Genomic DNA, 59,036 nt, shown 5'->3' with positions numbered 1-59,036 from the left:
GGAGATCGAACTCCTTCCTCGCCCCTCGAGAGGGCAGGGCTGAGTCACCCTAGCACTTGTCTAACCTGAGCTGTGGAATCACAAAGGCCGTGGGCCCTGGGTTTTCAAACCAGCTCCTTTCACCTGCCCTAAAACGACTCAAACAACAAAGGAACCTCCCCACCCCCTCACCCTCGACTCATCCTTATGGGCCTGCTCCATGGAGGTCAATGGAATGATCCTTATTGACTCCCAAGTGCTTTGGCTCAGGCTCTGGTAGACTTTGGGTTGGCCAAACCTACCCAATATTCTTCCCACTCACTGCTCTGCCCCCTGGTCCGAGCTTGTGCCTCCCGTGACCGCGGCTGCAGCTCCCCCAGGAAGCCGGTCTCCCCACTGAGCCACGCTGCCCAGGGTAAAGATGTTTCAGACAACGTTTGATCCCCGACAAGCCGGGAAATGCCGACAGACTGCTAGCTCCGGCAGGGCCCCCCTGCCACTGCAGCTGGGACGCCACCCAGGCATATAATTATATCTAATTCCTCCCCTGCCGCGGCTGCGTTAACAAGACCCGCAGCTGCATACTGAAGGGGCAATTAATTGTCTTTGCCCACGTAACCGTGGTTACAAGATTGATACAGGTGGCGGATATCGATGGCAGGAGATCTGTGGCGGCTAGAGGACGGCACCGGAGGCAGTTTCTGGCAGTGTCGTAACTTTGCGGCCGGGAACTAAGGTTTTAATCAAAACAGCAACTATCGAGAGTCTCGCGGGGAAATAAAAAATCACAAGAGCTGGCAATGCTGGGGATAGTGCCTGTCGGGATCAGGGCCCGTGGTGCTGGGAAGTTGTACAGACACGTGGCAGAAAGACGGTCCCTGCTCCGAAGATCTTACGCTCTAGGGGGATACATCAAGCCAGTGGGGGGAGTGCAGGAGAGCCCTTAGCAGAGCCTTCACCCCACTGCGGAGCCCTGCAGATATTCCCCTCCTACATCAGCAGGGACCCATGCACAGGGCAAGTGTCCCACGGGCAGCAGAGATGCAAACTGTGGAATCAGCAGCTTTTTACCCTTGCTCCGTATCAGAGCTGGGCCCAAACAGACTCCTCCTCCGAGTTCCTGGTACTTCGGATCTCAAAGCACTTTATGCACAGTAAGGAGCAGAGCTTGGCAGCCTCCCCATGGCAGACAGGGAAGTACCATCATCCCTGCTTGAGAGGGGGAAACTGAGGCACACAGAGGGGCAGGGATGTACGGAGGCTGAGCAGCAATTTAGTGACAGCTTGTAGGTAAATCTGGATGGGTGGGGGGCAGGGCTGGGGTTTGGTCCTTACTTGACAGAGTCAGAGAGGTTTTGCAGTGGGGCAGGGTGGGTGGGCAAGTTACTTTGTGTTTCTGCGCCTCAGTTTCCCCATTCTCCCCCCTCCCCCCCAAGGTGCTTACGCGGACGACAAGCCGGACGTTCAAAGATGCTGAGCCCCACATCTCCAGCTCACGTTCATGGGGTGCCCACCTGGCAACGCCACCCAAATCGCCTGCTGGGTGCAGTGAGATCTTCAGGTGGAAGGTGCTGGTGCAGAGGATTTGTGAACCTACTGAATGAATAAAACAGGCAGATGGGCTGCCTGGACGCCGTCTAGGGGGCCAGGTCTGGCTAAGCATCCGCGCCAATTGGATGGAAACCATCACCCCCCTCGCCCCAGCCCCACTCAGGGCTGGTGGATGTGCACAGGATGGCGAGTCAGCCGTCTCCTGGGATCCACTCGAGGCCCCCGGCTGACCATGGCCCAACCCCAGCTTGGCGTTTCCTGCATTGCTGAGACTGGATCCAGGGGGCGAGATGGGACCAGCTCACTAGCCCGTAACCCCAGGCAGAGCGAGGACGCTCCCTGCTCCCAGGAATAATTCACAAGGGGCTCAAACTCACTCTCGTCTAGAGTTACAGAGGAAACATCCAGGAGGCCAGTGAGTGTGCACGTTGTCGTCAGCTCTGGCCCAGCACCGCACACCGGGGCCTGGCTGCACACAGATCGCGGGCTGCACCTGATGGAAACAGCCAGGGCCACACACGCCGTGCACTACAGCGTGTCGGAGACCGGGGAGGAAATCTGTAGCCTGCATGACACATGGAGGCAGGTGTAGCAAGGGGCCTTGACAGCTGGTGAGTCAGGGATGCTCCTCATTAAGGTGGGGGTCTAGCAACTGTAGGGTGAAGCCACGGTGACAGGGCAGAAGGGTGAATTACAGGAACCGACAGAGGGGCAGGGCCAGGAAAAGACCACTCTTTTCCTCCATACCTGGCTGTATTGAACGGCAGTGTTGTCTAGTGGGTGGGGCACAGGCCTACGAGTTGAGAAACCTGGGTTCCATTCCCCCCTTTGCAACTTGCCTTGGGCAAGTCGCTCTCCCCACCCCTACTTGCCTCAGTTTCCCTATCTGCAAAAATCAGACTGCTGTCACGGTACTCGCCTCCCTATGCAAATTGCTTTAACCAAGGACGCTGATCAGAGGTAATTATTACATCTCAGCCCTTGTGCCTGTTTTGACCAGAGTGCAAAAGCCGCCACAAGGTGACAAAAATATCTTTTCGAGCCTTAAAATGTCTGGGGTTTGCATCAAATAATAATGGAACAGAGGGGCGAGTGGATGCAGTACATCCCTGCCAACACTATACGGCCCCCGGAAGTGGGAAGGGAGGAGAAAGGCATTATGACAGCATTTGAGTTTGCCTGACTAAAGAATCCAGTTTAAGTATCCTGAGTGGCTGGCACATCTGCCCAGTAACAACCTTTGATCTAGGGAGGGACATTCGTGTGCAAGCGCCGTGTGTATCTGTAACCAAAAAGAATCAGGAGGGCAGAAGTCACTATAAACACACCAGAGCGTGAGCCCACGTTAGCTCGTAAGCCCTCTGGGGCGGAGCCTGGGGGCGCTGTTCCGAGGTGGCTGCACAATGGGGACCTGATCCGGAGTGACATTTTTGGGAGTTCCTGCAAGCCGCTCGCCAGTAACCCCGGTCTCTCTTGGGGCCCCGACACGCCGTTGGAGCTCAGCAGCGACGCAGTCTGAGCTGCGTTTTCGGCAGGGAGGGCAGAGGGAAAGGGACCTTGGATCACCTGGCGTTTGCGCTGAAAACAACTGGGGCCTGTCCGCAGTAGCAGTCCGACCACTTTGAACGCCAGGTGAAACGGGTGTGCTGCCCACTGCTCAACAATGGGTCATTTCTCTAGCTCGCGCAAAAATCCATTCTTAATAGGTGTCTCCAGGCCACTTCTGTGCCTCAGTTTCCCCATGTGTTAAAGGGGGATAACACCCCCTATCGCAACACGGTCGTTGTGATATTCATTAGTACTTGAAAAGTGCTTTGAGATCCCCCATGAAAGGAGCCCACAAAAGCTTATGCTCAAATGACTGTGTTAGTCTCTAAGGTGCCACACGGACTCCCGTTCTTTTTGCGGATACAGACTAACACGGCTGCTACCCTGACACCTAGGATTATTATTGAGTTTGGCAATCCAGGCTTGCTGAGACGGAGCTGCTTAGAATTGAGGAGAGCCATCTAGCCTTGGGCCCAGGTGTTTAATCAGAGGGATTGCGTGGAGATAAACAACAGAGCGATTGTGCGCTTTATAAACACCTCTAGCCACTCCCTGCGTGTCCTGTGGGGGTGGGAAAGGCTGTCTGCGACACTTCTTTCCTTTGGATAAAACGGGGCATGATGACAATGATTAGCTCCCGGACTGGTACCGCCCACCCCGCAGCCGTGATCTCGTCAGATCTCATACGCTTAAGCAATATTGGTGGGCTGAGTCAGGCTCAGCGCTGGAATAAAACCCAACCGAGCGGCAGACAATGGCTGAGAAGAGGTTACTGGTCACAGAGGATACAGTGAGACATCAAACCAAGGGCCTGACCGCAGAGGGTCTTTCCAAAACCACAGGGCTCCTTTTGCAAGATTTGTGGTGATCTCCCCAGAATGGGGCCAAATTCCAGTTTGGTTAAGGACAACGTTCCCTCCTGCTGTTTTGTCAGTTGGCTACAGCATACCTGTTCACTTCCTGTCCTGAACTGTTCTGTTGCGCTGTTGAACAGCTACCATGCTCCACTCCAGAGTTGGCTGCATTTCAGCCGTAGGTGAAACGGCCTCTCCGCCATATAGAAAAAGATCCCCTATACGAACGCAAGATTGTTTGGGTGACGAAACTGAGACGATTCTGCAAAAGCGACAGTTACCAATACGGCATTCGCTTAGCAACGGCAGGTCTGTGATACCACCCCACTGCTGGGGTAGATTGAACTCCAATCTGCGGCAGGGACCTCACCCCTTTTTGGCTCCTAGCCGATCCCAGCCAGGGGTGCTGAATCCCTACGGCTCAGTACTTTGGTCAGAAGAAGCAAAGCTTTGGAACGGAGCCTGCTGCATCCTGTGCAAAAGTACTCTTAAGTGTCCCAGGAGAGAAGCCCGGCTCTCTTCTTCCTCTGTGTCATCGGGACTCCAGAAAGTTTCCCGGAACAAATGGAACATCTTTCCAGCCATGTGCAGCTTTGATTTGCGTCTGCTGCCTCCTCCTCGGGCTGGGCGATGGGAAAACAAGTGGTTTGACTCCCCAGTCCCTCATGGCTCCTCTCTGCCACACACGCGCCTCGGGAGAGAGGGGGCTTAGCACACCAGGGGACCCGGTGTTTAAAAAAATCCTGGCCCCTGGTGGGGCAGAAACGCTGAGCCATGATCCTACGCTCCCTTACGCTGGGCCCGCCTGGACAACCATAGCGCTAGTCCGGATTTACGCCAGCGTGGGAGCAGAATCAGACCCTGGATTTTATCTGGCCTGGCACTTTGCCTCCCATTGCATTTTCCTAGGCTCTGGGGCTGGGCAAAACCCACTCACCAGCAGGGCCGTTGGCGGTGGGGGGAATGGGACAATTTGCCTCAGGCCTTGCAGGGCCCCCACAAGAATATAATATTCTATAGTTTTGCAACTTTTTTATGGAAGGGGCTCCCTGAAATTGCGTTGCCCCAGGCCCCCTGAATCCTCTGGGCGGCCCTGATCTCCAGGCCCATCTGGGCTGGGCTTTTACTCTGAAGCCAGGCTTGGCTCCAGCCGCCCCCCCACCTGTTTTTAACTCCCCTTTGTGTTGCAAGGAAGGGGAGGGGGGGGGCGTAATGCAAAGTTGCTTTAAATTAGCCAACTCCTGACACAGAGACTAACCCGGGCCTGGCTGCTGGTGGTGGGTCTTGGCAGGGCCTGGAAACTGATGCAATCAGCTGTGATTAACAGAGGGGAGCGGCTGGGGATGACAGGGCTCCCCCACCTGTGTTTGCCATTGTGTTCCTGTGAGCGGTTTGCAGGTGTGTGCTGGCGCCGGGCTGTCTGAGCTCCCGGCCCCGCTCCTTCCCCTGCACCCCGCCCCCTCCCGCGCTCTGGCTCGCCTCCAATTCCAAGTCCATCCCGCGCCTCCCTCTCCCATTCACACGTCTGCAGACAAGCCCCGGGCCCGAGAGCACAGGGCGGCCTCGGTAACACTTTCCAGCCCTGCTCCAAGCCCCATCAATTACGCGTGAAATGCAATCCGGGGCGAATTCCTGGCTTTTCAGGGGAGGGGGACAAAGGGATTTTTTTTTTTTAGGGGGGATCATCTCTGTGTTGCTCTGTTCCAAGGAGCTTTCAAACATTCACTAGCTGGAGAGTTTTTCTTTGATCCCGTCAGGCCACACACCCAGGGCCCCGAAAGGGCCAAGTTTGGGGGGGCGCCCTCTTTTGGGGGGGTCTGACGTCTCCCCTGTGTGTGGGTCGGGAGACGGGGCGTGTAGAAAGTCCGCCTGGCCTTAAACAGAGTGCGTGAGTCTTAATCCACTGCCCCAAGATGTGGGCACCCCCAAACATGTGAACTCCGGATTCTGATTTTCTGGCTTGGACCCACAAGTGTCTCTTAGGGTTTATTCCTCAGCTGGACTGTGATCTTTCAAAAATCCCCCCTGGCCCCTCTTAGCTGGGCTGTCCTTCCCATGTGAGTCCCAGTTCCAGGTTGGTTAATAACATCCCCACGGTATTTTCAATTGAATATCCCCCATCAAGTGAATATCCCTCTTCAGTGTCCTGTCCTAAATTGTTGTGTAGCGCTGTTAAGCAGCTGCCATGTGCCACCCCAGAGGTGACGGCACTTAATCCCAATGCAGTTTGCTCTGTGGGGGGCAGGACATGCTTTAGGGATTCCTCAGGGGTGTGCACAAGGGGGCACAAGCAGGGGCACTGGCTCCCCCAGGAATTGGTGGGGGCACAGAACTCCAACTCCAGAGCCTCGGCGGGGAGAATGAGCTCCTCCAGCTCCAGGACTGTGGGGTGAGGGCGAGCTCGTCCGGCCCTGGGGCCGTGGCAATGCCCCTCCAAAAGCTATAGGTGCTAAAACTGGGGGTGCTGCTGCACCCCCAGACTCCAAGCGGTTTCTATCACATAAGGGTTTACAGTTTGGTTCATTGGCTCTCAGCACCCCCACTATACAAACTGTTCCAAAAGCCGTCCAATTTTTATTCTTGGGCGGCCTGAATATTTTAGATCCTGGCTGCTCTGCATGGCATAAACAAGGACTCGCCTTCCCCAACCCCGCAGCTTTGTGTGCCATCCTGTGCGCTGTTGGTGGGCTAATGTTCTCCACCCCAGAGGTGGCTGCATTTCAGTGGTGTACATCGTTTACAAAGCTCGTTGGGATCCGTCAGGGTGCTACAGACACAGGAAGGGCTGGAAACAGGCAGAAGCCAAGAAATTCACATGTAAAATAATAACCCTACTTCGCACTTCTGCAGCCTGCTCGAGCATTGGGCCTTTCAAATGAGGCCCTCAAAGTGCTTTACAAACCATAATTCTCACAATGCGCCTGTGAGGTACGGGACTCTTTTTTATAGCTGGGGAAACTGAGGCGCAGACAAGGGGCTGGAGGGCAATGACTTGCCTAAGGTCACACCGTAAGCCAGGCCTAGTCTACAAATCACCTGTTCCTGAGCCATGGAGCTACAGCGACCTAACCCCTCGCATAGACACAACTTCTGTTGTCCAAGCTACTGTCACTCGGGGAACCGGTGTTCCTGCACCGATGGAAAAACCAACGAGAACAGAACCTCCGAGGGCACCAGAGGGGGGGGGGTTCCCTCTGGGTGCAGGGGTGGGAGGTGATAAATGCTCTTTGTGCTCAGTCTATCTAGTGCAGAGGTGGGCAAACTACGGCCCGCGGGCCACATCCGGCCCGCGGGACCCTCCTGCCCAGCCCCTGTACTCCTGGCCCGGGAAGCTCGCCCCCGGCCCCTCCCCTGCTGTCCCCCCTCGCCTCCAGCCTCAGCTCACTGTGCCGCCGGCACAATGCTCTGGGCAGCGAGGCTGCAAGCTCCTGGGGCAGCGCCGCTGCTTAGCCGGGGCCGGACCCGGACCCGGTGCTCTGTGCTGTGCCGTGGCTGGCTCCAGCCGGGTGGCTGCCTGTCCTGGTGCTCTGGGCGGCACGGCTGTAGCGCCGCCAGCCACCGGTGCTCCAGGCAGCGCAGTAAGGGGGCAGGGAGCGGGGTGGGGTGGGGTTGGATAGAGGGCAAGGGAGTTTCGGGGGGAGCAGGGGTGTAGATGGGGTGGGGTGGTCAGAGGGTGGGGAACAGGGGTGTTGAATGGGGCCAGGGGTCCTGGGGGGCAGTCAGGAAGGAGGGGGGGTTGGATGGGGTGGCAGGGGGCTGTCAGGGGCAGGGGTTCCAAGGGCGGTCAGGGGACGGGTGGGGTGGATGGGGTACGGGTCCTGGGGCCGTCAGGAAACGGGGGGTTGGATGGGGCAGGAGTCCAGGGGGGACATCAGGGGGCCAGAAGCAGGGGGCGTCAGATAGGGGGCGGCCCAGGTCTGGCTGTTTGGGGAGGCACAGGCTCCACTAACCAGCCCTCCATACAATTTTGGAAACCCGATGTGGCCCTCATGCCAAAAAGTTTGCCCGTCCCGCTCTAGTGTCTAAATACTCTGGCCTGGACAGCCTACACTTAACAATCAGTCGACCTGGGGAGTGGGGGGGAGGGCGGTGAAAAATCCACCCCCTTGAGCGCCATAGCTATTCCGACCTAATCCCAATATAGACGTGGTGCTGGGTGCATTAGGAACGCCTAACCTGCACTGACAAGCGGCGTGATAATCCCTCGCCGTCCCCACTGGGTATGCCGTCCTTCCTGTTCCAAACAGCCAACAAGATCCACCCCCGACGCAGCTGCAGTTCACAGGCGGATGACTGGATTCCTTCACAGGCGTCAGCAACGTTTTTCAACACTTGGGAGCCAAACGGTAGGAAGCTAAACCCACATTTTGGCCACCTAAGCAGTAGCCTGTTCTTCAGCGGCGTTGAGCACCCCCGAGCGCCATCGAAGTCACTCAGGAGCAGCAGATGCTCAGGTCCTCAAACTCAGGCCCCTCGTTTGGGTGCCCGTAACGTCCCTAGCTAGCCACGTGCTTTGGGAGTCAGCTGGGGAGCACACACACCCCCGGCACCGTGGAACGATCGCTGATGCCCCTTTCCCAAACAGCCTCGTGAGGCCAGTTATGAGGCTCTGCCAGCCTGGGACGAGAGTTTATTTACCTGGGAATGTTTGCCAGCAGCTAACAGTGGAGGTCACGTGGCCACAGGGCTCCCTGGTCTGGAGTGAGTGGGGAGGAGTCCATCACTACCACCCCACAGGGCACTTCTCGGGGCTGAATACCTGCCCATAGCCCCACTGGCTCAGCCGAAATCTGTGGGTGCCCAGCCAGTGGCAGGACGGAGAGCTAGGTATTCAGCCCCGAGACGTGCCCTGTGGGGGTGGTAGTGATGGTCTCCTCCCCGCTCACTCCAGACCAGGGAGCCCCGTGGCCACGAGAGCTCCCATGGGCCTGGCACCACGTGCTGTGTGGGAGGCTGTGGTGGATGTCCCTCCCTTCCTGTGTCCCACGGGGCACAGGGGGAGCTGACCCCAGCCCCACCCATCCTGCTTCCTGCGGCAGAACCACACAGGCTGCTACCTACATCCAGGGGCGGCTCCAGGCCCCAGCACGCCAAGCGCGTCCTTGGGGCGGCAAGCCACGGGGTGGCACTCTGCTGGCGCCGCGAGGGCGGCAGGCAGGCTGCCTGCGGAAGGTCCGCTGGTCCCGCGGCTTCGGAGGACCTCCCGCAGGCACGGGACCAGCGGCCCCTCCACAGGCAAACTGCCGGAGGCAGCCTGCCTGCCGTGCTTGGGGCGGCAAAATCCCTAGAGCTGCCCCTGCCTACATCCAGGGCCTGCTGCTGCCTTCACACCTCCGTGTCGCCATCGGGGCCCTGCCTAGCTGTCAGCACGGCCCTGGGTGCCAACCCGCAGTACCTTGTGCTCCACAGGGGGAGAGCACGGTGCGGTCCTGCCTGGTTGCTCTCTGCCAGGCCTCGCTTAATGATTTCCAGCTGCCTTCCGATATCCTGTTAAACACCCGCCCTGCTCCCCATTAGCCCTAAGAGCCCCGACCTCTCCTCCTCTCCCAAGCTCCCTCTGGTACATTTCTGCCAGCCTGATTCATGCCTCAGGCATTCAGCAGCTGTCCCTACTGGTGCCTGCCCTCCGCTAACCTGGCCTGGAGGGCTCAGCCCCTAACGCCAGGTTCCTGGTCTGGAAGCACTGGCCGCCCCACCTTTTGGTCCCAGGGAGGGGTGATGTGGCCCAGGAGGAGCAATTGCAGCGGAGGAAACGCAGGGATAAACGGTGGAAGTTCTGCTGCTTTTGTTCTTTGTGCTCACGCCTCTGGGATCTGCTTCTTCTCAGCCGCTGTCCCTGGCTGGAATCTCCTCTTGTCTCTGTTTGGGAGGCAGCTGGGTCACGTCCTGCCTCGCCCCGGCTGAGATAATGCCAGAGGAGGCTGACCTGGGGGGGCCGCAGGCAAGCAGGGAACATCCAGCACTCCGGCCCGCTGTGGCTCCGTCGGGTGTCACACCACCCCTGCCTTGAATTGGGCTGGGAGGTGGCGTAACCCCAGCACTTGGAGGCTTGGCAGGCTGGGGGAGAAGCAGCTCGATCAGCTAAGAGCTAGGGCCGAGCTGTGGCAATCCTGGGGCAGGGTGAGGAATGAGATCAAGTGGGCCTGGGTGGATCCTGCATGAGATGGGGACTCAAGAGACCTGGGGTCAGTGTCTGGCTCCGGCTCCCTGTCTGACATTGGTCAAGATACTTCATCCACCCTGTGCCTCAGGTCCCCGGTGTGGGGTAGCAGCCTGCCCCTCCCTCCGAGGGGTGCAGTGAGGAGCAAACCCTGTGCTGGGGGCCTAGCCAACGGCTGCTCTTGCACCGTGGATGTCAGGGCAGTTACAGCAGCGAAAGGAGCAGCAGGCCTGGACAATCTCATGGTGAGGTCTCTCTTGTTGGCTTCCCTTCCCCTCTGCTCAGCAGGGCTAGAGAGAATCACACTGACCTGCCATTTCTGTCTGTCCCCCCAGGGTAATTCACGCCTTGTGCCCCTCCTCCTGGATGCGAGGTCACCCTGGGCACCAGCTTCCAGGAGAGCCGTGCCACCGGGCCCCCGCGCCTCCAGGAGAGCCGAGCCGCCGGGCCCCCGCGCCTCCAGGAGAGCCGAGCCGCCGGGCCCCCGCGCCTCCAGGAGAGCCGTACTGCCGGGCCCCTGCGCCTCCAGGAGAGCCGAGCCACCGGGCCCCTGCGCCTCCAGGAGAGCCGAGCCGCCGGGCCCCCGGGCCTCCAGGAGAGCCGAGCCGCCGGGCCCCTGCGCCTCCAGGAGAGCCGAGCCGCCGGGCCCCCGGGCCTCCAGGAGAGCCGAGCGGCTGGGCCCCAGCGCCTCCATGGGAGCCGAGCCGCCGGGCCCCCGCGCCTCCAGGAGCGCCGAGCCGCCGGGCCCCTTCGCCTCCAGGAGTGCTGAGCCGCTGGGCCCCTGCGTTTTTGTTTGTTTGGGGTTTTTTTGCATCACTGATTGGCTGGTTTTTTGTTGGCCTTTGCTCAGCCACTGAGTGGCGGCACCGAAAATGTTTTCTGCCCGGGTTGGCAAGCTGGCTAGACCCACACCTGGCAGCTGGTTGGAAGGGAGCATTCCCACCGGTTGCCATCAATCACCCGCTTAACCCACTGCCACTCCACGCGCTGTTTACACGGAGGTGCGGGATCGGTTATTGCCCTGAAAAGATTGTGGCTCATATTTCCTCCAACACATCACGCCAGCTCCTTCGTCTTGGGCCTGTTCATTTCTCCCGCACTGGGCCAGCCTCCTCTTCGGTGGGATGAGAGGATTTCAGAGCCACCCTAATACATTGCTGTGCCGGTCAGTTTCCATACACAGATCAGCACTTGGAGCTTGGGGGGTGTCCAGGAGAAGCTGGATTCCTTGTATTTATGGCAGGAGCGACATGGAAGCCAAGCCCACCCCAACAGGAGTCGAGAGGGAGAAGGAGCATTGAGGAACCTTAACACGCATTCCTTCCCAGCTTCGCCTGTCTCCGGCCAGGCACTGCTCAGAGGAAGCTTGGGCTGCTAGAATTCAGCAGCCATCCAGTAGCTAGTGTTATCAATGGAGACACAGCCAGATCCCAGATCCCTTCCACCCCCAAAACTCCCACTGGCTTTAATACGAGATATGGGTGCACAGGGAACGCAGACCTGACCTTGCATTTAATAAGAACTTCAGTTTGCTTCAACTCAGTCTTTTCTATTGCAATCATTCCCTCCCCTCCTATATTCACACCTACCATGCTGAGCCTTTCCCTGACAAGTGCTAAGAACACCACCATGGACCAGCAACACCAGTTCAATCCAATACCAGATACTTGGATCTGGCCCCAGCAGTGTCCGAGGGGACTGAGAACGAGGGGGAGAAACTGATGTGATGATGATCGTTGTGTTCAGGACATTATTGTGAATTGCATTCTGGTGCCCCCTCAGAGTCCCGACAGGGATCAGGCCCCCTTGTGCTGGGCAGGGTACAAGCACACAGTGAGATCCAGCCCCTGCCCGGAAGAGCTCACGGCCTAAACAGGCAAGAGAGAAGAGATGGAGTCCCAGTTTTGCAGCTGGAGAACTGAGGCTTAGAGATGTTCAGGACCGTGCCCCTGGACCCAAGGAGCATCTGGGGCAGAGCAGAGAGCTGAGCCCTTACCCACAGGGCTGCTGTTCCTCCAGCCGGAGCAGGAGGCTGCTTCCCAGGCAGCTTGTAGATTAACCCCACCTTCCCGTCGCTCCCTCTGCAGGTCCAAAGTACCCACCACCTGGGAGACAAGAAGCTGCAAAACAAGCTGGGGGGGAAGTGAACCTGGGTCCAAGGTCCTGGGGCCAAGTCTGTTCTGTGGATCCAGACCTGGGATCTGCAGGTCCAACCCTGCTGAGCTTGTTGTTCTTTTAAGGGTTTGCTCCCTCTCGCAGGGATGCTCAAAAGCGACCAGTGCTTGGGGGGGAGGGCTCAGCGTTCAGTCTGAAACCCCTCCAAGGAGCCTGATTTTCAGAGGGCGGGAGCTCTGCACCAGCTGAAAAATCGGGCCCCCTTTAAGGTGTCTTGTGTCCGACGTGCAGACTCAAGGCGCCTTCAAATCACTAGTCTGTCCTGAAGAGCCGGCTGCTTTCTCCGTTCTCTGCACCACCCGTTCAGTTATAATGGTAAAGAACAGTTTGCATCTACCTACATTGGCTCTTCAGACAGTCAGCTCTTGGGGACAGGGGCTGCCCCCTACTCTGTCTGTACACCGCCGAGCACAACGGGGCCCCGATTTTCGGTGGCTCTTAGGCACTAACATTACAAACATGAACAACAACATAGGGCGCAGTTTGGACTCACGTCCTTGTGCGCCCCTCCGAAGAGCAAGATTAAACCCGTCTGTAACTCCTCTGAAGGCAATGGGGTGACACTGGGAATAGACTTGAACAAAGATACCCAGGGGAATACAGCGGAGGAGGTCTTGGCATTCAGGCCAGATACACAGGACCACGGATTCACTTGTAGGCACCTTCGTCCGCCAGTATGATTGGGCCCTATCACCACGTGGCTCCGATTCCTCCATTCTGACCGGCTCCTGTTGTTCTCCAAATGAAAGAAAAAGTTGCCAGAGAAACTGAAATTCCAACGTCTTTCCCTGCCCCATCCTCCATTCCCTTCCTAGCCCCATCCACCCCCTCTCCAGTGATATTAAGTAACTCTCTATAAAAGGACAACCCTGGTCTCTGTATTGCTTCTCGTGCGATAATTCCAACTCTGTGCAGCAGAGTCAGCAGGAAGGTTCCTGGTTTACAGATGGGGGGAAAACCTGCTGCACAGAGAGGTAATGGCAGAAAATTTTCAGCCTGACGTCAGACACCTGAATCCAGATTCAGCCCCAATATGGGACAACCCTGATTTTTCCCATTGAAGCCAATGGGAGCTGCAGGTCTTCAGCCCTTCCGGAAACCTGGCTGCTTCTTCAGTGGCCTTAGCCACCAGATTTGACCTATATACTTTGCCCAAGGTCACACGACAAGTTCAGGGCAGAACTGAGCCTAGGACCCAGGAATCCTGCTAGAACCCCAACACTCCCACCACCCGAATAACCTAGCATTAACGGAGGGCAGCTCTTTCAAATACATCCACTGTGTCTCTGACATCACGCACAGCACAGGGAACAGTGCATAACCTCTTCCAGCCCCCCCGCCTTCCCCATGTGACTCAGGCCAATAGCAACCCAGGCGTGGGAGGGAAAGCCACAGAGACGCAGAGAAGTGGAGGTGCAGGGCGAGATGTGTGTCAGAGCACGGTGATGCAAGAACACACGTTCTCCCATGGTGCTCATGGCAGGGAAATCCTGGGAATACCGGGTGATGTACCCCCAAGCATGACCTTGGACCGACTGCAGGATTTGTGCAAAACTCACCAGGATAGTCACTCACTCCTCCTCCTAAGAAAGGCTCGTGATCATTGGAGGTGGCATTCTTCCCTCTGAGAAGGACCGAGTCCCCCAGCACGGAGCTAGGGCTGTGTCCTGTTACAGACAACAAAGGAGCTCACTGCTCAGATGCTTTAGACTGGGCCACGGTTTACTAAAGCTCTCCGGAGACTTTTGTGCTCTGGCCACATTCAAGCATCAAGTTCTGCCCTGGCAGCTTCAGTTGGATGTTTCTTCACTTCCTGTCACTGCTTAGAGGTTGCTCCAGCTGCTGCGTTCCACCCTGAGGTGGCTGCATTTTAGTGGTGGGTGAAGTGATCCTTACGTGCATTTTGAACATTAGGATGTTCCCTTGGGCCAGGCGCCGTGATTGTGTGTTTTAAAGACAGAGGAACAGAGTGTGAACCTCTTCATCCCATTAGTGAGAAGTCACTCACCGGAGCAGTGCAGGGACTCTGAGACATGGGGAAGGGGGTTACCGCCTGGCCCATGCAGAACACATGCTGCACACGTGTAGAGCGGCTCATAAGAAGAATTTGTTGAACTGGTAACAGGGGCCACCCCGGTCATGCTCCCAGCGTACGGCTACACTAGAAATGCTACAGCGGCACCGCTGCAGTGTAGACGTGGATCAATCTGTCACTGTAGTAAATCCACCTCTCTGAGAGGCAGTAGCTAGGTCAATGGAAGAATTCTGGGGCTTGGGGCAGCTTACTCCCATTGCACAGGGCATGCAGTTTTTCACAGCAAGGCAGTTCAGCCAGACTAACGTTGTAGCATAAACCAGCCCTGACCGGGGACATCAGGACTGGAGCCTCTAGGGTCAAGCAGAAAGGAAACACACAAGCAGATGCAGAGCTCTGGCTTCTGTGACCGATCCAGGCCGTACACAGTCTTAGAACATGTCACTGCACCCATGTTCCTATCTCAACAGAAGGAATTTTGCTATCACTGTTAATCCAGCTCTCCGAGGGGCACCTGGTAAATCAGGGGTAGGCAACCTATGGCACGGGTGCCAAAGGCGTCACGCGAGCTGATTTCCAGTGGTACTCACACTGCCCGGGTCCTGGCCACTGGTCCAGAAGGCTCTGCATTTTAATTTAATTTTTAAATGAAGCTTCTTAAACATTTTAAAAACCTTATTTACTTTACATTCAATAGTTTAGTTCTGTATTATAGACTTATAGAAAAAGACCTTCTAAAAACATTAAAATGTATTACTGGCACGCGAAACCTTAAATTAGAGTGAATGAATGAAGACTCGGCACAGCACTTCTGAAAGGTTGCCGACCCCTGTAGTAGATCAATGGAAGAATTCTTCTGTCCACCTAGCTGCATCTCCACTGGGGATTAGGTCAACCTAATTACAGCGCACAGGGGGTTACATTTTTCACAGCCCTGAGTGACATAGCTAGGTCTAATCTTTACTTGTGGACCAAGCCTTACTCTGTCCCTGGTATGACTGCAGGAAATCCATGCTGCCTTCTGGAGCCACACACACACACATCAATTTAAACAGCCTCTCCCGGAAAACAGAGCTTGCGTTACCAATCGTGAGGCCAAACTTATCCTTGATGCCATACTTTTTTCCTCAGAGGATCGCAATGTGCTTTCCAAGGGGCAGTAAGTGTCATTCTACCCATTTTATAGAGGGGCAAACTGAGACAGAAAGGCACCTAGCCAGATTAGTGGTAAAGCCAAGGCTCGCACCCAAGTCCAATCCCCTATCCACTGCATCACCCTGACTTCAGTGGAGTTACAGCCGGGACGGGGGAGTCACATTAAGTCCATACATGCACACAGCTGGGGTCAGGTAAGGAAAAACAAGATCTGCAGTTACATCACCCTAAATGGTTTGGTCTTATCTGAGAGACCAACCACCTCCTGCTATGACTGATTCCACAGCCAATGAGGCAGGCAAGCTGGTAACCCTGGACCTGGGTTAATTGGGGGCAAGAGAGGTGACTGACACTAGAGCATTCTCAGTAAGTGACCATGGAGGCTGCAATTGGCTTCCCCATCGGTCCAACACAACTATTATTTATATTACAGCAAACATCAGCCAAGAGCCAGGCCTCATGGTGCCAGGTGCTGTACACACAGCAGTGAGGCAGTCCCTGTCCCAGGGAGCTTAGTCTCAATACACAAGGCAGATAAAGGGTGGCAGCAGGCACAGAGAGGTGCAGGGACTTGTCCGCCCTCAGGCAGCAGAACTGGAGATACCGGCTTGCAATGCCTTAAACCACTAGACCAGGCTGCCAGTTTGCAACCTATAGGGCACTCTGTAAATGTCTAACTTTCCCCCCAAGCTTTTGGGACCTTTCCCCACAGGGAACTGGAGAAGGATCAGGAATTCATTTCACCTACACCACCGAACAATAGCAGTGACCTTTGGTCAGTACCAGTCCAGGCTGGGTTTCAACCCTTGATTTAAAGGTGAAAGACTGTAGAGCCTACAACCACCCCCCGAACCATATTGCACATTCCTCAGACCTGTGCCACTTTCTAGCTGCATTCTCAACTCAAAACGAACACCCCAACCTGAAAGGTCTCCATAGCCACTGCTAATCCCCCTGGACCTACCCTCGGAAGCCATGAATGGCACCACAGCAGAACTCTCCACTCAGGAAGCAGAGGGCAACTAGAGGATTCATTCTACCATGAGCTCCTGGCACCAGGGTGAGCTAGGAATACAGATAGAGGAGATGCTCTTTGGCTGGTGGATCAGGGACATGGGTGGCAGTGACCTATGCAACCACATAGGCCTCTGGCTAACCCAACTCCAGTCAAGTATGTGGGTTCATACCCTCTCAGATAGGCCAGTCACTCACCTTTGAATGATCAGACACAAGGCTACAGCACAGCTGTTTACACATTCAAGGAACTGCCTAGTTGGCATCTGTTGACAGGGTTCATACCTGAGCTGATTTACAAGGTGGGCTCCAAGTTATTTCCGCTCAAGGCAAATGGAAAACTGTAGAGCACAGGAGGGCACTTCTGAGGTTTGGAATAATTTTGTAAGGAGGACATGTTGTCCACTGATTAGAGCAGTATATGCAAGACCAGACTGCTGGGTTCTTCTATTCAGAGCTATGGAAGGGGGTCTAGGGTTGAGAGCAGGTGAGATTTGAAGCCAGGACTCCTGGGTTCTATTCATAGCGAGAGGGTCTATTAAATGATTAAGAGCTCCTGGGTTCTCTAGCCAGTTCTGTCCCTTGCTCCATGATCTTGAGTACATCACTTAACATCCCTGTAAACTTACACACATTATTACTGGCCTTGCAACAGAGGTAAGATCTTGAGAGAAAAGTGACTGCAGGGACATTAGGTACCTGATTAATTCAGGTAACTCTCACCTCCATTTCGGTTGGAAGCCGCCTATGATGGGTCCAGGAACTATTGAGACTTCCAGTATTCCAACCCATAATTAACCTTGGATCTCACGGACCTGGAAAGGTTAGAGCTATGCTACAAGCCTGCTGCATCTTCAAGAAGATTAAGAGGACCCAAGCAATCTGCAGCCACTCTACGACCTGGTTAATCCAAGACTTTGCACCAGAGACCAGAAGCACCCCATTTGTATGCAGGATGAGGCATTAGTAACACCCATGGAGACACTCTGGCCTGCCTAGAGAAGGATGAGATATAAGGGGTCAAGGCAGCATCTATATCCTTCAGAGCACTAGAACTTCCAAGGAGGAGAGGGGGGATGGGACACATGGCAGACCTCCTTCGCCCCCACACAAGCAAAAACCACCCACAGCAGGAAAGTTTATTTATGGCAGGGTAATTAGGCCTTCTTGTTAAGCACCGTATTCAAGGGAGGTGTAACGATACACACCTATTAGATCGAATCGGATTCACCCCCAGTGTCAGCACTAGGGAACTTAGTTCATTTTGTCTGATGGCAGCTAGGAGATCACAGCACAGCAGCCAATCTGTCTAGTGCTAGTCACCCAGGGCTGTAACAAATCTACAATCCCTCTTGAACGCGTTCCATTAATGCAATGGCTCTCAGACTTTTGTACCGGTGACCTCTTTCACATACAAAGCCTCTGCGTACAACCCCCCTTATAAGTGAAAAAACACTAACACCATTATAAATGCTGGAGGCAAAACGGGGTTTGGGGTGGAGGCGGACAGCTCACGACCCACCATGAAATAATCTTGCAACCCCCTGAGGGGTCCTGACCCCCCATTTGAGAACCTCTGCATTATGGAACTGGCTTCCTATAACCCACAGCTTGTGACAGCAGTCAAGCACTGTGCCTCCTGTTGGGATTTTTCAGATGGCTTGGCCTGGCCTTTGTGTGATCTCCACTGTTGCAGAGGGAAAGGAGGCAGAGACCCTGGAGCATGTTGGAGGAAGCTGGCTGGAACAGGGCAATCTGAATGAGTAAAGGCCAAACAACTTTAATAAGAAAAATAAATAAATAAAAAAAAGAGGTGGTGGGGTTTCAACTAGAAACTGATCATAACACCAACCCATCATCTTTAAGCCTTTAACTGTATTTTTTTTTTTTTTTTTTACCCCAGACCTCATTAACCTGCATGCTGTGCAAAAGAACACTAAAGGTTCTGGATTTAGACCAACACCAAGATCCAGAGCGGGACTGGCCCATTAGGTCAAACAAAAAAATTCCTTTAAAAAGGCTTGCCCAGTTATGCTACTTTTGCATACCCACACAGAGCACTGTCTACAAAGCAATTGTAGGTCCATAAGCCATTTCAAGGCCTTCTCTGTGACACTGTGGATACCATCAGTTATTATGCTACTGAGCCCAGAAGAGGGGGAGGGGAAAAAATATTACATCCACAGAAGAAATAAGAGCAGTAGGAAATACTCTTGTTCATGGCCACCTTATGCCCCAAATCACCATCAACTCAAACTCTGACCTGGCACTCACATTGATAGGGGTCAGGCCCATCTTACCTAACAGTCCTGTTCTGCAAAAGAGAGGTGAAAGTTAAAATAGTAAGTAACTAACAAGGCTGATTCTTACTAGGATACATGATTTGATATTTTAAACCATAATAGTACTATTAGTATAAAATTATTGAACGGCAAATTCAAGTAATATAGTGTCACTCCTCTCACAGACAGCGTGATGGATCAATTCTATTGCAATTGTTTTTTGTAAAGCTACTTCACTCCCCAAAGCTAGTTTCAAGTTCCAAGGAAGTAACCCTGATGTGACTTTCAGAATTTTGGGGCAAGGGAAGGACTATTCAAAAAAACCCCAAAACTTAAAATTTTATTATGTAAAAACTTTTAACTTTTATAAAAAGTTTATAAAGCAAGTACAATGCATGATCGCAGAAATTCACCTTCCTGCAAAAAAGGTACAAACGTTATACTCTATTATAGAGTTCAACAATAAACATGAGGCCACAGCCCCAGAACAGCTCAGTTTTGAAATTCTTGTTGGTATTAACCCCTACCCAGCCCCCCTTAAGGATTTTTTTTTTTTAAAATCACACTATAATCCAAAATATACATACAACTGCATCTCTGCAAGTCTTTTTAAAGCATGTTGTGGTCTCCTTTACAGCCAGCCACGTTTTAAAGAGATCTATATAATGACTAGGGAGCCAGTCTAGCACGCTTGGGATTCTGCGAACATAAAACACTGATCTTACAGCGCAGATGAGGCTCAAGGAGTCAGGAGTTCCCAGCATTTCTTGCCCTTGTGCAATGAGGCGGTTAAAATTCAAACAGTCAAGAGTTCAGATCCATTTAGTTGGAGGATGGAGGGGGCCGCATCATAGTCTTTCCTGGCCTGTTGAGATTTACTTTCAGGCAAGAGAAGCAGAGTGGGGAAGCGGAAACAGTACTGAAAAACCAGCCAAGCATCCAATGCCTTGTGCCACATGCTCCACAGACAATATCTGGAAGATAAAGGCTGAGGTCCCTCCATTATTGGATGCATGGGGCTGAAGTCTGATCCTTTCCAAGTGAAGGTCTCTCTTCTCCTCCCTTGGAGAGAACCAAGTGTTGTGATCCCACACCTGCAGTCTGAACGGGGTGGAGGGGAGGGGGGCGGGGGATGAGAGAGAAAGAGACATGTCAGTTATTCAGAGCAGATCAGAGGCAGGTCTGCACTAGACATCCTGGCGCCAGAGAGAGGAAACTTCTATTTACCTCCAGCTGATAAGGAATCAGGAACCAACACTCATGCTGGATGTTTGCTAATTGGCACCAAGAAAAAAAGACAAGCCCTTCTGTTTCTAACTCTCTACAGATGGATCTAAAATTACACAGATTAGAAGGGAGGGACACTTTTGGCGGTGCCTTCCTGCCTGAAAACATTCCCCCCCCCCTTAAAAAAAAAGCCTCTTGATTCTACTAATTTCAACAGGGCTGTGTAAGCAGCTGCAGAGTTCGCTATAAAAAGCACTGACATTGGAACGAGAATGACTCCATTTGCAGGAGCTGGAAAGAGGCTGCTGCATCGCCGGCACAAGAACGGACAATGGCTACAGCTCTCTCATTCCACTACAGTGGCTGTTAAAAACACCCCCCCCTCGATCAAACGCCAGGGCAGAGAGGCGAGGGAGGGGCAGCGCCCAAGCAGCGCGGATTGCACGAAGGGGGCAGTTTAAAAGCCTCCCCAGCCCTGGTTTAGGTTGGAGCCGCTCACGCGAATTCCCGGGGCCAGAGAAGCGGGCTGGGGATGGAAACTGACAAGGAAGCGCGTGGTCCATGTCTTACCTGGTGGGGCGGACGGGACATTAATGGCACAAACGTCTCTCGTCTTTCGAGCACAGTTCAGAGGCGAGCTCAGAGGCCTGCAGAGAAAAGGGAAATAAGTAAAGGGGGGGGACACCTGGTGTGGGGGCTTTTTTCCCCCGGAGGCAAAGCCCCGCAGGCCGATCCCTGCCTGCACAGGGCACCACCCGGCTGGGGGAAAGGTGCCCCTGATGCAGGGCCGATCCCATTTAGAGCCACCCGCCGGGATCCCGTCCTTACCTTCAGGGAGAGGAGGGAGGTCTCGGCGGACGGGTCCTGGCCCTTCGCCTGCTCCTCCAGCACGATCTGCAGGTCGAAGATGTAGTCGATGACGTGCTGCAGGATCTCCACCTGGCTCAGCTTGGTGCCCTGCGGGATGCCCGGCACCAGCTCGCGCAGCTTGGAGTAGCAATCGTTCATGTCGTAGAGCAGGCTCATGGGCTCCTCCAGCGCCGAGCTCTTGCCGGGGCTCCCCCGGGCGATGGCCAGGCTCTGGTCCGACAGGCAGCACACGGCTTCGTAGCAGCTCCTGACGGACCGCACCGGGCTGATGGCTTTCATGGTCCGGGCTGGGCTGGCAGCGCTGGGTGGGTGTCTCGGGCTGGCAGATCCCCCCCGCCCCCGGCTGGCTGCTTTGCACGTCTCGCTCGCGGTGCAATCCCAGCCGTGCAAACCTCTACTCCTCCGTGCAACGGGCTGCCGGCGGCTCGCCCCCCTCTGGCCTTTTATACGCCAGGCGCTCCGGCTCCGCCCCGTTCTATGCAAACGAGGCGCGCCGCTGTCCCCGCCCCCTCCCCCTTCTCCCTGCTCTGGTGACAGTCGGTGGAAATGTTGCATTGAGCATTTACAAGCGGGTTAAATGGCAAAGCAGGTTTCCATTGGCTTGGGCTGACACCAAAGAGCAGAGGACATGAAAGGAATGAGGAAGCTCTGATTACAAACGGGGCGGGCCTAGCTCTCCCCCCCCCCCGTTTTTTTTTTTACTCAAGTAAAACGATTTAAAATTCAAACTATAGTTCTCCTCCCTTGCATCGTTTTTAATCCCGTCCCCTTTAAAGCAAAAAAAAGAAAAGAAAAAAAGCTTTGGCTGGAAAAGACAAACCCCGCTTTCAAAGTGCATGTTTCGCAAAGCCCATTCCCAGGCTGCAGCCCCTAAAACTTCAGAACCCACAAAAGCCATAAATCCCCTCACAGCAGAGAATTTTTGTAGGGTTTTTTTTTTTAAGGGGGATCTTGTAAGAAATTAGTGGCGCCTTGTTCCTCAATTTGCTGCTCATATGACCTCCAGACTTTCTGCCGTCAGGAATTATCTTGTGACCAGAAAAAAAAAAAGTAATTGCGGTAAAGCTGAGGTTACCGTGGAGAAAACAGATTTGGGTCAGCAACTCTGACTGCAGAAACATTTGGGGGGGGGGCGGAAGGAATATATAGAAGTATGGGTTTATTTTATTTGAAACAACAGGAACAGGGTAAAATTGACATGGTTATATTGGTTTAACTAAAAGGACAAAACTTTATGGGTGAGTCCCACTTTTGGGGTGTAGACAAGACCCAATTCCCTTGGGGCCTTATTCCCACCCACATTTTAGTGTAAATCCAGAGTAACTCCACTGAAGTCAATGTGAGAGTCGAATCAGGCCCTAAAAGAGAGTTTCGGTGGCAGGGGGGCGGAGGGGATGAGGAGAGGGTATCAAAAGTTCTCTTTATATTTTAACTTGATTTTAAAAATCAATCTCAAGTGCGCTGTGTGATATAAATTATTGATCCCAAGCCTGGAGATTTTTCCAAGGGCCAGCTCTTTATTTTGGAATGTGTTTTGATTATTTGTGAGTGGGCAACTGCAATGGAAATAATACTTTATGGCCCATGACAATGGTGTATGCCATTTAATTTCCCCCCTAGCCCATTACTGGTTCCCCAAATCCCTTTCTTGCTATTTCTGTTAATACTACTTCTTAAACTGTCTTATTCCATGGGCTCTGGGGGAGGCCAGGGCACCTGGAGTAAATTATGCCTGCCCACAAGTACAATTTACTCCAGAGCTGCCTAAAACCTAGGTTGTGTGTGTGTTTTTCCAAAAAAACAAAACATAGTGTATTATTTTGTTTTGGCTTTTCTCTCTTCTGCTTTCACATTTAGCTAGGCTTGGAAAAAATCACTTCCCCAACCCCCTTGGGTACACAGCTCTAACCATGGTCAATTTCCATGTTTTTAAACAGTCTGCATGTCACAATGGGTTTTTTTTATATATATTTATTTTGGGGGGGGTTGCTTAGTGTAATGGAAAAGCTATTTAAATTATTCATTCCTTCAAGACCTTAGATTGCACATTACTAAATCTTTATTTAAAAAGTAGTTATTTTTTAAAGTAGATAGTTTTTGGTAACCCTACTATTTTCTCCTCCTCCCTCACCCTTCTATATTCCTCTGGCCCTGCCAATTCTCACTCCTTTAAGAGTAAGGAGACTCCCTAATTTTGGATTAATTTTAAGGCCTTTTTAAAAAAAAATCCTCTTTCCCTGAGGAAATAAATTGCAATGAGATACTTTCAACCCTCACTCCAAATTTGTTGGGAAATCTTCATTCAAATGGTGGCAGCTGGAGAATAAACCTGAACTTGATGGGGCAGCAAGTTTTTTTGTTTTTAAAGAAAAATAATCGTTTTTAAGTCATTTTTCAGAATCTGGGTTTTTGGCCTGGACTATCCAAAGGCTGTTCTCCCCCCAATCTTTTTTTTAATGTTAAGTTTTGAAATTTTTTTTAGCACTCCTGCAAGTCACCATACGTCCTAGTGCCTCCCAAAATGTTTCCAAGCACTTCCCCCCCCAGCCCTGTGCTTTTTTTTTTCATTACCCCCCCAAAAAAACATTCCATCTTTAAAACTGAGCGATTGCATTGGAATATCCCCAAGGCTGATTTTTCAAATAACTTTTTTTTTTTTTTTTCGCTGTGGCAAAGATTCTCTGTGTGCAACATGTTTGGCTGTTTGGACCGGCAGCCCCGGAGCATCCCTGAACTTTCTGTTCCCACTCTTGCTCCCTACCCCCCCTCCCGCCCCCCCAGTCCTCCTTGCATTTTTTATTTTTATGAAAGGATGTCATTAAGGCTTTTGTTTGAACTGTTTTTGTTTAAGAACTTTTCTCACAATCCTATTTTTTGTTGAGGAATCTGCTCCCTTTGCCCAGCTGTGGCCCTCTCCCTCCAGCTGTGTTGATCTAACTCTCCGCTCCAGACAGCCTGGCGCCAGGCTTGCGAACGTCATGCATTCACACAGGGATGCGTGGCCAAGGCAACCTTTCCGCCGCCATAGCCACCGAACTGGAACCTCGCAGCCCAGCCAATGAGAGGCCGGGGAGGCGCTTTAGCGTTCGAAGGGGCGTGGCCTCGCTGGGGGAATAGAACCTTGAGTAGCAAAATTAGCTTCGATTCTGGGAACGCGCAAACATTTCTGCACGAGGCTGTTGCTTCCCCCCTCCCACTTTTTTTTTTTTTTAACTACAATTTGGTGGGGCTGGATCATTTCTGGCCTTTTCTGGGAACTGATTCCTATTGAAAGCCAAGAATCAGAATATTATTATCACTTACAGTTGAGGCAAGTTGGGGAGTCATGAAGTCAGTTTTTTTGGCTCAAAGCAGTATTCCCCCCTGCTCCCCCCCGAAAGCTCTGGAGTGCAGTGATTTCATGCCGAGAATGGCCTACGCTGTGTGTGTTTTATTAACAAAAATTGGTTGTTTCAGTACAGTGCTATGCCCCGAGAGCGAACTTTTCAGAACAAGTCCCATAAAGCTCACAACAGGGACTGGTGTTCGCCTCCTAGGCTCTTTGATTCACCTGGAATCATTTGTAAAGGGGAAAAGTCAGGGAATAGCCATCATCCCCTCCCAAATTCTCTCTTCTCCAGCTCTGAATGTTCACTAACTTCTCCGTAAGGCAATGTACCCCATCCTCACCCCTTCCCTGAAGTCCCTTTTACTAGTTATGGGTTGCTACATATATTGTAATTTGCATCAGTTCTGCAACTCGGGGGATTTTTCTGTGGCTTGCTTCTCTCTAGGAATTTCTCAAATAAATTGCTGCCAAATGTGCCCATGAGAAGTTCTGTTAAGCTCAAACCTTTAAAAACAGAACAAAAAACAGAGGTGGCAGGATATGAAATCGAGTAAAGCTTCTGGCTCTCAGAATGGGATATTTTGGGGTGGGAGAATGGAAGTGAGGATAGGACTGATGATTGGAAGACTGGGATGGGAGTTGCATTTAGTTTATCATACCAACCTAACCTCAAGCTGTTGGAGAGGGACTTAGGCTTTGGGGGATTTTCTCAGGGCTCCGGCATCTTCAGGATTCCTGGCAGCGCTGCATCCATGAAAGTGATTTAGAACAGAAGAGAGGAGGAGGAACAGAGATATATGCCCAAGAAAATTACAAAGAAGACAGTTCTTCCACAGTGGTCATCTGGATTCACTTTCTGGACAAGGGCTGGCTCAAATCTTGTCCCAAATCTTTTGGGACCTTCACTTCTGTCCCCTTATTCACAATCAAAACAAGAGCTACGAAAAAAAAAAAAAACCACCTGGCCAGGCAAGCTCACTTGAGCCTTGATTCAGGAAGGCATTTAAGCACATGCTTAACTTTAAGTTTATGCTTACATCCAATTTACTTTTTGTTTCTAATTGTCTGCGCTTGTGGATCTGGGACAAATTTATTAAAATCAATGGATAATTTTAAAGCCAGAGGAAAAATTAGAGCAGCTGGTTAAGAAACAAGCAGTGGTTTCCTTAAATATGTTGTGGAATTCTCTTCTCAAATGGGACCCTCTTCCCATCTGACCCTAGGCAAAACAACTGGCATGCAATATGTTGGGGGGTGGGGGGGGGAGAGAAGGAATAACATATGGAGCTAGGCTCACATGCCACACTGGTAGGTTTGGCTGCATCTACACAAGCAACATTTGGTAATTATGCCCACATGTTAAGGTCCCGATTCAGCAAAGCATTTATGCACATGCTTAAGCCTATCCCTATTCAGCACAGCACGTAAGCACATGGCCCGTTGAAATCAACAGGCTTGAAGCGCATGTTGTGCTGAATAGCAATGGATTTGCTAAATCAGAGCCTAAATGCCCAGGGTCAGAGAGCAAACTGGTAGCCGAGCAGGGCATGGAGCCCAGGTGGTCTGCCACCCAGCCCTGTGCTGTTACCAGACAATGCTACCCCTGTAAATAAATTGGTTGACATCATTTAGGATATCTGGCACGACAGCCTACTCCTTCCTCTAACTATAGGGTGACACGATGAAACTATCAATTAAAAAGTCTCCGTTAGGCCTGTCGACTATCTTAAACTACTGTGTTTTTTAACCAAAATTGTTCTCAGATTCTTTAGAATCTTTCAACCCAACTGAAGGAGCGTCTTAAATCCCAGGCTTCTCAACCAGTTGCTCCAAAGACATGACCAAACTCCAGCAGGCCGGTGCTGCATGGGTGCTTCCCCCGCAATGCTCATTTTACTGGCAGATCAGGCCATGGGAACTTTTCCATTATTGGATCAAGCCTTAAGAGAAGCGTCTCTTTTGCTTTTTTTGCCAAGGGGAACATAGTTCATGTTTAGACCCGGTTGCTTCTTGCGGCCTTTGTTTGGAGAACCAGATTGAAGGAGTAAGCCTGGAGCAGCGCTTGGGGAGTGATTATTCTTCGCTGGCTGGCTAATGATTTGTTCGGGGTATCTCCAAGTCCACCCAGACCAGGCGCCATGTGCTGTGATTGCTGCTGCGATAACCAGTCTTGCGGATACAGGACACAGAGGAATGGATTCTTCTCTTAGCTGCCTGGCTGTAAATCTGGAGTAACTCCACACTGTGTAACCGACAGCAGGACCTGGCTCAGGGATGCTGTACAATGCAGCCGGCGCAGCATTAGGCAGCTTCGTAGCTACAGCTCAGTAGTGTTTCCAGAGTAAGCCAGATACCTCCCTTCATCTTCTTTACCCATTATTTTAAATGATTAAATCATGGGAGGAGATGGAGCAAAGTCACAGCGGACTTTAATAAAGATGGAGGGAGCTGGACTAGATGACCTCTCATGGTCCCTTCCAGTCCTGCATTGCTAGGATAGCATAGGCAGCTACCAGGTTAGATTGGAAGCTGTTTGGGGCAAGGACCAGCTTTTTGGCCTGTGTCTGTACAGCACCTAGCGCACTGGAGCCATGGTCCATGACAGGGGCTCCGAGGCTCTGCTGCAGCACAAACAACAACAATAGTGATGGTTCCACTCCCAGAAACGAGTGGCAGGTGAACATCAAAGGGTTTTGAGTCTGGATTAGCATCCGTCAGTCTGGATGTTTAAAGTTAACGATATAATCAGTTTAAAAGCTACAACACTGGGCTAGAAATCTGATGGGAGCAGCCTTCATCAGGAGGCTTGTAAAATATCTTCACAATTAACTAAAGGAAATGAAGCTTTTCAAATACAACATCTGACTCACCTGTGGGACTCACTGAGACGCCATTATATCGCCAAGGAAAAAGCTGGGGAGGATTCCTAAAATCATTCGGCATTTCTATTGCAAGAAGAGCATCACCCACACTAGGATAAATATCTGTAAGGGATATAAACGGTCAGATGTTAGGGCATAAGCCAACCACTAACTGGCATTATGAAGGAATTACCCCTATGGGATGAAGGTTGCAAAATTGTCTATGTGGATTTCTCACCTTCCTCTAAAGCATCTGGTACCAGCCGCGGTCAGTGATAGGCTATTGATCCACTGGGAATTCTTATGCTCCTAGGTCCACTCCTGTGGCTAGTAGCCCAGGGTACAGAAACAGTCACAACAACGGCAGATATTTGTGAGGGCTGGAATGGAAAGTCCGACATACATTTCAGAGCCTACAGCAAGGTTTGGTTCAGGTTCTGCTCAAGAGATGAGCCAGAGATTGCGGGGAGGAGGCGGCTTCTTATTTTTCTAAACCTGTTTGTCTTCTCCAAAGCAGCTTTGCCTAGTGGTTAAAGCACAGGATGCCAAGTTGAGAATAGTTCTGTTCCTACCACTGACTGGCTGCATGACCCTGGCTGGGTCACTACACAGTCGCATGCCTCAGTTTCCCCCCAGGGATAACACCACTCGCCTAACTCCCAGGGATGCTGAGAGTCATCATTCACAAACATTCACAGTCAACCTGTGGAACTCCTTGCCAGAGGATATTGTGAAGGCTAAAGCTATAACAGGGTTCAAAAAGGAACTAGATAAGTTCATGGAGGATAGGTCCATCAGTGGCTATTAGTCATGATGGGCAGGGATGGTGTCCCTAGTCTCTGTTTGCCAGAAGCTGGGAATGGGCGACACAGGATGGATCACCTGATGCTTCCCTGTTCTGTTCATTCCCTCTGGGGCACCTGGCACTGGCCACTGTCGGAAGACAGGATACTGGGCTAGAGGGACCTTTGGTCTGACCCAGTAAGGCTGTTGCTATGTTCTAACATTAGTGTGCATGGAAAATGCTATAGGCAAAGTATTGTGACCACAACAAATGTCCTTCAGATGACAAACCCCAACATCGCCTAGAGATTCCAACCAAGATTGTGGCCTCATTGTGCTAGGACGGTGCTGTCCAGACACGTGGTGAGAGACAGTCCCTACCCCAAAGAGCTTACAAGCTAAATAGACAAGACAGCCACAGGGGTTCATCCAAGGTGACACCACAGGCCAGTGGAACAGTTGGGAGCAGACCCCGGGTCTCCTGAGAGCCAGACTGGCGTCCTATCCATTCCGGAGACACCAAAGAAGCCACATAACGCTTCTTTCACTTCCTGCTTCCTCCCTAGAGAGACATTGGAATGAAACAGCAAAGGTTGCCCTTGCCTGATGGCATCCTGCCCTTGGCTTGGTTTGGCAAGCGTGTCCCCCCCCCCCACCACACCCCCCGGTTCCTTTTTCGAACGATCGGGAAATTTTGGGCCCGATTTGCTGCACATTTACGCCGGCGTCTCCCTCCTGACCTCAGCGGAGTCCCCGCTGGCTTGCCCCTGTGAGTGAGAGGTGAATCCGGCCCTGTTTCTCGGTGATTTATGATCCTACCTTAAACCCTTCCTGCTTTGCTGTCATCACCTCTGTCATCAGCCCCCATGCTTTGCCCCACTCAGCTTCTTTGTCATCAGACAACATGTGGACCTTGCAAGAGCCCAGCAGATGAGCTAAAAGATAACCGGGTTTGGATAAAGAGCTGATGCCTCTTAGTGCTGCTGTCCTCTCTGCAACCTGCTGCAGTGTAAACACTTTGTGGCACCAGGCAGGATTTGCCTGTCCCTGGATGGCTCGGGTGGCTGGTAACAGGGTCAGCCTTTCACCTTGAGGTCACCGCTCCGAATCTGGTTCAGGTTAGCAGTGATGGAAACTGGGCTCAGGTGGCCTGTGTGGAATTTGGGGGGAGAGGGGGGGAGATCTAGTTCCTAGTAGATCAGGCTGTGTGCCACACAAGCTGCCACCACCCCTGGCTGTAGCACCGAATGGGCATCCATCCAGAGCTACCTCCTCCCCCTTAGGGGTGGCTCGTTTGGGGAGCGGAGGCAGCTTCGGTTGCCGCTGTGAATAAACAAACAGCTGCGGTCTCTTAACTTTACAAAGGCCACAGAAGAGCCCCCTCTGCATCTGGGCTCACCTGTCCCCATCCACCACAAACAGCCACATCAACCCGCCATCCTGCCCCCAGGCTCTGTGTCTCCCCATCACTGGGAAAGCCAGACCAGCCTGGGGCAATGCAAAGGTGGTCCCTAGCAAGCAGATTGTTTGGGGCGAGGATTAACCCCCAGCAGAGACCTGCCCAAGCACCCCCAACCTACAGGAATGCTGCGCCCTGAGCAGAACTGGAGGTGCGGACAATCCAGGGAGACGGGGCCCACTTCTCTTCTTATTTACACTGGAGTGAGTGAGAGCAGAATCAGGTCCATTGGCTAAAATGGAGTGACTCTTGATTTACCCAGAGAGAGAGAGAGAGAGAGAGTGTGTGTGTGTGCGTGCGTGCGCGCACACACTCAGGACCTGATGTAGGTATGCAGGCTCCTAACGTCCATTGATTTCAGTTAGCTCCTTTTTAGACAGGGTTGCATCTTGCCGCCTTTGTTTGGAGAACGGGGTTGTTTACACGTGAAGAAGTAAGCCCAGAACAGCGCTTGGGGAGTGAGTATTCTTAGCTCACTGATGGCTAATGATTTGCACGGGGCATCTCCAAGTCCACCCAGACCAGGCTCCGTTTGGTGAGTGCTGACCAGTCTTGCGGATACAGGACACAGAGGAATGGATTCTTCTCTCAGCTGCCGGGGTGTAAAAGTAGAGTAACTCCACACTGTGTAACCGACAGCAGGACCTGGCTCAGGGATGCTGTACAAAACAGCCAGCAGAGCTCATCCCATCCCGTGTGGCCAGCCTGTCTCCAAACGAAGCCAGTCGCCTCCTGGACCCGTCTCCCTTGTCTGTACAGCCCTAGCGGAATGGGAGCCTGGCCCTGGCTTGAGGCTTCCTTTAGAAAAGAGGCAGCCTGGCCTAGTGGAAAGGAGGCCTGGGCCATCAGTGTCACGCGGCTGCAAGAAAAGCAAACACCATTTGGGGCTGTATCAGCAGGAGTGTTGGAAGCACGACACGAGAAGTCATTCTTCCGCTCTACTCTGTGCTGATTAGGCCTCAGCTGGAGTATTGTGTCCAGTTCTGGGCGCCACATTTCAGGAAAGTTGTGGACAACTTGGAGAAAGTCCAGAAAAGAGCAACAAAAATGAGTAAAGATCTAGAAAACACGACCTGTGAGGGAAGATTGGAAAAAATTGGGTTTGTTTAGTCTGGAGAAGAGAAAACAGAGGGGACAGAACAGTTTTCGAGTGCACAAAAGGTGGTTACAAGGAAGAGGGAGAAAAATTGTTCTCGTTAACCTCTAAGGATAGGACAAGCAATGGGCTTAAATTGCAGCAAGGGAGGTTTAGGTTGGACATTAGGAAAATCTTGCTGTCGGGGTGATTAAGCACTGGAATAAATTGCCGAGGGAGGTGGTGGAATCTCCATCATTGGAGATTTTGAAGAGCAGGTTAGACAAACACCTGTCAGGGATGGTCTAAGTTAATACTTAGTCCTGCCTTGAATGCAGGGGGCTGGATTAGACGACCTCTCGAGGTCTTTTCCAGAGCTACGATTCTATACCTTTGTGGATCCAGGGCTAAGCCTTTTGCAGGAGGGCAGGGGGGGACAGTGGGTAACCTCCTCATGGCAGGTTTTTTGGAGAATGCCTGTCATGGGTCTAATCCTCCAGACCCCTACTCACTGGCCACACTAACCTCACCGGGAGTGTTGGCATGAGTAAGGGGGAGGCCTTCTGGGAGTAAGTGTCACAGGCTCTGTCCCTTTGCTCTTTAGAAATGTTTTCATCAGCCAGGGATGGTCTCCAGAAGGGGGTGAAATGATAGCGAGGGGACAGGGATGAAGGTCACAGCAGACGCCTGTTTCTCAGTTCTAGGAACTCAGTAAGGAACAGAATAACCAAGATGCAGAAGGCTGCACTAGGTGGCCTCTCAAGGTTCCTTCCTGCTACCAGCTTAGCTTGCAGGTTCTATGGGGCAAGGACCATCTCCTTGTTCTCTGCTTGTGCAGCACCTAGCGCCACGGGGTCCTGGGCCAGGGCGGCAGTTACTAGGTGCTCCTGCAGTACAAACAACAACAGTCTTGACCCCAGGAACAAGTGACAGGCAGGATCTGATCAGTCAGCTGGCCCCAGCCTTTTGATTATGGGTTATTTTATCATTGGCGGGTCCTAGGAGATAGCGGGGGGAAAGCCCTGTGCATTCTCATGCTGCCCAAACCTGGGATCCGCGCAGGATCACTCCCCACAGTCTTCTCCGGACCTTTGCCCAGTCTAGCATCAGATGACTGCTGATTTTTAACCAGGCTGTCTGTTATGCGCCGTCTGAGACACCATGTTTTCCCCCGGAGGCCAGGAATCCAGGAGCAGCAGGGACAAAGGCCTGAATAACTCAAGAGACTCCTTTCTCATGGGGCCGATAAAGCCGGGGATCTTGTCCCCAGCAGGTGAACTGGCACTTGCTCTGCCAGACCAGCCACTCTCTGTCTGCAGCCATGAAAACCCAGCCCGGACTCTGCTTCTTTCCTCTGTTGAATTCTATGTATCGTCGCCCTCAGTAAAATCCGCGGGGAGAATCCCAGGGAAGCAGTGGAAGAGGGGGAGCACTTGGGATCCAGCACTACGGAAAATTAAACCAGGAGGACTCAACAGGTCCATAGCTAGAGAAAAACAGACGACTGTGCACTTCGTTCCGGAGCCAGTTCTGCTCCTAGTGGTTCAGTGGCAAAGCTCCCAGTTACTAGGTGTGTTACAGGAGCACCCAGCCGTTCCTGCCAAGATTTCAGTCCCATTGCACCAGGTGCTGTCACATAGTGAGACAGTCTCGGCTCCAAAGAGCATACAGTCTATAGCACCTCAAGAGGGTGGAAGGGGAAACTGAGGCACAGTGACTTGCCCCAGATCACTTTCAGATCTGGGACTAGAAGGCAGCTCTCCTGACTCCCACTAGGCCCCGGTTCACTAGACCAGTGGACTCCAAACTTTTTTGATCGCGCACCCCTATCAGTAAAAAAATTTTGAGCACGCACCCCGTGCCGCACCGGCTCTCCCATTTTTGCCAAATTAAAAAGAAAAAGCCACTCAGACTCCCGCCCGAACTGCCAAAGCAAAAAAAAAAAAAAAAAAAAGCCCTCCTCCTGCCGCGCACCCCCAAGAACATAAGAAAGGCCGTACTGGGTCAGACCAAAGGTCCATCTAGCCCAGTATCTGTCTACCGACAGTGGCCAATGCCAGGTGCCCCAGAGGGAGTGAATCTAACAGGCAATGATCAAGTGATCTCTCTCCTGCCATCCATCTCCATCCTCTGACGAACAGAGGCTAGGGACACCATTCTTACCCATCCTGGCTAATAGCCATTTATGGACTTAGCCACCATGAATTTATCCAGTCCCCTTTTAAACACTGTTATAGTCCTAGCCTTCACAACCTCCTCAGGTAAGGAGTTCCACAAGTTGACTGTGCGCTGCGTGAAGAAGAACTTCCTTTTATTTGTTTTAAACCTGCTGCCTATTCATTTCATTTGGTGACCCCTAGTTCTTGTATTATGGGAATAAGTAAATAACTTTTCCTTATCCACTTTCTCAACATCACTCATAATTTTATATACCTCTATCATGTCCCCCCTTAGTCTTCTCTTTTCTAAGCTGAAGAGTCCTAGCCTCTTTAATCTTTCTTCGTATGGGACCCTCTCTAAACCCCTAATCATTTTAGTTGCCCTTTTCTGAACCTTTTCTAGTGCTAGAATATCTTTTTTGAGGTGAGGAGACCATATCTGTACACAGTATTCGAGATACTTGCGCTCCTCTTGCGCACCCCACTTTGGAGACCACTGCACTAGACCACACAGGCTCCCTGTGTTAGAGGCTTTCCTCTCCTTTAATGAAATCCAGTCGCCTTTTCTCACGCTGCCAGCTCACGTGCAACCTACTCCCAGCGTAGACACTGCGGAAATGCTGAAGGATCAAGCAGCGCCGCACAGTGTGAGGCAGGTTGGTGCCTTTCACGCGGCAGGATCGTGTCCCACCTCGCAGGGCCAGCCCCTGCCTATGCAAGCAAAGACAAGCATGCTCCCCATGGAACGGCGTACGGCCCAGGCCTTTCCCCACTTCCAGCGTCTATGGGCCGGATCGGACGGGCGTACACGACTCCTCCCCTTGGAACAGGGGCCATCCTCGGGCACACTGCTCCTGGGGAGAGTGCCGGAGGCAGCACCTTGCTAGTCAATGCTGGAGCAACAGCCCTGCCCGTTCCATACCCATTCTGGAGCAGTCCAGGGGTGGTGGTATGCAAGGGGAGGACAATTGGGATTGGCCAAAATCTGTCCCTGTGCTACCACCACTTAGCAAAAGGTGATTTGCAAAGCACAAAGGGGGGAAAAAAGGGTCTGTGCCCAGTTTTGCTTCTTTATAAAGGCCCTAAGGGTTCAAAGAAAGTCCTGCAGGTTTGCTAGAGAGGCATATCCGGACTCTTCTCTTCTTGCCAATGGGCTGGAGAATGAATGGGAATGTGCTACTGCAAACACGATAGAGGCTGGACACTGGAGGGGGGAGGGGAGTTTTAGTCCCATTGTTTCAAAAGATGTTTTTGTTTGAACACCTGCCTGACAAACACCTGGTAAACACTAGGGAGAAAGGCACTCTATGAGAAAGACCCCGCACACACATCCCTTCAGCAGAGGGCTGGGAAAGCTTGTCCAGTTGTCCAGTCCTCCAGCAAAAACAGGGCAGACCTGCTCAGTTCCATTATGTCTTTGCAGCCCCCCTGTGCCACAATCGCCTTGTAAACTCCTGTTTTCAATTGCTGCCTGCAGTCACCCCTAGGCAGCAAGGGCAGCTCAAGGGTTCACAAACCATGAATCAGGCCTCAGACAATCACGAGATCGGCTTAAACATCATGAGATCTTTTTTCAAAAACAATAATAAAATTGTTTTTTTTTAAATGTACTTTCTAGTATTTCAGACTTTAGGGGGTCACGTTCTCAGGCTTCTCTCCACAGTTATAAGGGCTAAAATCTGATTTTTCTTTGCACTGGAAGGGGAGAATCTCACATGACCCCAGAAGCTGGGGCTTTAAGAAAAACACCAAACAGCACAAGACTCATGATAAAACTGTGAGTTGCGCTAGCTAACGTCTTTCCATCCCCTTTGTCTGTTTCTTTGCCTGTCACATTTGATCTAATCTTAATGTGTAAACTCTCTGGAGCAGGGACTGTCTGTTCTGTGTTTGTACCGCACCTAGCACAGTGGGACTCTGGTCCATAACTGGGGCTCCTAGGTGCTACCACAGGCGCAAAGGTGCTCGCGCCCCCCAACCCCGCCCTGACTCCACCCCCTCCCTGCCCTTATTGGACCCCTCCCCAAACCCCCGCCCCAGCCTCGCCTCTTCCCTGAACGCGCCACGTTCCTCCTCCTCCCCCCTCCCTCCCAGCGTGTGCCACTCGTCGCGCTCACGGGAGGAGGTGGAGCCGGAGCAGAGGCGGAGGTGAGCTGGGGCAGGGGGTGGGGAGCTGCTGGTGGGTGCAGAGCACCCACCAATTTTTCCCCGGTGCTCCAGCCCCGGAGCACCCATGGAGTCGACGCCTATGGGTGCTACCATAACACACCTAATAAATACCAATAATAATACACAGTGCTTAGCACACTTGGACCCTGGTCCATGACTGGGGCTCCTAGAATACACCTAGCAATATTAACGTACAGCACCTTCCACATTTGGGTCCTAGTCCATGACTGGAGCTCCTCGGTGCTGTGAAACAGAAATAACATCATAGCAATAATCTGGATGTACAGCACCGAGCAGTGATCCCTAACTAAGGGACCTAGATGCTACCACAATTGACATCATCCCTAATAAAACGAAGAGCTGAATCCCATTTTGTTACACTGCACCTGCATTTCTCATCTCTCCAGGGCCCTGTCAAGCACTTGTGTTTGTAACTCCTCACAATTTGGCATCATCTGTAGCTTTCAGTGAGGCCGCGTTTCCCAGGCTTTGGAAATCCAAGAGTCACTTCAGGAAAATGAAAGCAATTACACCCCCTTTCAGCCCTAAGGTCTCTCTAATATGAGTGGTCACTCACAGCAGAACACATAGGTCTTCATCATACAACACTCCCTCTCCTTGCTTACATGCTTAAAGTAATTAACAATGTGGACATTTAAAGTATCGTTAAAGGCAGCTGACTTAGCACCCACGGAAATGAAGGGGGCAATTCACACCATAGAGCTATTGTTTCAGGCTCTCTGCAAACACAGGCAGAAATAGCTGCGTAGATAACACAAGCTTCACATTGTCAAGGCTTTCTTCACAGCCATAAGAGCTACAGGCTTATGATAGAGATACAGGCACGCTTTAGGAAACGCTGCATCAAGGTGTTGTTTAACCTCTCTTCCAAATCCTGAATGAAGACGATCAACACAACAGGACCCGACGCCAATTCCTGTGCTACGGCCTAGATACCTCTCTGCAGTTTAACACCTTGCCATCTATCATTGTCCTTTGTTTATAGTCATTGAGCCAGGTTTCAGTCTTGGCAACAGTGTTCCCACCCGAGTGCATCTGACTTAATTGTAAGAGTAAGATTTGGTGGGAGGCAGGTTTAAATGGCAGACTAAAATCCAGATATGTCCCATCTGCTGCATTCTCCTCATCTACTAGTTTTGCAAATCTGTCCAAGAAAGGCAAGCAGGTTTGTCTGGCAAGTTTTGTTCTAGATATGCTCTGCTGCTGGCCAGTTAAAGTCACTTTAACCCACTCTATGCCTCAGTTTCCCCTTCTGTAAAATCAGGCTAGCGATATGGACCTCCTTTCTAAAGCACTTTGAGATCTACTGATTAAAAAAAAATACACTTTGTAATAATAATGTTTGGCTCTTACGAAGTTGGGCTGGTGGTTCAACTATCCAGGAGGGCCAAGTGATTCGTGGTTTTGGGAATCCTCAATTTTTAGGTGCCCAACATGAGACGCCTTTAAGGGGGACTCATTTTTCAGCACATCTGAAGTTGTCTCCCCCCCTTCCCCCGAAGCAGATGAGACTCCCAAAACATTAGCCCCTTTTGAAAATCTTGGCTTAGGTGCATAGTGTTCTTTTACTTACTAATATTTGTTCCATTGTTTTCCTAAGGAGAGAAGCTCCATTTACAGTAGACGATAACCAGGGGCGGCTCTAGGAATTTGGCCACCCCAAGCACGCCGGTCCTGTGGCTCTGGGGGACCTCTTGCAGACGTGCCTGCGGAGGGTCTGCTGGTCCCGCGACTCCAGTGGAGCATCCGCAGTCATGTCTGTGGGAGGTCCACCGGAGCCGCGGGACCTCCCGCAGGCATGACTGCGGAAGGTCCACCGGAGCCGCCTGCCGCCCTCCCGGCAAAATGCTGCCCCAAGCGCGCGCTTGGCGCACTGGGGTCTGGAGCCGGCCCTGACGATAACTGCCAGGAGCACTCTCCTTCCCTCTTCGGAAGATTCGTACCATATGCACTTTTCTCAAATCCACTTCCCACGTCGGAACGAGCTGTCAGCGATTCCATGTAGCCATTCACTGACTATCATGACACTTATAGACACCATACAAGCTGGCTGAGAAATAAAGAAATCCGTCCGTACTTTCTGTTTCCTGACGGCTATGTTTCTTAGGAAGACTCTCGCTCGTGACAACTCGAAATGACCTCCTTTTTGCTCCCTCCCCCTCTGCCTCGCTATCTGGGAGGGATTCACGAGTAAGAGTTAGGGGAAAAGGAGACTAGATCACATCAAAGGCTGGTCTGTCTAAAAACAATGCATATACGCTATCCCAGAAGGCTCTGGGATAGATATATACAAATAACAGGATCCTTAAGTATCTCAGGACATCACAGTCTTCAGCAGGGCCACACGGGGGGGGAGAGGGGCACGAGAGTTTTCAGGGCCCTGGCGCAGGGTCCTTCACTCGCTCCGGAGGCCCCGGAAAACTCTCGTGGGGCCCAGGCCCCTGGAGCTTCTTCCGCTCCAGGTCTTCGGCGGTGGGGGCCCTGCTGCCGAATTACCGCCGAAGCGGGACCTGCTGCCGAAGTGCCGGGTCTTTGGGGCATTTCGGCGGCGGGTCCCGGAGCGGAAGGACCCCCCGCCGCCGAATTGCCGCTGAAGCGGGAGGCCCCCGCCGCTGAAGACCCCCCCCCCTCCGCCCCCCACCGAAGACCCCAGGCCCTGGTCTTCAGCATGTCAAGACTGAGCAGCTAGCCAACTACAAAAGCAGTTTCTCCTCCCTTGGTGCTCACACCTCAACTGCTAGAAGAGGGCCTCATCCTCCCTGATTGAACTAACCTCGTTATCTCTAGCCTGATTCTTGCCTGCATATTTACACCTGCCCCTGGAAATTTCCACTACATACATCCAACGAAGTGGGTGTTCACCCATGAAAGCTCACGCTCCAATACGTCTGTTAGTCTATAAGGTGCCACAGGACTCTTTGTTGCTTTTTACAGATCCAGACTAACCCAGCTCCCCCTCTGACACTTGACAGCATGTTCATTGTCACCCCCGGGAGTAAGGCCGGGCTGTTATCCTCATTGTACAAGTGGGAAGCAGAGGGACAGAGAGGCTAAGCGACTTGCCCATGGTCACACGGGAAGTCTGGTGTAGCAGTGAATGCGACCTAGTCTCCCAAGTGTTGGGCTAGTCCCGTAGGCCAGGGGTAGGCACCTATGGCATACGGGCTGAAGGCGGCACGCGAGCTGATTTTCAGTGGCACTCACACTGCCCGGGCCCTGGCCACCGGTCCGGGGGGCTCTGCATTTTAATTTAATTTTAAATGAAGCTTCTTAAACATTTTAAAAACCTTATTTACTTTACATACAACAATAGTTTAATTATATATTATAGCCCTTATAGAAAGAGCCCTTCTAAAAACGTTCAAATGTATGACTGGCACGCGACACCTTCAATCAGAGTGAATAAATGAAGACTCGGCACAGCACTTCTGAAAGGCTGCCGACCCCTGCACTAGGCACTGAACCATCCTTCCTCACTAGCTGGCTGTCTCACGGTCCGGGACCAGTTGCTCTGGGTAAATGCCACCCCACTGGGGCGTGCAGCCCTGTGCCTCTAAATGCATTCGTGTGGGGACACTGGCATCTCTGCGTGTGTGTGTTTGCGTATATGTTCCCGCAAGTGCACCCCTCTATGCAAGCGGCACTTGTTTCGTGTTTTCTCCGTGTGCGGCTGTGTTCTTGACCACGCGCATTCGCATGGGCGTGCGTACGAACAGGGCTGCGTGGACGTATGTGTATTTGTGCATGAGACTCTGTGCAGGTCACACGTTCTTAACTAGCTCTGTCTACACGCCCTGCTGGGTGTGCAGACGTGTCTTTGGTGCGTGTGCCTTTGTGGAGGGATGTCTGTGTAGCTCTTTGTGCCTGCGTCCCGTCTGCTTTCACACGCATGGCACTGGGGTTTGAAACAGACCCACGCTGCTGAAAGCAAGAATCTAGACTGTTTGAACTAAGGAGCTGGAGGAGCAGCTCCTCGAGCTGATAGCTGCAGTAGACTCTTATCTTTTTGTGCGAACCAGTTACTAGCCAGCGTGCGGGGACAGAGGCCCACACTCGCCAAGGGTGGGTGAGCTCAGCACCGCAGCCCGGCCGCTAGCCCTTAAAGCGAAGAATCAAGAGATTTGGCTTCTGTTCCCAGCTCCGCTGCGTGACCTTGGGCAAAGTCCCTTCCCTTCCCTAGGCCTCAGATCCTCTTTTTACAAGTGGGAACAACAATCCTTCCTGTTTGCCACCCGTTGCCTATTGAGACTGTCAGCGCTTTAGGGCAGGGACAGTCCCTCAGCGCATGTACGTACAGCGCCTAGCACGGTGGGGGTCCGGATATCAACCGAGGTGCCCTGCTGCTACTGGGAGATCACGCTGGCCCATGCTGTTTGGGTGCCTAGGCATGGGGCGGGGGGTGGTTTCTGCATCTCCTCCTCCACCACAGGATCCTCTCGCTGTTTCCAAAGCAAGGGGTTAACAGCTCTAATCCAACAGGACTTTCCGCCCCACTCCCCTCCTGCTCTGCACAGAAATGCTGTCCCCCCCCCAGATTCCGACATGGTCCCTGCTGTGCTTGCAAGCTGAACCCAGGTGCTGGGGCCAGGCCATTGAAAACAATACCAGAAGCACTTGCAAATGGGTGGGAGAGTTGAAGGCCTGGCGTCAGCTTGTCTGCCTCTCTCCTCTCGCCCTCCCTCCCTTGCTCTGTGCCGGCTGTGCAGCTGCAGGACACACAATCGAGCTATCAACATGCACCATGCATAATTAGCAATCAGGACCCTCGGCTCCTTTCACAGCAGCTTTGCTCTCTCGGCCCCCCCAACAAAAGAGGCTTTATTTTGTAACAACAGATTAAAGACCAGAGTGAAAAATAGCGTCTGCAGTCATTGGGTAGGGAGTGGGGGGGGCGCACACAGGGAAAATCACGAGTGGCTTTGGTTCCTTTGATTGCTTGTGTGTGGGAAAGAGGAAGGAATGCAGCCTGTAACCATATTGCCAGGGCCGTGCATGGGGCGAGGCGGGGGGAGCCGGGCTGCTCCGCTTGCTGCATAGGGCATCATTGCGGGAGCAGCCGGAGCGCCCGGGTTAGCAGAGGTGATGCGTGCGTCCCCGCGGAGGAGCTCCGTCCCGGGATAGGTTGGCGCCTGCAGAAGGCGACACGAGGCGCAGGCACACGGAAGGGAAATCCGTTAGCGAGGCCCGAAATAGAACAGCACAGGGTGTGGCGACCTTTCCCGGGGCCGGGCCCAGCGCGGGAACTTCTGCTCTCTCCCATCCCTCACCTCCGCCCAACCCGGGCAACCCTCGGCCACAGAGAACCTGCCGCTGCGGGAGCGACGCATGGAGATTTGGGGGCTGATGCAGCCTCTCCGTTGCAAACAAAGCCTGGGGGCGAGGGGGGTATATCTGAGACCAGGCCTGCCCCTTCCTTTGAAGGGGCTACACCACGGCAGGGTGCTGCCCACTCTCATGAGTTTGTCATGAGTCTCATTGGTTTCCTTAAAGCCCCAGCTCCTGGAGTCATGTGAATATGGGAGGATTTCAGCCTTCATTCTTAAAGAAAAATGAAGTTTCTAGCCCTTGTGGCTGGGGGGAGAGCTCCAACATGTGACCCCAGTGTGCCTTAAAGGCTCAAAAAGCAGAAGGCAAATAAAAAGAGCACCACCTCTATTATTTGTACATAATCTCATCATTTTAAAGCCAATCTCGTGATTTTTGGCGAGCCGGACTCATGATCTTGAGCATTTGGGGCTGGAATGCTGCACCAGGAGGCGCTGGTGGTTGAGCGAGGGATGAGCTGGCAGATGGACCCTGGTGCTTCGAGATCTTTGCGCGTGAACGGGGCTGTGTCAGTGCAAAGCAGTGTATTATTACAGAGGCAGAAGGGGAGCACGGGGGACCCCAGTTCTGCTTTAACCAGAGTCCCACCAACCGACTCCTGAGAAAGGCAGCCCTAGGGTAGAGGAATGGGATAGATTTCAGCAGCACAAGGCGGACTGCAGGATGGAGAGCTCCTCCCACTCCGGGTGGGAGACCTTACTAGTGCCTGGGTGTGGGCCCCATTCATGGGAGCCCAGCAGCTCCATCTCCCTGCTGTGCAAGGCCTTGCAGGATCAAGGCCTGAACGGTGGAATGAGAGACAGAGAGCATGTGGGATAATCCCCTTCATGGCTGGGTGTTTAATCTGCCGTCCTGGGGTGCCCTCCATGCTCCTACTGGAAATTCCCTGCATGGAAGGCTTGTCGTTTCAGGTGATTTCTCACCTTTGACCCTGTATGCACAGGGAGGAAAAGATACTCTGGCCAGGGGTTGGATTGGGCTGACTCGCATGGGCTTCAGGCACGGCAGGGGGTGCTCTAGCATCTCAGTGTTCATTAACAACAACAAGGCTCTAGCTGTTATGGCTGCAAAGAAAGCCTCCACCCTGTGAAACTGGTGCCAAGAGGCGGTGACGTCTGCTTGGGTCTGTGGTGTGAACCGCCCCGGGTTAGCCCCGTTCACTCTGAACGCTAATGACGACCACTTAAATGCTATTTTCCCTTTTGTCAAAAAGGGAGGAATAATCATATTGCAAAGAGCTGCGCAATCTGCTGGGGGCGGCACCTCGCCTCGGCATCGTGCGTAGGTGGGGTTTGGCAGCCGCTTTTTATTGTTCGTGACCTTCTGCTGGCTGTTCCGCAACCTGCGTGAAACAAGTCCCAGTCCCCTTTCTAAGGCACAGATTCGTCCCTTTTTTGAGCAGCTCCATCACGATGGACCCTCTTGGTGGCCCAAGGCCAAGTACTAACCTGGTCTCTCACCCCTTGCAGTGATCCATCAAGGACAGGGTTGGAGCACGCTGATGGAGAGGAGGGTACGGGAATCGTACCTGGCCGGTAGCTGCGTCCAAGACTGGAAATCAGGCCCCTATTATCAAACAACAAATGGCTGCGTAGCAAGTGCAACAGAAAGACAAAGGGGGAGGGTATGAAAGAGTTACTGTTGGAGACGGGGGAGAACCAGCAGCTCAGAGAAAATCTAATTGGGAAGAGAAGAAGTGGAGGAGGGGCTGTACCAACCCAATCATCCCCGTTATCCTCTGCAGTGAAGGTGAGAATGTGCATGCATGCTGCCCTCTGCTGGATGGAATCGGAGCCACTCAACTGTGTGTCATAGACTCAAAGCTGCTAGTGGGGATTTAGCTCCAGTGACAGGGTTTTTGCTTTAGGAGCATGGGAAGAGGTGAGTTCTAATCCCACTGTTGCTGTGCGGCTCCGGTGGGATCATGTTTTTTATTTATTTTTTAAAATAGGAATCCAGATTCTGAATTCTCCTAAAGATCAGGGGTGCTCGGAACCAGAGAGGGCCTCACCCATTTCTTTAGGCAATATCCACACTGTGTATGTTAATGGTTTGGTTTTTCAAATGTGATTAGAACAGCAACAGGTCTCAGTGCTGGCGCTGGCCTGGCAGACCACGCAGGTGTCCCCGGCCCATGGCAAAGCCAGCAGGGGGAGGATTGCCAAGCGTGTGAGAGCCAGCGGAGAACGTCCGGGCCACGCTCCGCTGACCTGCTGCTAACTTTCATACATTCTTGTGGCTTAGGCCCATGGTAACTCAGGGTCTGATCCTAACGGGTCTTGATTCCCTGCAGGTCACATTGCCTTCCCCTCAGTTCCAGGGACTCAGCGCCGCCTCCCTGTTTTACTAGAACTTCTATCAATATAGCCTAGGATGTAATATACGATCGTAGGAATTAAAGAGAGGAAGCTAAATACAGGGCATATGATCGGCCTCTTTCCAACCTGCCCTATGGAGTGGTTATTGTGCTTCCATGACTTAAGCAGCTAGAGGGGCAGAGTGGGCACAGGACAGAGAGTCAGGACCCCCGGGTTATTGGCTATGCTGCTAACTTGCTCCGTGCCTCAGTTTACCCCATCTATTGTTATTTCTTTCTTTAGGGAAGTAGCTGCATCATACACCCTGCTTGCCAGGCACTAAGAAGGATGGTGCCTGCTCACAATCAAAGGACACATTATACTGTAACAGCTAGAGGGCCCCCAACCAGGATCAGGGCCCTGTCGCACCAGGCTCCTAGTCCCTGCTCCAAAGAGCCGGGAGGAGGAACTGGCACTGTTGGTTCTTGTTCTCCTCTCCAAAAGGCTTTGAGGTCTCTGGATGAAGAGTGCTAAATGTGGCAGTGTTATCTAGTGAGTAGAGCACTGGACGACGAGCTAGGGCTTTGCTCTTAGCACCATGTGACCCTGGGCAAGTCACTTCCCTTCTCCATGCCTCAGTTTCCCCTCCCCCCTTGGTCTGCCTTGCCTACTTAGATTGTAAGTTCTTTGCGGCAGGCTGTCTCAGAGTTTGCGTACACAGTACCTGGGGTCTGCGGTCAGCTGGAGCCTCGGGTGCCACACCATAGGACAGTTATTTCATTAGCACGATTCCTACATTCAGGGGGGAGCTGGAGGGGGAGGGTTGTTACAACTGCTGACAAGGAAGTAAAGGTTTTATAACAAATCCTGGGCATCCTGAAAACCCAAAGGCCAAGGAGAGAAGAGAGCAGGATGTGAAAGGGCACAGACGGGTGGATGGCTGGCGCCAGGGCAGTGATTCACAGCGTCCTCCGAGGAGCCTGCATCCCAAGGCCTCAGTGCGCTCGCTGGGATCTTCAGGTCCGAAAGCAAAGCCAATGAAAAGCCGCCGTTCCCGACGTGCAGCGGGAGCCATCGGGGATCAGATCTGTGTGTGTGGCTAAGGTTCTCTCTGCAAACCTTTCCTCTCTCTAGCCAGGCTTTGCAGAAGATCAGAGGGCGGGGCCGGGGTGGGGGGGAGCACCCAGAGTGAAAGCGATAAGCAAATGTTAGCAGCTGGTGGCCGATTTTCCCAGAGTCCGTTGTTGGGACTCCCTGACAGCTGCTTCCTGCAGCCTGCTATCTCACGCGCTCATCTTGGAGGATGTGGTACCAGCAGCCCAGAGTCTCTGCCTTCTAAACGCTCTGTTTCCTGCACCGGGACGCTGGCCTGCGCCTCCTTTCTCACGACCTGCCCGACGGACAGCTGGACTGCTTGGGCCCACCGCCTCGGAGCGGCCTCAACAGACAACCAGGGACTCCCAGCTCCTTCCTGAGAGCCGCCTTTTGGCATCTTCCTGAGCGGCCGCCCTAAGAGAAAGCCGCCATATTTAGCCTTGACCTCCCAGGAGCGGGGCTGCTGTTTATCACACAATAACCACAGGCTCCCCCTTAGAACACAGTCGAGGCACCTTTTCATATATTCGCCCCCTGCCTGATTAATATCCGTCCCTTTGGGAGCTTAATGCGGGGCATTTCCTGACCAATTGCTTTTTTCTCTACTGTCACACGATGCCCACCTCTCGTTTGTTATTGTAGGGTTGCTCACAGGCACTCAGTTGCACGCCCTGGTTTGTTAGCGTCGGGGTGGTCGACGGGTGGCCGAGCGCAGTATCGTAGGGTTACACACGCACCGGTTTGTTACGGAGGGGGTGCAGCAAATTGGTTTGCTCGGCAGGGCTGAGCACACCCCGGTTTATTATTGTAGGGTTGCTTGTTAACCCTCATTGATTCACACGGGTTTTGGTATCTTTGGTGGAGCTTGGACCGTCCCATCTTCGGTAACTCAGGCATCTGCAAAATCAGTTCTGCGCAAGGCCAAGAGCAAGGAGCCAGACATCTCACTGGGCGAGAGGAGCAAAGACGAGTTGCCCCCAGTGTGATGCCAGCTGCCCACCTGCTCTCAGAGACTGGACACCATTGCTATGGGCGGAGGAAGCTTGGGACGGGAACAGTCGAGCAGCCTGCCTGGGGAACGGCCAGCGTGAGGGCTATCCTCAGGCTAAGAGGCCAACAACTAAGCAGTGGCTTAGGGCTGGGCCCCTTGCTGCCCTGGCGGGAGGAACGCAGCTGCAATCCCAAGCCACGTGAGCTGGTGCCCTTCATCACCCAGCCAAGCAAAGGCAGCCGGAGTGCCAAGAGCTGTCATGCCGACCTACAGCCTGGCACGGAGGGCTTTCCGCTTCCACTGCCCTCCCAGTGACTTAAGAGGAGCCCGGGGCCCTCGGTCCCCTTCCAGGGCATGGAGGCTGCAGTGCGGTATAGAAGGAGCACGATGCAGTGGTGGAACCATAGATCGGAGACCCGGATTCTATCACTAGGACACTGAGCAAGTCCTGTCATCGCTGTGCCTCAGTTTCCCGCATTATGCAATGGGGATAATACCAACGTGAGAGGGGCTGTGGTGGGAGGCAAATGCACTAGTGTATACAAAGTGCGTGGAGATCCCCCATCCCCATGGAAGGGCAGGAATTGCAGGTGGGGCTCTCTAAGGGGAAGGCCAAACAGAATCCTAGATGCAACCTTTTGAGTTCTGCTGCCCACACCTATCTCTGGGGCTGTGCTTTGCCATCCAGGCACAGGGATGGGAGGAAGCTATGGATACACTGCCTGAACGCTTACATGGAGGAGGGCATGGCGTGAACGAAGTGGGTTGGAAAGACTCACCGTCCCTCCTGGCAAGGCCCAGCATTGCAAGTGCCTCCACCCAAGTCCATCTTCGGGCCTCGGCGGCCTGGAGTGGTGATGCTGATCTCCGGCCAGGTCGCTCTCCGGTCCGGCCCCCATCCGTGGCGCCCAGTGTCCCAAACCAATAATGTCCAACGAATGAAAAGGGGCCCAACGGGAGATCTTCTTCTGCACTTTGACTCTGCCAAAGGCCAAGCCAAACCGCAGGACAAACGCCACCCCCCCTTCCTGGGCCCAATCCCCTGCAGAGTCCTCCCCACTCCCTTTACACAGCAACCCCTCCCGGGGCTTCCTCTCTGGCTCTTCAAGGGCCACCGACCCTCCAGAATTCTTCCCTATGAGCCACCCCCTTGACTGCCTCCTTCCAGACCAAATCCTTAGCCTCCTCTCCCTGGGGCCAGGGCTGGCGAGGCCTTTCCAAGGGCCTGCCTCTGAGGCTAACCCTTCCCCACAGGGCCAGCCACTCCCTCCAGCTGAGCTCTCCCAGCCTCTTGGGGCCATCACCCATCTCCTCTCCAGCTGAGCCCCACCCCATCTAACCCCCAGCTGATCAGGATCAGCAAGGAGGGTAGCTGATCTGTGGCAGAGGTTTTCCTTAAAGGGCCAGCTGCCCTCCTGACACGGTCCCATGAGCAGTGTTCTGTGCAGGCAATGCTGCTCTGGGGCAGAAGTCAGACAGTTCCTACGCTCGGTGCGTCCCAGATCTCCAGCAGGGCCGCCCGGGTGTGGGGGGGGGGGGAAGTGGGGCAATTTGCCCCGGGCCCCACAGGGGCCCCCACGAGAATATAGTATTCTATAGTATTGCAACTTTTTTTTATGGAAGGGGCTCCCGAAATTGCTTTGCCCCAGGCCCCCTGAATCCTCTGGGCAGCCCTGATCTCCAGGCGGCAACGTGCTGCCTCGTCCCCGGGCCAGCCAGCTTGCACCCTGTCCTGGTTCTAGCTTGTGGCAACTGGCACACGAGTGTGCATGGCTGAGCCCAGAAAGGCCAGGCCAGGTGGGATTTGGGAACGTAAGTCAGCGAGGAGGAGGAAAACAGATGAAGGGCAATGAAACACTCGGCACCAGGCCTTCAGCACGGGCAAGTGATTTACCTAACGCCTGTGTCCCGGGCGTCGGTGGACTTGGGAGCCCACGCGTGGGTTTGCATGCAGGTGCCTGTGCATGTGCATTTGCGTGTGCAACTCTGCTGGAGCACGTACAGGCCCAAGTGTTTGTGCTTGTGTGTGGGTGCGTGGGTGGGTGTATTTACGGGAAGCGTGAGTGTGCATGTGCAGTTGTGAGCCTGGGTGGGCGCATGCATCAATGTGGGCATGTGAGTGCATCCGTATGGGTTCACATGGGCACGAGTCTGTTTGTGTTTCCGGGGATGTCGGTGTGCAGGCACCAATGTGTGTCGGGGGGAGAGGGAAGGGGAGAATGCATGTGTGTTTGCATGTGTAATTGTTGGTGCATGGCCCAGCATGTGTGTCTGTCTGCAGGTGCATGCAAGGATATTTGTGCCTGTCTAAACAAGTGGTATTCTGCATGGGCTTTTGCAGACCTACAAGAAGGGCTGTGATCGTCTTTGTGTGTAGGCACACATGTTACTTGTCAATAAGTCCATGTGTTCGTGTGGGCCTGTCTCTCTGTGTTAGTGCACATGGATTGGCAGGGGGGTGTGTTCACGCAGGCATGTGCGCATAGGGGTGTGCCCGAACGCACAGGTGCAGGTTGTGTGTGTTTGTGCATGTGTCTGTGTGTGTTTGTGCGCGTGTCTGTGTGTGAGTGCACGAGGGATGGGGAGATGCTTCAATCTGCTGTTAATCAGCGTCCCCGGTATTTATTCCTGACATGGGTTTCCCTAGGAGGAGACTGAGAACACACAGCGTGGCCTGCAGGTGTGTGTGCCTCTTTGTCTATTTCCAGCACCTCACCCGAGGTCACACACAGGTGCTGGGCCACTGATGACTCAGAGGAAAGAAGCCGCCAGATTGCTGGCTCTGGCAGCACACACCTCTGCAACTGAAGCGTGTTCTCCCTCCTACAAGATCCTGTCAGGGGCCAGCGCACGTGGCCAGTCACTCAAGGGGGCAGTGGCCCCCTTACAGCACAGGGTGGGGGCAAATGAGAGCATGATGCATGTGGGTGAGATCCACCGGCGATGTGCTGACAAAGGCAAGCTCTGACGGCTGTCAGACTGCTGAGCCTGCTAGACGGGCAGAGCGAGCTGGGCTCTGCGGGGTCTCACGCAGCCCAGGCCGGGTTAGCAGCCAGGTTCTAACTCAGGAATCCCGCTAGCTGGCAGCTACATGAGACACAGCAGCGCTACGTAGCACTTGTCCGGTGCTTTCACTGACGTCCGCGATGTGCTCTGAGATCCCCAAACGGACAGCACGAGACGAGAGCAAAGTATCACGGCAAATCCGTGGATATCTGCTTTATAGCCACGGATCATTTCTGCGGGTCGTGGATCGGCTGCAGCGCGGATACACATTTTGTATCCACGCAAGGCTCTACACAGGGCTCTGAAAACACTGCTGAGAAGAGAGATTCGGTAGCTTTCAAGCAGCCATCTGGGGCAGGCAGGTAGGTTATAATCCTACCTTACAAATGGGGAAACTGAGGCACAGGGCGGTGACATGATTTCCTCAAGGTCATCAAAAGTGCCAGAGTCAGAATCAGGAGCTTCCGACTCCAAAGTGCCAGACTCAGCACAACAGACAACACTCAGGTCTCCTGCACCCACCGGAAGGCCTGTTCTACACCAGTGCGGGTTGGCAGGTACAGCCGCACCAGTAGCAAGCTCTCCCAGTCCCAGCATAAGCCCTTTTTTGCCGGTACTCCGTAGGACTGGAAGGGGCATCAGAGACCCATTCATAAATGTACCAAGCTGCAGCTTCAAACTCTGTCTTTCAACTGCGACTACTTTGCCGGCAGAGAAACGTCGGGAAACAAACCTCACACCCCGACCGACACTGCTCTAGGAGCCGATGTTCCTAGCGCAGCCCTGGCCCGAATCTGCGGCATGAGGCAGCTCGGTGAGTCTTGCTCTTGAAACAAAGCCAAGCCTTGAACGGACTGGGCCAGATAAGTCAGTGGCCGGGATGAACTCGGCCTGTCACCGAGAGCCAGCCACGGCTCCCAAGACACAGGCACCGTCGTGCAATGGAAGGCACCCATGCGCCGCCCAGTAGAGGGCGGTATGGCGTGCACACAAGCCCGCTCCATCACACATTTTTCTGGCCCTTTACAAAAAATACACAAGAACAAACCCAGCGCCTGAAAATACAACACGACGAAGGGCGGGAACCCCCCTCTTTGCAGCAGGACCTCAAGACACGTTTTTCCTAGACATCCACCAGAGCTCCTCCCCCGCCCCTAAATCCTGCGTGAGCAATTACTGCTCAGGAATAGTCGCCTCTTCTCCTCTGCTGGTGGAAAAACATTTGCTTTATCGCCGCGTTTATCAGCCTCTAATAACCTACTTTATTTTTAGATAAGGTGAAAGCCAATAATCTGCCATCTCGAGAGTATTTTCCACTCACATCTGCATTTGTACAATTTGGTTTCCTGTGGTGGTTAAGGCGCTTTTTCAAACTAACCTGAATTGTTATTTCTTTCACTCGTCAAAAAGCCCTTAAAATACATAGATCGCTATAAATAAGAACACACAGAGATATGGCGACCTCGGTCGCTTTGCCAGGGCCCGAAGAAAAGCAGAATCCCTTCAAAGGCAACCCCTCTTTCTCAGAACGCAGCAGATAGTGGAGCTGCCGGCTGGGCAATGGGCATTTCGGATTTGAAGGCAGGGAGGTGCCTAGAAACGAAGTGAAAGGCATCGAGGCCTTTGACTGGGACCTAGAAACAAAGGGAGGATGCTCTTTGATGGGTTTGGAAAACAGGGCTCCGAGTGAGGGCCCTGTGGCACGGTGGTTTTTTAAACCATACGTACACCGTGTGTTTCTGGCCACTTTGCAACGCTAGGGCAGCCACGCAGCTCCGTTCCCCAGCGGGAGACACTGAGGCACCGAGTGATTAAAGGGACTCAGTCAGGAATGGCCCTTTCTGACGCCCAGCCCTGGGCTCTGTCCACAGTGTCTCCTGTTATCGGTGTAATTCGTGCTAGTGAAAGGCACCAGCTTGTCCCTGCAGCCCTGTCCTCATCCAGCTTCAGCTCAGACAGAGACATTTATCCTACACACACACACAGCCTGGACAATGCCCCTTGGCACTGGCCCAGGGTGGGGGGCACCTCTAGGGCTGAAAGGACACTTCAGGGTCCGTGGCCCATTCATTTCTGAGCACGCTGCTGAGGAGGGGAGATCTCCTGTCCATCGGGAGCAGCAAACAAGTGTCACGCCAGCTTCTGCCCAGCGGTACGACGGGATTCACACCACAGCCTGGTCTGGAGCTGAACCAACCACCTAGATCCGGGCAGGGCCCCAAACGTGGCTGCGATGCCCATGCAGCCTGGCACCCCCCCCTCCATCCCCAATCTCTCCTCCCCATGCACAGCTGCCCAGCCAGCACCCTCTGCAGCAAGCTGCCAACCCGCCGCCCGGCTTCCTCTCTGACACAAAGTTTCCATTCACCAAGAGCAGGTGACAGGTGAAGGCAATCGCACGGCACGGCAGGGGGTGGGGTGGCGTTCTGGTCAAGCTGTCTCTCTGCAGAGCCATGCCCATGAGAGCTCCCAGCTTGCACGGTGGGGTGGGAGGGGGATTGTGTGGGGTGGCGGGGGGCAGACTGGGATATTAGGCCATTACAGATACTCCTCCTCCCCTGTGCAAATCACTTCCTGCAGCCCTAGTGTCCTGACTCCAGTAAGGTCTCCTCACCCCAAACCCATCACACCCCCCCCCCACATGCCCTTCCCCTCTGGCATCCTCCGTCCCCGAATGCCCTGTTCTGTGGCCGTACTGGCTCCCAAGTTACCCACCGCCCCTGCTCCGCCTGGCACCCTGCTTCTGCACCGGGACTCAGGCCCAGCTGCAGCCCCGAGGGGAGTCGAGCGAAGGCCAGAATCCCACGTGTCCACCTCTTTCCGTCAGCACCCCAGCCGATTTGCCCATTTCAATTGTGCCTCTCCCTAACCTCGGTGGAAGCGGCCTTCCGCCGCCCCAGAGCCAGTCTCCCCGAGGCGCGCCCTGTCCGGCCCTTCGGAGCAGCCTACGAAACAGGCTGTGTTTGTAACCACTTAGGGCCAGGTCCTCAGCTCCACTGATTTCAGCTAACACCCGCCGAGGATCTGGCCGCGCAAGTGTTTCTGCTGTCGTAAGCCTCCTCGCCAACCAGGGCCTTTGTCTGCGCGACACCGTGAGCACCAGGCCTGCCCCATCGCCGAGGAAGAGGACAAAGAGAAAGGGCTGAAGTAGCCTCACAATCTGCAGTGGCAGGAAGGAGGGCACTGGACCGGGCATCAGGCCACCTGGAGTCTGTTCCTGGCTCTGCCACTGGCCTGCTGCGTGACCTTGGCCATGTCCCTTCTCCTCTGTGCGATGGAGGGAATGGTCCCCATCCACCTTTGCAGAGTGCTGGGAGATCTGCAGGTGGAAAATGGGAGCCTCATGCCAAAGCTCTGGCCCCCATGTCGGCCTCAGCACGGTGGCAGGCTGGCTTCGTGGTGCCTGCACCTGCAAGTCGTAGCGTCGTAGCAGAGGTGAGCAGCAGGACTGGCCCGGGAAGGTGCATGTGACCGGGATGGCGAGGGCTCCTGTATGAGGCGCTAGGTGACGTCCAGGCCGGGAACAGCAAACGGGCACGTGGCAAGATAAACCACTGCGGGATCGTGGGACGCATTGGAGGGCCACTGACAGACATAAACGGACTAGCCAGGCAGATCACCCTCAGGACCTGGCTTGAGACTGAGCCAGGGGGTGGCTCACCTGCCTGGAGGCTGCAGCCCTTTGGGATTTGCCGTGATGATGATGCCGGATGACCGGCGCCGATCCGCACCCTAGCGCGCGGGAGCAGCACTCAGGATAAACTCACTCAAGCTCTGCCCTACGCCCCGACTCTAGCGACGCGAACAGGGAGGAGGTTTAGGGTTTGGACGGGGGTGGGAAGTGATTGAACAGGAGCAATTGTTAGGTAAAAAGCAAGTCCTACTCACCTCTCCAGCACCCGAGTTTGTGCGGAGTTGGTATAAGGCTCAGAGATCTGTCAGAGACCAGACAACAATTCGTTGATCAACGGGCTCACACCATCCTTAGCTTAAGAGCCAAGCTTTGGAGTAAGTGTGGCAAGTTTATTAGGGGTGAGCATCAATGTTTATACACAGAAGTAAACAAAGTGATTAACAGATCATAATGGTCATGCATAATCAATCAAGATTCTACAGGATAAAACAGGTTAAAATGCAAATTGGAGAAGACAAAAACGGGAGATGGCTACTTATTGGGAGGGGGGGGTGTCATGAGTGGTTCACAGGTCAGAGCTTTGATTAAAAGTTTCAGATAGAGACATCAAGTCTGGGTTAAGTTTAAACTCATAAAGAGTTCAGACTCAACATTCCTCCATTTGTAGCTATTGGGATAACTATTTACCAACAGCTACACCCCATTTTAAGGAGCCAAGGGCCGCTTGGCAATTTCAGCCTGGGCCAACTCGAAGAGAGTAAGGCCTTTGGCTGAAGTAGACAAAGAATAAACTGACCCACATGAGTTTATGAGGGAGGGAACACACTGAATACAGCAACACAGTATTATAAGGATTACTATGGCCCCAACAATACCCACCAAGAGGTTTTTAACCCACCCAAATCCAGGCAACCAATTCCATAAGGCTCCCCACCAATCATAAGGTGGCTGGCCAGAGGAGTAGTTCTTAGCCATTTCCTTAGATGTTTGGTACGTTGAAAAGTGTCAGGGTAGGTGTCGTTTACAAAAACACAGCATTCTTCATTTATGAGGGCACAAGTCCCTCCTTGGGCTGCTAACATTATGTCTAAAGCCATTCGGTTTTGCAAAGCTAACTGGCGCAGCTGGGACATTTCTCGGCCTGATTCTCAAATAGGGTCGCAGTCTCATTGGTTAAAGATTCTAGTAGTCCCTGTAGACGGATGACACCACCCCTCAAGCTAATAAGACCAGCCCACGCTGCCACGACAAACCATCACGGATATTACTATCTCTGAAGGTTTCACGGATGTTACGAACGTGGGGAAAATGGGGGTGAGGAGATGCGAGAAGGTGGTGTGAGCCATGCTAAATAACATGACCCTGCCCAATCAGGGAGAGAAAGTAATAAGCTTTGGGCCACACCCAGTATGTTCCATACATTGCGTTTGGGTATTCCATTTCTCAAAGTAGGAGGTAACCCACCACCCGTTGGACCACTGTTCCCTGGTAATGCAGAGGGGTCGTTGTGTGAACCGCAGAGGCACAATTTGGTAGTGGTGTTTTCAAAGAGCAGTGTAGTACTGCTTGAGCAGTTGTAGAAGGCAATCGTATATCCCTTAACAATTAGTTGGACACCCTCGTGATCTGAGCAGGGTTTCTTAAAAGCTGACTCAGAAGGCTTGTGAGGGATCCACATATGGGATAAGTGGGATGCAAGGCTTGAAGCCAAGGTTTTTACTAAAGGCGGTGCCATTAAAATACATGTTGCATTTACTGGTTCCCACAAAAGTTGACCCTTTTCTTTAACAAAACACAGTGATCCTGTCTGATTTGTTACCCTGAGATATCTGTTAATTGGCACTCCTGTTTTGTCCCATGTAAGATTGTGTTGGACTGGATCTTTCATTCTAGCCGGTGGCATCCAAGTCATATTAGCAGTGGTCAGGGAATGGGTGTGAAGGGAGTCCCTGTTCTGCATTTACTGGAAATTGAGTACATACCCAGCAATTACTTTTATTTCCTAAAATACGAGTTTTAACCTCGTGGGAATATCTAATAAAAGCATTATCTTCATAAGCAGAAAATAAACTAAAAAGGCATAATAAAAAACATACAGTTGTCAGAATAAAAGGTCCTCTCATTTTTTCCGAGTCAATTTAAGTCTGATGTCTGAAAGAGGTAAGCTGGTCCACTGGTCAGAGGCAGTGTCCTCAGTGGTGGCAAGAGCTGCTGGTCCGTCACTGTGGTCCACTACGGCTGGCTTGACGTGGGAGTGGTGGATCCAGGATTTGCGTCCTTCCAGGAACACTGCAGTCTGGGTTGTTAAAAGAACCTGGTGGGGTCCAGTAAACCTCGGCTGGAGGGCGTCGCCACGAACAAACTTTTTGGCCCAGACGAAGTCCCCTGGTTGGAACAGGTGGATCTGTTCTTCCAGTGGCACGGTCTGGGAAAACTGTGAGGCTTTCCAAAGGGTACGGAGGCGAGCCTGTAGGGAGAGAAACTGGCACGCGGTTATATGATCCCCTCCCAATAGTGAAACATCAGCACGTGGTAGCACCCCGCCTTTGAAAGGGGGATGTCCATAGAGCAGTTCAAAGGGGGATAATCCCAATACACGGGTTGGGCGAGTGCGAAGGTGAAACAGGACCAAGGGAAGTACCTGAGGCCACTTTAACCCTGTTTCCTGACAGTATTTAGCCAATGTAAGCTTAAGCTCCCTATTCATACGCTCAACTTTCCCGCTAGACTGGGGGTGGTAGGGTGTATGAAAGGAGTGTGAAATGCCCAGTCCTTGTTCTAAATGGCCAAGGACATTACCAGTAAAGTGGGGTCCGCGATCTGAATCAAGTATGAGAGGGATGCCAAAACGGGGTACAATGTCTCTAAGGAGGATCTTCGCCACTGTGGCAGCAGTACAATTAGCAGTAGGAAAAGCTTCGACCCATGAAGTCAGAGGGCAAACCAAAACAAGGAGGTGCTTTTTCCCAAAAGCCTTTGGCATATCTGCAAAGTCAATTTGAAGATGTTGAAATGGGGCAGCAGGCGGAGGTCTTCCACCCTTAATTTTGTTAAGAGGCGGAGCAGGTCCATTTCGCTGACATGTGCTGCATGCTTTCACTATTGACAGGCAGTAGGGTTGAATGCCTGGAGCATACCAAAAGCGAGCGATGGTGTCCACAATGGCGTGCGTGCCATAGTGACCCCCCTTATCATGGTGCCAGCGAACTGCCACGGGGTATGTGGAGCGAGGGAGGCAGGCTCGGCCATCCGGCATAAGCCAGGTCCCTTTGACCAGAGTGGCTCCGAGGCTCTCCCACGACTGTAGTTCAGCAGCAGGTACTGGTACGGGGTGCGGTGGAGTAAAGGAGGAGGTCACAATAGCCAACGTGGGCATGGCTAAGGGTAAGCTAAGGACGCCGCCTTGGCGGAGGCGTCAGCCAGGGCATTCCCACGGGTGACGGGGCTATCATCTTTAGTATGGGCCCGGCAATGAACTACAGCCAGGACCGAGGGTCCTTGGAGGGCATCCAAAAGCTTGTGGATGAGGGGGAGGTGCTGAATGGGTTTACCGGCAGCTGTCTGGAAACCTCGAAACTTCCAGAGGTGGATGTGACAATGCACAACTCCAAAAGCATACTTGCTATCAGTAAAAATGGTAACGGTCTTACCAGCGGCCAACTGGCAGGCTCGGGCCAGGGCATAGAGTTCGGCGGCTTGGGCTCCCCAGTTGCCTGGCAGTGAGGCGGCCTCTTGAATGTCCCATTCAGAGGTGACTGCATAACCGGTGAAACGCTTGCCATCAACATAGAAGGAGCTTCCGTCCGAGAAGAGGATGCAATCAGGGTTGTCCAGTGGCACGTCAAACAGGTTGTTCCTTATCTGTAAGATGCTATGAACTACTTCCACACAGTCGTGCTGATCCTGGAGGACTGGCAGATCAGGAAGCAAGGTAGCTGGATTAAGGGGCCCACACCTTTCAAAAATTAGGTTAGTGTCTTCTAGGAGTTCGGCCTCTAGCTGCTGCTGACGATGGGCGAAAGACTTGGGTTGTGCCCCTCAGAAGGGCTGACAAAGCATGAGAGGTCCAGACCGTGGTAAAATGACCAAGGGTCAGGCTCTTTGCCTTTGTGATCAGCAGGGCAGCTGCTGCCAGAGTCCGGGTGCAGGATGGGGTTCCCTGAGCGACAGGGTCGATCTGCTGGGAGTAAAAAGCAAGCGGGAAATGGTGGGGCCCGCTCAGCTGTGTAAGGACGCCACTAGCAATTCCGCCCCTCTCGTGGACAAAAAGGTGAAAGGGTTTGCTGTAATTGGGGGGGCGGAGAGACATGGAGGAGGCCACACTGTCCTTGAGTAACTGAAAGGCTTGAATCGTGTCTGGGCACCACTGCAAAGGGTCAGGAGCAAGGTTAGCAGTCAGTCGGTGGAGCGGTTTGCTCAACTCCCCGCAGGACGGCAACCAAGGTCAACAGAAGCCAATTAATCCTAAGAAACCTCGAAGTTGTTTCTTGGTGTTTGGCAGAGGGCAGTTTTGGATAGTCTTTATGCGGACTGGGTCCATTTGTCTCCCCTCTGGGGTTAACAGGAAGCCCAGATATCGGACCTTCTGTGAGACCCACTGAATCTTGTTAGGGTCTACCTTGTGGCCTCTGGTGTGTAGGTATAATAAAAGTGCCTTACCATCGATGCGGAGGCGGCTTCTTTGCGGTTACCTAGTAGGATGTCATCTACGTATAGGACTAACGTGGATCCCTGCGGACTGGTGAAGCCTTCCAAGTCGTGGCGGAGGCATTGGCTGAAAATCGTGGGGCTGTCTCTGTAGCCTTGAGGAAGTCGTTGCCAGACATAACTTTGTCCCTCCCAGGTGAAACCAAAGAGATATTGAGAGTCTGGGTGTACAGGAATGCTGAAAAAGGCTGATTTTAAGTCAATAACAGTGAACCATTCAGCATCCCAGGGATTTGGCTGATGATAGTAGCTGGATCAGGAACTACTGCATGAAGAGGGACCACATATTGATTAATAACCCGTAGATCCTGTACAAAGCGCCAACGAATAGGGTCTCCGTCCTTTTAGGAGGCTTTTTACAGGCAGTATAGGGTATTACAGGGTGCGCTGAGGCGGACTAGCTTTGTGCAATGAATCCCTCGACAATGGGGCGGATGCCTTCCCGAGCTTCCAGCGACAGGGGGTATTGGGGAACTGACGGGGGGTCTAAGGAGGGCTTCACTTGAATCCTTACTGGCTCTGCTGAAAGGAGCAGGCCAACATCAGTGTCAGAAATTCCCAGAGGGTTGAAGGCAAGTCCGTGAGGTCAGGGGGGAGAGAGGGGGGGTTTCCCAATTACCCTGAGTTAGGGCCGAATCTCCTAACACTGTCATCAATAATCCTACCCCTTCAGGAGTGCAGGTTAAAGTAGCCTCAAGCTTACAGAGTAAATCCCGGCCCATCAAAGGGATTGGACAAGCTGGGGAAAAAAGAAAACGGTGAGAAAAACATTTATCAGCATAAATAACATTTAGAGGCAAAGTGAGTCCCAGAGACTGTGGATTGCCTTCCACCCCAGTTGCAGTTTTAACCTCAGAGGATAGCCAGGGAGAGGGGGCATGATTTAAAAGAGAGAAAGTAGCTCCAGTATCAATGAGGAAACAGACAGGCAGTCCCTGGACTGAAAGGGTTAGATGAGGCTCTTTGCTGGGAGGGGAGAAAGTGAGGAAAGAGCCGGCTAAAGACATTAAGGAAATAAGACCATCACATTGTTTGCCTTCGCCCCCGGGGTACCGTCATTGAGAAGGCTGAGTTCGCTGCAGCTGCTGCTGTTGCCCGTAGTTGATCCAGGCCTGAGGAACGGGCTGGGCTGGTGGTGCAGGAGTGTATTCGTCCCTGGTGTAAGTATCTGCGGATGCGACCGGACCCTCTGGGCGTCCCCAGGGGCATTCACGTTTAAAGTGACCGGGTTGTCCGCACTGAAAACAATTTCCTGGTGGCTGGGGTTGCCAGGACCCTCTCCCCCGAGCACCCTGAGATCCCCTGCCACGGCCACGGCTTCTGCCTCGAATACCACCGCGAAAAGCTAAAGCCATCAACTTATATTCTTCCTTTTTCTCTTTCTTTCTGCTGCTTTCCCTTCCTTTCTCCCATGCAAAATCAGCTACATCCAACACTGAAGTGACTGACTCACCTCCCCAACCAGGGCGAAACTGTAAGAAATAATCCCTTACAGGGGTTACTGACTGATTCACAAAAAACGAAATAAGAGTAGGGTGGTCTGCTTCTCTCTCAGGATCCATCTGAGTGAACATTCGGGCCCCTCCAATATCCTCGACCATAACTTTCTGGGTGGCTCATAAGTTTCCTGCCGACTCTGAATGAACTTTGCCTGATTAGGCGTGCGGCGAGCCATTTCTTTGAGTCTCTCTAACAATCGCTCTCGATCTATCCGCAGCTGATTCAGCCTTGGCTGATTCCAGTCTAGGGGATTCCAGCCAGCGGCTTGATCCCGCCTATCCATCCAAGTGGTATTAACCACATTGCTATCCCCCCATGTCCTTTCTGCCATCCACAATCTACTACGTTCCTCTCCGGTCAAAACTCTGCTTAACAACTGATCTACATCCGTATAAGTAGGATTATGACTTAAAAACAATCTTTCTAAAAGTTCAATGATCTTTGGGATTTTCCCCAAAGGACCCTGACAACCGTCCCCATTCTTTCAAGTCCCATTCTAGCCATCCTTTATATTCCACAATATTGGTATGTTGTATCTCACCATTATTGTTCACAAAAGGTTGGTCGTGCACCTGTAAAGGCATTTCTCTACTCACAAAAGTTTTGGCAGGGGCAGCCTCTTGACTATCCTCAGGAGAGGGTGTGCACCCTGCTGCATCTGCTTGATCTTTTGCCTAGTAACTACTCCTCCCGGGGTGTGCTCCTCCATTTCCTCCTTATCACCCTGCAGAGATTCCAATTTGGAGTCCTGCAGATTCCCCTCTGCGCCCTGGAGAGAGTCCCCTCGCTGAGGAATAGGGGCAGGTGCAGTGGGGACCAACTGACGAGTTAAAACACGCCGTGGTTTACACCCTTCATCGAAATAACATGGAGGGGGTTCACTCTCGGAAGAATACCTGACTGCCATAATCTTTAAAGATTTCCACAGCTCTGCTGCTGTGTCCCAACAAAACCAGTAACATAACTGTCCCGGATGGTCTTTTGATCTGGCTCCTTACTCCTCTTAAGGCAGCCTGTTCGAAGAGCCATCTGAAGGCCACCTCATCTCGAGTCGGCCAATACCGGTATACCCAGTCCAATTCCTTACACACAGTGTGTACAACTTCCTCCTAGACATTCCTGTCTGTACTGGGAGTTTCCTTCATTCCATAACTTATTTACAATCCCCAGCGGACTCTCAAGAGGCACGCTAGTCCCTTGACCCATGGTGTCTGACAGGAGCCCTCCAACTGGCGTTTATCCTGCTGTCAGTACACGACCCCTCAATATTGAATTGGCTGGGAGAAATCTCCGTGGCGCCTACCAAGTCGTATATGAGTGGTCTGACCACTGGACAGAGGCACCGCACCAGAAGGAATCCCGGACGAGCCCCCAAATTGTTAGGTAAAAAGCAAGTCCTACTCACCTCTCCAGCACCCGAGTTTGTGCGGAGTTGGTATAAGGCTCAGAGATCTGTCAGAGACCAGACAACAATTCGTTGATCAACGGGCTCACACCATCCTTAGCTTAAGAGCCAAGCTTTGGAGTAAGTGTGGCAAGTTTATTAGGGGTGAGCATCAATGTTTATACACAGAAGTAAACAAAGTGATTAACAGATCATAATGGTCATGCATAATCAATCAAGATTCTACAGGATAAAACAGGTTAAAATGCAAATTGGAGAAGACAAAAACGGGAGATGGCTACTTATTGGGAGGGGGGGGTGTCATGAGTGGTTCACAGGTCAGAGCTTTGATTAAAAGTTTCAGATAGAGACATCAAGTCTGGGTTAAGTTT

At 52.8% G+C, this 59,036-nt stretch overlaps 1 protein-coding gene and 1 long non-coding RNA gene across 2 annotated transcripts; both read right to left on the bottom strand.

The window, feature by feature from the left end:
- Positions 1-19,091: 19,091 nt before the first annotated feature.
- ID3 (inhibitor of DNA binding 3, HLH protein) lies at positions 19,092-21,282 on the bottom strand. The gene is made up of 3 exons (XM_039511889.1): positions 20,809-21,282; positions 20,551-20,627; positions 19,092-19,854 (listed from the first exon to the last, which is right to left on the bottom strand). Exons 1-2 carry the CDS (start codon positions 21,127-21,129, stop codon positions 20,571-20,573), a joined length of 378 nt encoding a protein of 125 aa, XP_039367823.1. The 5' UTR covers positions 21,130-21,282; the 3' UTR covers positions 19,092-19,854; positions 20,551-20,570.
- A 5,068-nt stretch (positions 21,283-26,350) lies between these two features.
- LOC120389364 lies at positions 26,351-45,654 on the bottom strand. Its single transcript, XR_005590889.1, has 3 exons — positions 45,193-45,654; positions 27,049-27,162; positions 26,351-26,420 (listed from the first exon to the last, which is right to left on the bottom strand). It is a non-coding gene; the product is annotated as an uncharacterized LOC120389364 (long non-coding RNA).
- Positions 45,655-59,036: the final 13,382 nt, after the last annotated feature.

This window comes from Mauremys reevesii, linkage group 23, assembly GCF_016161935.1.
Source record: "Mauremys reevesii isolate NIE-2019 linkage group 23, ASM1616193v1, whole genome shotgun sequence".
Taxonomy (NCBI): domain Eukaryota; kingdom Metazoa; phylum Chordata; order Testudines; family Geoemydidae; genus Mauremys; species Mauremys reevesii.
Note: the sequence above shows the minus strand (reverse complement) of the source record. Positions and strands in the feature narration are given on the sequence as shown.

Bases quoted from the DNA above. Each gene is read 5' to 3' on its own strand.
- ID3 (XM_039511889.1), bottom strand. From the start codon at position 21,129: ATGAAAGCCATCAGCCCGGTGCGGTCCGTCAGGAGCTGCTACGAAGCC. The intron at 20,628-20,808 runs GTAAGGACGGGA...TTTTCTCTGCAG, and splicing joins CCTCCCTCCTCTCCCTGAAG to GCCTCTGAGCTCGCCTCTGA.